The sequence below is a fragment of the Prinia subflava genome, chromosome 2, assembly GCF_021018805.1.
Source record: "Prinia subflava isolate CZ2003 ecotype Zambia chromosome 2, Cam_Psub_1.2, whole genome shotgun sequence".
Classification (NCBI taxonomy): domain Eukaryota; kingdom Metazoa; phylum Chordata; class Aves; order Passeriformes; family Cisticolidae; genus Prinia; species Prinia subflava.
In genome coordinates, this window is record NC_086248.1 from 16,840,685 (window position 1) to 16,912,773 (window position 72,089).

Here is a 72,089-nt window from a genome sequence, read left to right on the forward strand (position 1 = left end):
CTGCTACACCTTAGAGGTGCATTTAACACAGCACAGTGATTATGTTATTGCAGTTGTCTCCACTGAACAGAGGTGCTTGGCCTTGTGAGTTTATATCCAGCTTTACATCTGCACCCATGTGCACAATGCAGCAGGCTGCTCTGACTCCCTCTGCTCACTCTCTCATAACTTTTCTTCTCAAGACAAATACAACAAAAACAGATGTTGGTGTACATCTAAATTTAAAACATTTCAATGTGCTAGGAAGTGTCTTTGGTCTTTTGCTACATTCATAAAACAATTAGAAAAAAATAAGGAGAGTAATATCCTCAAAACCTTGACAAAGCTAATAGCAAACTCTGGAAAATTACATTCAGGTATTGTATACAATTTATTGTGTTACTTCAGTGCCACAGATGGCTACAAATAAAATAAATGTTTAAAATAAAATATTTATTTTGAGCTAAAAACACTGCTTTTAAAAGATTACTTTCCTAAACTCTAGGCAGATTTGACATAAAACAGAAAACAGAAAAGCAATTAACTATCAAATAAGCAACTAAAATAAACTTTACAAAAAAACTTTCAAAATTAAGAAATAAATCTTACTAACCACAAAGTAAAAGAAAACCAAATAAAATACAAATATGACAAACCTGTAGGTATAAAGAAACATAAAGGTTATTCATATGTATAGGAATAAATGTATAATTTAAAATCTAGTAAATACTATAACTAATGCAGAATTTTAGATCTAATTGAACTAATCAGCATGAACAGATACTAATGTACAGTGGCTGCACTGATTTATAAAAACACCAAACATTCAGATAGTTAATTCCAGAGGAAGAAAAAAAATTCTAAGTGCAAATACTTATATCTCTCTGTGCTGAGGTTTCATCTGGGCTCCCTGAGAAAAATGGAGACGGACTAACAATACTGTCGAGCTCCAGAGCCCCATTTCAAGCACCTCGCTGCAGCAGTCGCTGACGGAGTCTGAAATGGAGTTAGGCTTGTTTAGCATGCCTGCAGGGTCACACCGACTGACCCGGTCCCCTCTGGTTTCACTTAAAACTCAGATTTTCTTCATGAAGATAACATGTTCCTGTGATATTTAGTTACCTGGTCTCCAGAAAGATCTCAGATTTCATGGTGTAATTTTTAACCTTTGTTTAAGATGTATTTTTTTAACATAAACTCTTTAAACCTGATATATTTCCTCAAAGAACATGTGCTTGCAAGGAAAATGTTTGGTTATTAAAATATCTTAACAAATCAAAGTTCACTGCAATTTTAGCTTGGTAGGTTATAAAGGAGTTTTAAAGCCATTTAAAAATGGCTTTAAACACCATTCAGTGTTCTTTCTTTAATTTCTTTTGATATTGTCTGCTATAAACATGAATATTCATATAGATAAACTGATTCTGTATCTGCTTATACTGAGAGCTTTTTTTACTGAAATAAATCATGAACTAGCATTTCTGTGGCTTTTTTAAAAAAAATTCGGAAATGTGTGATTTGTGTTATACGTGAAAATTTTTTAAAAATTAAATAAACTGTGAAACAAATTTTCATGAAAAATGCCAAAAAACAGCTCAACCACCTTCTGAGTGTGAAATGCTTCAAAATACTTTTTATATACTGAAGGATTTTTGTGGAAACTGGAAATTTATCTGATCAGAACTTCCCTGGCATAAATTCATTTCAGCTGAGGTATAGGCTGGCACTTGGAGTGGACCTGGCTGAGCACATTTGGCTGAGGAGTTGCTGCTGTTTGTCTGACAGCCACAAAGGCACACGGGGTTCAATATCTGTGCAAGCACTTTCTGCTTATCGGGAATGGCAAGTCCCAGAGCAGCTCCCTGCCCAAGTGCCCCCTTGAGAGGCCAGATTGGCATTTAAGGAATGTGAGGATTAGCGATGTAAACTGCAGCAAATCCAAAGTTTAAAGAGGGCAGGATCTATTTAAATGTGTCACTGGGAGTTTGGAATTGCATTTTCCTATTTTGCTTTCTCTAGTCTTGTCTTTTTTAAACCTCTTGACCAGTACTTTGAAAACTCTGCTTGCTGTCCTAGCTGCAAGAGCAGCCTCCCACTTCACTCCTTAACATCCCCATGTTACCCATCCTTCCATGCTCTATCTGTCAATCTGCTCATTTATTTTTATTTTTAAGGGGGATAGAGGGATATGATGTGTTGTTGATGTTGTAAGGCAGCTGCTTCAGGCAGCTGGCCTTTACCTGAGAAACCACAAACAATTCAGAGCATCACTGCCTGCACAAACATAAAACCTTTTATACCCAGGAATCTCCCAAATCCCCCCTATCTGTAGAAACCCTCCCTGAGAAAAGCACAATCAATAAAATCAGTGCAGCTATCACCTCTGAGACCACGGTTTTATATGAGAATTTTTCTGATGAGAAGTCAATTTAAGAAGATTCATCCCCTTTTTTTCCTTCTCACCTTCTCATTCCTTTCTCTGCTACCCCACCTCTGGTGGGGGAAGCTTCAGCAAGGCTAATGGATTCATTGGTATTGCTGCTGACAGCTGGAGTGATGCAGGTTAATAAACAAAGAAAAGCAATACATGAAGAAGGGTGGGAGAGAGTGTCTATTAGCTTAGATCATTCCACTCAACCATTTCTTAGTATGGTCATCCAGAGAGCTGAATTGCCACATCTGAGTACCAACACATCTGGGGAACACTGCTTTTAAACTGGCTTTGCAACTTGAAAAATTGTAGTGTGGAATCTTAGCCTGGTTTCTTGGGTGTGTGGAGTAATATACATTCAAGAATCACATTACACCTGACTGATAGGCAACCAAATCTGTTGCACAACTACTGCTTTTGGGAACATAAGAGAACAGATTCTGATAGAACCTGTATGGAGATGTTGAGACTTGTGCAAGGCTGAGTCCTCACTTTCTGTTCTCAGGAGCATCAAGGCATGGCAGATTTTACATTCTTCTTACAAAAGCAGTTCTGTTCCTCCCCATCTGAAAACAGGTGCCAGAAAAAAAGAAAAAGTTTAGAGAGGAGCAAAAAGGATAACTAAAGGCATATAAAGCCTTCCATGGAGGTGGAAACAAAATAAACTAACCGACCACACTGTGGAAAGGGAAAAATTCTAGAGGGGTAGGAGAAGTTCCCAAGAAATTTTAAGTGTTGTTGACATGGTCCATAAGGATGGTTTGCTCACCATTTCATCCCAGTAAAAAAATAGTGGTGGCTACAGGATGTTTTGGTGCTCAAACCTCTCTTAGATTCAAGGGGAGAATGAACAAGGAAGATAAATCTAGGAAGGGAAACACCCAGAAAGCACACTTGGCACAGGAGGCCTCTGAAGTTCAGCTGGTGGAGTGTGTTTGGGGAAATACCAGTACGTGCCTCCACCTTCCTCTTTATTGCCCCAGGCACCCACCTTGTCACTGCCAGAGGTGGGAGAGCAGGAGGGATGGATTGGGACCTCCTTCAACACACCTGCTCTGGTGTTCTGCAACACTGCAGAACTGTCTAAATTGGGAGGTGCCCTTGTGTTTCTGCATGTTGTTATGCTCCTACATGGACAAGGCAGCCTCTCCATGGTATCTACAAAAAAGTAGTGTGGACCTGCATCCTCATCCCGAGTTAGGGAGCAGAGAGGGGAGGAAACTCCCCTGTCCCTGGAGCCAGCACAAGCGGGAACCAGAGAATCTGGTAGGCTGTCCTCCTCCTTCCCTGTACAGGAGGGAAGTTTTTTAGGGAGTAAGACACCAGTTGAGGGCTCTGTTCTGTGACTAATTAGAGGCTAAGTGAATTTGATTTTTTTGGGAGATACTACACACACTGGTTAATCCATCCAAATGGTAATTTTGGTGTGGTTGGTTCCAGCTATAACCTCTCGAGTGCTTGACCACACGTGTTGGTAAAATACAGATCCTTTTAGAGCTTATTTGAGTTTCTCACAAAGAGTATTTTGTGACCTAAAAATTGATATATTTAATAGATGTCTACTAAATGTCATAGTGTATCAACACTGGTAAAGTAACAAAGAAATGAGTATTTGATGGTGTTTGGCCAAAGCTTCTGTTTGAACTCCTACAAAAAGGAAGTATTAGAAGAAATGGCTTATGTTCATTTGTATTTTCCTTTTAAAAATAATCTTGTCATGTTTAATGTTGCGCTATCACATAATTCTTATTTTGCATAAATACATGATGATTATAGCTGTATAACCTTGGCAACATACTGTCCTCATGAGGCAGCCTGAAATAGAAGAGAAATGCAGATTATGCTACACAACTGCTCTTTTGGGAACAATATTTTATTATGTTTTATTTCCTTCCCATAAAATTCAAAGAAAATGAAGGTAATTTGGGTTCCACAAAACCAATGATAAGCTTTTGGAGAAAATTCCTAAAACATGCTCAGGCACAGCTCTACAAACAGGTGTAGGCAAAATTGAGTAAGAAGATAATGCTATACTCATGAACAACTTGAATCTAACCTTCTGAACCTGGCTGATGGAGATTTCAAGCAGGAACTTGTTTAAAAATGAATAATTGTATGAAAATTTTGGGGCCAAATCTCAGGCACAGGAAACAACTTTATGCTCTAGCTTACTATTGGGTGGAAAAGGGCACATGGGGGAAAAGAAGTACTAAAAATGCAGGGTCCAGTTTTTCATTAGTTTATAGAGCCTGAGAATGTGGCCCAGGGAGTCTCTCAGGCTGGCCATTAGGGCCATTGTAAAAGCCATTAGGACTAGCCTGTGATGCCAGTGATAAGCTCAGTTTTCATTTAATAACACAAAATAAAGGCCTTTTTCATGGTGGAGATAGAATCTCAGCCAGCTTGCCTGCCACTGAAGAAAAACAAAACTAAAAACCTTTCATATAGGCAAGCAATTTTCTATTTTTTGACACTAAATTGACTCTTGGTCTATTATCCAGGGCAGACTGAAATGTCACTTCTTATAACCAAGCCAGTACTCATTTGTTTAAGAGAAGTGTTTTTTGTTTAGTGCCTCATCAGAAGCAGGATGAAAATGCTCCTCAGAGCAATGGTGCCATATACCCTAGATGTGCAAATTATGAGTTTTGCCTCTGCAAGGAGAAAAGGGCTAAGCCCTTTGCTATAACACAAAAAGGCTAAAGCTAAACAGATTGTTTGGTGAATCAGTGATATAATCTCTGCAAAATCCCACAGGAGTAAACCTTTGCAGCTAAGGAATGGTGTAGCTTCAGCTTTACCATTGAAGAGCTGGTGCTTTTAGTCCTGGGCATGAAAGAGTGAAAGAGTGCTTCCTTGGCATGTGGGCCCATTAATCTTGCATTTGGCTTATGAACTCCCATGTGATTTGAACATTTGCCTGGAAGGTACCTCTCCTGTTAGTACAGTAGCATTATTCTGGAATTAAAATAAATACCAAAACATATTTCTGTCTTTCAGCTTACTTTCTTCATATAACCTGTGTTGAAGTAATCATGGATAAAATTTGTCAGGTCCCAAAGCTGCTAATGTTTCATTAAAAGGCACATGGTAGTAGGGTAATTCAACACTTACCAGTGGGACATGTATCTGCAGGGTTATATTCCTGTTCAATCATGGGAACACCAGATACCACCACTGACAAACCCCTTGCCTGCAGCTTACAACACAAACATCCTTAAATATGAAACTTCTGTTTAATGCCGTAATATTTAACACAAAAGTTGCTTCAGTGCTGTTAAAGATGACACTAGTAGCCTAAGAAATGATGACTGAGAAGTTTTGAGGATTTCCCTCTGCAGACTAGCCTTGAATAATTACAAACCAAATGTCCAGCTTCTGGCTGAAGCTGGTTTGACTCATTAAAGGACAAATCAGTGAATGACCACCAGACTTCCCATGAATCAGCACTGGTGACTTCAGTGGCCATCTCCTACTTGACCATGAATTTACTGAGTGGTTGTCAGCAATTGCCTTGCAATGACAGAGCCCTGGAGCCCATGTGAGACTGCTGTGACTGGTTGAGATAAAGATGACACTGCCTCCTGTTTCCAGAGTGGATTCCTGCATGCACAAGTTTTTGTGAAAACTGAAGTCCTTTTTACCATTTGTGAGGACTTTAAGAGCAAATACAGGCAAAGATGAGACTTCAAAAAGGGTGAAAACATCTCTCTGTGATGTTTCTTTAAACAGAAGCAGCATGACCTCATAAAGGGAAATCATCTAAGGGGAAGGATGTGACAGAAGCTGCAGCCACAGCTACACTGGCAGACCGGAGATGGGCTGAATCATGGGATAAAAGGTGTTTTGTGCACATAAGCCTGTCATCTGCTCACCCACTGAGCTTGAGTCATCCATCCCAGATAGACATTGACACTATCTGTTCAAGAAGGCAAGGGGATTAACAGTGACAGTGTGCTAATATTACTCTCTTTCTTATATTCCACATATGGAACATTCCATTTCTCCTTCTTTCTAAGAATCATTGTTTCCCAGCTGTGGAATGATCCTCAGATGAGATAGACAAAAGATTCAAGGTGCAGCAGCAAGATGCATTTTATAGAATGAGGCAGAAGAGAGTGCAAAGTGAAGTGGTTTGTGCCTTCAGACTTTTGCGCCTGTCCCACCAAAGCAAAATGAGATGAGGAGCATGGAGACGAGGAGAGGAAGAAATATACTTCTTACACTTCCAAATGCAAAATCATAGTTGTTGACTTTATGAGTGACAAGAAGAAGAAACTATAATTTATAAGATTTTAATATGACATTCGATAGCTATGTTAATCTGTGTATGTTATTGGTAGTATGAGAATCCATCACTCATCCTGGTCAGGATTGGAAATCAACTCATACAGAAACTTTTATTCTAGAAGTACAGTGAGTAAAAATATCATTTTTGGTGCAAAAAATAAGAAAAGAAGATGATCAAGTTTAAAAGTAAAAAAACATATTGGTTAGCTCTTGTTTCCATAAAGAAAAAAGTAAATAAGATATCTGATGCCTAGCACACCACAAACATTTTGTTTCAGAGAAAAATCTGTCAGACATGATTCTGATTTCCAAAGGACTGCAGACAGGCATGCCTATATACCTGATAATGTGGACTGACTGGGCTACAGTACTTCCAGCCAGGGAAGGAAGGTGCCAAGATCCAGTCTATTCGAGCTTCTGGTGGGTTTTTAGCCAGAATGAGAGGATGACCTGCATTTTCTACTTGTTCTATTAGTTCAGAAATTCACTTAGTCCAAAGAATCTTAAAATTTCTTCCTCTCTTTTGAAGGATTTCTGTAGAGGGCACTCAGAGGTGATGCACATATTCTCCATACAATTCAGTCACAATTGTTCAACCTCACACAGTGCATGAAATAACTCATTAAATGATGTGCCCTTCTATGTGCAGAGCTAAGGTCTTCTCTCACTTGCCCACCACAACAATTATCAGCAGCATTGCTGTTGGTATTTTTACTGGTATCAATACTACACTTAAAATCATAAACACAGCAAAAGGTTCCACTTGTAACAGTCAAAACACATGACACTTTTTGTATGAAGGACACACATTTTGTTTTGCCACGGTTTGAAATTAATAACAATAATATTAATAATTCAAAGTATCAAGAAAGTAGTAACTGCTTTAGAAGTATTTGGGGAGAAACAGTTAATAGACTGGAGAATTCAGAAACAGATAGCTAATATTACTGAACAAAGTTTAACAGTATCAGCAGAACTATTTGCTTGTCTGACTCCCATTTCTCTCCCATTCACAAAACCCTCATCTCTTCTGAGGGAGGTATTTCAGTCTGTAGTGTTCAGATTGGATTTCCCAGAAATAGAATCTGGGCCAATTATGATAATTTTCTTTACCTATATTTAAAATTAATTTAAAGGAAATGGTGACACTTAAATGCACCTGGTTGATTAAACCATAGTGTGTAGCCAACTGGAGTTAGCAGAAAGTCTTTTATTGATTTCAGTGGAGTTCAGACCATGATATTTAATCTATTTTGCTTATTGGTCTCATTTATCCCATGAGTGAACACAAGTTGAAAAAAGAGATTGGATGCAAGTGAAAAAAGGCCCAGTGAAACTGTCTTAGCCTCTATGTGAAAGAAAAAAAACAGATTATCCAGGTAGTATTTGAGTTATCTAAGAATGAGCAAAATATCTTACACTGTTTCCTTAGTCTTTTTCTCTTCTTTTAGTCCTTTTTCCCTCTCTTCTGGGTAAGGACTGTGTTTTAACTGCACAGCAGAAGCAATTAGCACATTGTGGATTCTTCTGAAACACAAGCAATGACAAATGATGATACATCATTCTGCAGTCTTATGAGTAGCTACAGTAAAGGGTTCACAGAACATTATTATTGACATCATTGTTCTGGGAGGTTTTAGAGCTTTTAGAATTACTCTGAGATTTGATAATGAGCTCAAAAGGACACTTGGCTTGATTTTCTTCTCAGGATTTCTTTCACACAGCCTTTGCTGCAATCTGGCAATTTTAGAAACGTGTAGGAATCAAAAAACCTGTTGGTTTAATAAGTGTTAGTAGATGAGTTGAACAGCTAATTACAGACTGGACAGACAGAACAATGCAGCATATGGGCTATGCCTTCCTGTGAGGTTCCTCAATACCAGACACAACAGGATCTCTTTTTTGTGAGGACTTCAGGGCATGGTTGAAATAGAAGAAACATATGAATGTGCAGTTCTGAGTCTTTTGAAACTCCTATGAGAATCTCCCCCGGATACTTAATTCTGCAGAGTTATAGAAAGCTGAAAGTTGAGTTTCCTTGAATTTGCACTTTTAAAACTCTTATTCTGTTGAAATCCAAGTTGTACAGTCGGGTTTCAGGAAAGCTGGAGAAGTTCTTGTACATGCTTGTAACTACCTTTTAGACAATCAGGCCATGTGTGATGCTAGACTAGAATTGTTCCCAGTCTATGTATAAACATCTAGTCCTTTTATGAATCCCACTGTGTATACCATATCTTAGCTTCAGTGAAGAAAATGCTCAAAAATCTTCAAGGGAATTTAACTTCTTAAACAGCACTTCAAACTCAAAACATTCTCAGTTCTTTTAGGCAAGCAGAATTTCTCCCTGTTACTTACCAAACATGTAAAATACAGTTCCTTGTGGCAGAGTGCACCTCTTAGCTCCTCTGCAGCTCAGCCTTCTCCAACACCCTCAACACACAGACTACAGATTACTTCCAAGCAGGGCACTGTGTTATAGACCTAGCTGTGTTCGGACCTGGAGAGAGTGATTTTGACTCAGTGTTGTTCTCCGCTCCGGGCAATTTTTGTTTTGTTTGATTAAACATGAAGTTAGAAGTGAGATATTGCTGTGATTTCAACAGAGTTCTAGAAGATACATAGGTGACAGGGATGGTTTTGGAAGGAGACATACAGACCAGAGGCCAATCTGGGATAGACATGGATCCTAATCACCATCTAGTGCCTACACAGCAGAGTGAAAATACTCCCACTGTTTTCACTGTTGATTTTAGTCTGCCTGTACCAGGACACCAATAAGGCTGGAGCTGGCAGTGGCTCTTGTTGCATCCGCCATAACAGCAAATGGGATAAATTTCATTTAACTCTGATCTACAAATCTGACTCAAGTCAAGGACACAGAAAGGATATGGGAATCACCAAAGCACACAGACTTTGTTGACAATAGCTTGTGATTAAAATAGAAGGGAAACAAAATAATTTTAATTTTTAAAAAGTCATCTCTTTCACTCATTTTTCTCAGGAGTAAAACAAATTTTGCAGTTGCCAATAAACAATTTTGTTAGAAGTAACAAATGATAATTCTCTCTGAAGAAAGCACTGTTTTGTAATTAACCAAAAGATACAACTTCTCTACAAGCTCAGTTTTTTGTTTCCTTTTGTTGTTGTTGTTGCTTGTTTTTTTAAGTAATTTTTCTTTTAGTTCAAAATTACCTAGGAAGTTTGAGAGTTTCTATTGCTTTTAATAGAAAAATCATCTTTTGGCAAGAGGGTGCATATTGATAGATTTTCCCTAAATTTCTTTCTGCAGTGTCACTTCATTAGTTCACCTTCTAGCACTGAGGATAACATCCAGGTAATTTTAGGGAATTGTAAATCTAGAAAGAATGGAGAGATTATGAAATGGAGTGCTCTTGTTTGGGGGAATCACAGAATCACAGAGTGCATCAAGCAGGAAGAGACCACAGTGTATCATCCAGTCCAACCTCCCTGCTCAAGCAGGGCCATCCTAGAGCACATGGCAGAGGACTGCATCCAGGTTCTTGAATATCCCCAGGGATGGAGACTCCACAGCCTCTCTGAGCAATCTGTCCCAGTGCTCAGTCACCTGCACAGCAAAGAAGTTCTTCCTGATGCAACCATTTCTGCCCATTGCCTCTTGTCCTATTGCTTGGTATGGCCAAGAAGAGCCTGGCCCATCCTCTTGCCACCTTCCATTCCAAAGCTTTGTTTGCTTGCATTTAATTTTAGATGTTTCATTGACGTTCCCCACTAACCCCATAGAGGCAATGCAAAAGAGGTCAATACTTTCAAGAAAGTAATGCAAGTTGAAGATCTCCAGCTGCTTACTTCTGATGACTGTTTGGTAAATCCAACCAGCTCCACCCCTAACCTCAGACAAGTAGTGAAGGTCAGGCTGAAAGATTCCAAGTTCAGGAATAAAAAAACACATTCCAAAACTTCTCTGGTGACAATGCCACCTTTTGCATCGCTGTGAAAAATTTTCTGAAGCAACAGAATTCAGAGAACAGAGAAGGATGTATTACCAGCTGAGATGTGCTGCAATGACTTTGCAAGTGTAGCACTTTGATAACTCCATTGATATAAGTCTTGAACTCACTGCTCAAAAAGTTTGTTTTTCACTTTGAGCAACTGGCATATTGCCTTTCTCTAAAGCAAAAAGAGCTGGAAAGACATGGTTTATTATTTTTTTACAATCAATCACACAACAAGAGTTTGAGGTACAGTGTAACACTGACGATCTTGTGCTGAAACTGCAGTGTCTCACCTTCACAGTTGTCTTTTTTCTGGGACAGTCCAAGCATGTTAATGGCTCCTAAACAAAAACCCACCTGTCTTTGACAGTAAAGTCCATGCGTGTATCAGTCAGCAGTAACCACAGCTAACAACTGTTGAGTCTCAGATCCTTTGAAACCTAGCATTATTTCACTGGCAATGTTACTTAGGTAAAGAAGACATTTAAACAGTTATTGCATTAAACTAAAATTTATAATCCTTGGGAAAATTGCAGGAATGGTGATAAGAAGCGTAGGAACAGAGTTATCTTGAATTATGTATCAACACTGTTCCTCCTCAGTCTTTCTCTTTCATATTGTTTTGTTGCTTTGGTCATACACCCCACAGGATGTGCCAGTTTGTACAAAGGACCTTACCTTCATCCTGTTTGGGTCTATCTTCCCCTACAGAACATAAGAGTGTGAAAAGCTCCTTGACTTCAGCAAGAATTGTTAATCTCATAAGAGAGAAATACCTGATCTCAAAGCTTTCTAAACACCTAATATATCTACAGCTACGCCCATACTGCTTAGGACATTCATCCCAGTCCTTGATCCCCAAATTCTGTGGGGATGGCTCATAGCCATGAACATTACTCTTGACTGCTTCAAGAACAAACTGGTTCCATCTAAAGTGTGCACTCTTTGAGACAGATTTCTGCTAGCCCACCTGTGGGGGTTTGGTTTGTTTGTTTTTGTTGAATGGTTGTCTGGCTTTTTGTTTGTTTTCCCAGTTCAAGATGTTTGAAATTATGTGAGAAGTGTTTTACAGCCCAACAGAGCAAATGTTCTTGGAATTGCCACCAACTTTCATCCCAGAAAGGTCTAACTGCTTTACTCTGAAAGAGAGCTTAGGTGTGAAGTACATACACAGAGAGCATGATGAAGAGATTGGAATAAAGGAGGGACCTGACTTTTATGATAGTGTAAACACATACAGCTAAAAGTTATTATAATGGATGTTTTACAAGTATCTAAATAAGCACAAGTAGATATTAGTCTTGAATCACAGATATTTTTATGGTTTTCCTCTTACAAACTGCTTATATCTTGGTCTAAAAAATATTTCCTCTTAGACAACAGTTTTTTTATATTCCTTGCTCTATTGGACTACTGCAAATGCAGCTATTTCCTATAATACAGGAAATTCCATTTAATTGTAAGGAAAAAGTTTCTTGTTGTAAGCATGATGAAACACCGGCAAATGTTGCCCAGAGCGGCTGTAGAGTTTCCTTCTTTGGGGATATTCAAAACCTAACCAGATTTGGTCCTGAGTAACCTGTTGTAGGTGACCCTTCTTTAGGCAGGGGTATGGTTTTATCATTCTATGAATTTTTTTCCTGAAGGAAATTCTATTTTTTCATAGTTTAAGGCACATAAACTTCTTAATGTCAACAGTGGTCAAAAAGTGCTGGTTTATGCCTTCCTGCTATGCTGGTATTCAAACAGACCAACACTTAGCAGCAAGAGAAGAAAGCTGGGCAGCTTAATCAATCTTTTCCCATCTTCTTTCAGCTACTTATTGACTCCCATATTTTGTATTCAGAAAAGTAATTCAACAATTAAGTTTTACTTGGTCTAGACGGTCTGTGTCAATGTTTTTACTAATGGAAATAAAACAAGGAAATTACATTACTAATTGTACACATACATCACAATTCTTCTCTAAACTGTGTCCTGCAGCACAGGTAAATGTCCCTGAACATTCCTGTGCTGGTTTGCCCTGAGACAAACTGAGGGTGAATGTGGATTGTCAAATGTTGTATGAAATATTTTAATTGCCGTAAATGGCTGTTAATTTTTTGTTGTTCCTATAAAATGTGGAGTAACACTGATAACATGCAGTGGACCTGTGATATTTTTAACACACTGGAAAACTTTCATTTCTGAAAGATTTCTACATATAACCTATTTAATTTCCCCAAGACGCATGTGTTATGTCTATAAATTATAGATTTGACAAATAATCAAGAAGCATTTTGTATTTATCTAGATGGATTGAGTAACTCATAGTACAGAAATAGAAAAGTACTTTTAATTTTCCCAGAATTTTAAAGACATTCAGATGCAAATTCAGATTTTACGGACCTAAAGATGCATTCATTATTAATTTAAAAATTATTTAAAATATCTTCAATTAAATCATCTGGAAAACTTTAAGAACCTAAAACCAGATTGGTGACATCAGATATCAAATTAAATAGTTTAAAACCATCTCCTCAACTTCATTCTGGTGGCAGTCTCATATAAAGGGCAGTTCATTCCTACTGAAAATGTTTTTGTGATCCACATAAAATAATAAGGAACTTGCCTTAATTTTACATTGATTTGAAAACAAATTTTCTCCAGCGTCTAGATTCACTAGAAACTTGGAATATCTTCATTATAACAATGTGTCCCAGAATGTAAAAATAGCAGGGGATGATGATATGGAGTGTCTCATCATCTGCAGTTGCACGTTGGTTACAGAGTGTGACAGACCCCATTTCAAGTGTCCAGGTCTGTCTAAGAAGATCTGCATGGCTTGAGGATCAGGTCTGCCCAAGCCTGTGGCAAATGGCAAAGGTGGACCAGAGTAAGTGGTAGTGAGAAGAAGGACAAGATTTTCCTTACAGGAAGCAAAATTGTAGAGTTGAGAGGAGTACCAACAGCTAATTGAATTTATTCGCAGCTTAGATATTCTTTCACAGTCTTTTAGTATCTTGCAAACTAATTGCAAAATGAAAGCCTTATTTTAACTCTGTATTCCAGGAAACATGTCTTTTCCTCATTCCCACCTGATCTTTTTGAAACAGTTCGATTGCTGTCCGGTGGTGAAAGCTCCCAGTGGTGGGACCATCATTTCATATATCTTCAGGATACAGAGAAACACTTAAGTATTAATCACCCTTCTCTTTAAGACAGGAGTTGAGTGTCTTGCTAATGGCTTAGAAAGTTCTAAGGCACTTATTTTCCACAGCAATTAAGTGAAATGAATAATGAACTACATTTATTGGGGTTCTTTCTGCTCTCATGCTTATTTTCCCCCATGCAATTCATTGATTTCTACAAAGATATCCCTGACTTATTTAGTCTTTGTTCTGATTGTTGACCCTGCTAAAAAGAGAATTAATTAATGACAGGTGCAGTGGAGAATCACTGCCTATCAAATGGGATTGACATCATCATCTCTTTTCATCTTGAGTGTAAAAATGTAAAAAAAAACAAAATAAATTTTGAGCACTTTCAAGCAGCTCTCTTTTCAAAACAGTGACCCTTCTGAATCCAGAACAGATATCTATTTAACTTTTACTCATGCTTTAAACAAAAAGAAGTATTTTTATTTATAAAACTTCTTCTTTAAAAATTAAAGAGATTATATGGCAGGCAAAACCAATTCTTGTATTATGACTGAAAGTTTTAAACTTGCTGCCACCCTTTATAGAAAAACAATGAAAACTGCTGGCTCCATACTTTTATTGCTTTCATTGCTGCAAACTATTTTTTCTGCTACTAAAACTTGTTCACTAGGTACATAACTGATGTAACACATTCTTTATCAACCCTCACATTTTCTGGAGGAAAATCCCAATTAATTAATGTGTCTAAAAATGCAACTAGATTTCTCTTTCGAGTTAAGTTCAGAGATACTGAATGATAAACACTTTTAATATGTCATGAGAGGAAACCGTGTTTTCATGAAACCTTATTGACAAAACCTGATAATTGTGTGCTTGTCGGAATCTTGTTATTGGGTTTTTAACAAGAAAAATGGCAAAGCAGCCCTTTCAAAATCCTTCGGAGCCATCATTAATGATGTATTTTTTTTTTCCAGTGAGTGTATCTTCTTTTTCCTTTTTTCTTGTTACAGCACGTGCAGAATATTGGCTGACAAATATTTCTCATTCAGTGTTTTGCTAGTAGTTACCAGCTCTACAGCTCTTGTGCTGAGTAGTAAAAAGGAAACTGGTACTGAGCATAATGCAAAGCTCTGTGAGCAAAGTGAGATTAAAATAATGTGGAATACCTTCCAAAGAGATGTCTTGTGTGCATGCACACTATCCCCTAACAGATGAGAGTGTGAAATTTGCATTTTTTAGTAAAAATAGGAAAGAGAAGTAAGGAGAAGGAAGCAAAAAACAAAGGGGCTGACCTCTGATGAAAATGTCTGTGCAACAACCACTGCTTGCCCTATGGATTGAGGGCTTTAGCTCACTTCTTCCTTCTGATCCTATTTTGCTTTTGCACCTACTCATTCAATAAGCCTTGTATGTAGCTTGCTGCACATATCAGCACACTTAGTCGAGAGAAGGATTGTGCTTTAAAACCTAAATAAATTCTCACGTGAAGGCTTTGATCAGACAAATCGTAAGGGTAAGAAGTATTTTTTTTCAAGGAAAATCAAAATTAAAATAATATAGCCATTTTCTCTATAAAAGTTGCCAGCATATTTAAGCAAAAGTTACCTGTAAATATAATTAGTCATATTTGGGGAAAAAAAACCCTGAACCCAAACCCCTAAAATTAGGAACACTTATTTCAAATTTTGAACACATCTTAATATATAGTAAATCTGACACAAAAAGCCTGCCATCAGTGAAGCAATATGGGATCAGGCAGAAATGTAAAAATGTTTGTGTCCCCCAATGTTAACTCATTTTATAGTGACATTTTGACATTATCGTGATCAAAATTGTAATACACTGGTGCATCCTCTCAGAATTTTTGCCAGAGCTTTAGATAATGGAGGGAGTACCATTAACATTGGTGGAGTGAGCACAGCATCTAGTCACTGACAAAAAATAATGTTAATCATAAATATTTTCATAGAAATTTATATAAAAATTCTTTTTTTTGCTCAGAGTAATTTTAAGCAGGTTTTTTTTTCTATTTCATCTATTCTGAGTTTTATCTCTTTCTTTAGTCAGCCCATTTTAACAAAATTTTTTTAGAAGTAGTAGCAGATAAAATTTGCATATCAGAAATTATTGATTAAGGCTGGGAAAAAATCTTAATCTTACATAAACATTAGTCCAGAACCCAAATATTTTCAACCCAAAAAATTCTCTATTAAAAGGAGAGTAAAAGAGATTATTTATATACCTGTTTTCCATGAAGGTCTGGATCTCTGAGCCAACTTTTCATGTAATCTCATGAAGTCAGAGGGTAAAAAGTACCTCGTGGAGGTCAATATCCTTCAGCTCCACTGCATTCTGTTGTTGGCATGACTCACTGGGAAAAGAAAAAAGTGGGTCATGAATGATCCTCAAGCCTCTGAAGCAGAACACATGAAGATATGTAACATACAGAGGACATCCAAAATTTACAAATTTACTATTTGTTTTTCAGTATAAAAAAACTGCCATACAAAACTATCAGTCTCTTTGAAACCTAGTCAGCAAACATCCTAACACCAAAAAAAGGAGTCAACAAAGTGTTTTCAGACATACATCTACAACTGCATTCAATAATAATCTTTGCCTGGCTCCTTCTAGAGCCTGATTCCCTCTCTAGGGCTGACAGCACTCTGCAGTGATGCTGGATATTGTCCTTGATTCCATGATCTTCTTTCACAGAAATTAAAGCACTGCTAACCAAACTGCATTTTGTTGGCAAAATGGAAGTAATTAGTGCCTACAGTTTATTCAAGAAAAATTATAAAAAGATAAAAATTTCTCAATGAAAAGAAATCCACATTCCCCAAACCAGTTCGACAGCCTGCTTTTTTCTTTGGGACCATATTAGTCACTACAATTTTATCTCACCTCATTTCTGTGACTGAAGATTGAAGTAAGAACCAAAAGGAACAAGAATAGGAATACATGAAATTGTTCTCAACATAAACATTGAAAGGACTTGGATTACATCACTTTGGCACAATAATAAAGACTTAAAATGGTTAATTCCTTTCTTTATCATTACCCTTAGAGTAGATTCTGCAATTTCCAGTTTTTGGCAGCCCCTTATTTAATGCATATTTGAACAAATGCCAGGTTGTTCCTCCTCCCCAAAGTCTGCCTGGGATCATGGTACTTCATGTCCACAGAGACAAGAGGGCTGCCCTGTCCTAGACTAATGAAGTTATTTGCTCTAACAGGAAATTTCCAAATATGGAAAATCAAGTCAATCATATAAATTTTCCCTTGTTTTTAGGGTTTTTTGAGTTTTAGGTTTTTTTAGTTCTTTCCTGCTATGTAGGAATTAGAAGAATTAAGAATTAACATTAAGGATGTAATTTAGCATCCTTGAAAAATGCCAAGGCAATTTTTGAGTCTCAGGTAAAATGTGTCATCAAAATCAACTTTTCATAACTCAGTGCTGATTCACTGACAACCTTAGGAAAAAGAATTGTATGTATTTATGTATTTGTATGTATATAATTGATTAGAGATAATTCTAAGGTTAGAAATGCCTGGTCAAACCTAGAACAAAGAAGTATCAGAGAAAATGCTGAACTATCAATTTTCTTATCAGAAGGTTAAGCCTCAAGTCATTGCAATTAGGTTGAAGTCACTTTGTTGTTTCATTCCCACAGATCAGCTTCCCTGACAATCTGATCTGCTGGGATATTGGCTCTTTTGGCATGGCAGTTTTCCTGGTTTCTTTACAGAAAAGTTATGCAAGGATTGTTTTTGTGCTGAGGAGATGAAAAAGAGTAACAGCTAAAAACAATTGTTCAATCTGAGTAAACCCAATTCTGTTAACTCAGCTTCAACAAAATCGTGTCTGCTATTTCTCATATTTAATCTTGCATAAGTGAGAAACCACTCAGGAGAATATAGGAGAGACAATGAGAGATCAAAAGCGACGAGAACTAGGACCAATGTTACACCTCTTCTTACAGAATGACAAGGGGAAGCATAAAGAATGGATGAAAGAGAAAAGAAGAAATACTAAAATAGAAAGGGAAAAGGTGTGGAAGGCTTGACTACATGAAGACAAAAAGCAACATATAAAATTTAAAAAAGGAAGGTCTTTTGAATTTGGACTTTTATCTCAGATTCTGTAATCAGATATTTGTCTACAGGCTTTCAAACAAGTGCCATGAGAACTATTCTATGGTATTATAAATATCAAATATAATAACTCATGAGAGATGGTAGAAACTTGGAAGGGATGTTATACTTTCTTCTCCCATATGAAATAATAGCAGAAAGTAGTTAAGTAAACAGGAATACAAAAGGGATTTATTCCTGAGAATTTTTACTCATTAATATTCTTCATGAGGAGAATAGGGAGAATGAAAGAGTCGCAGTGAAAATAACTAACTTTTAATGTATTTATTTTGGGTACACATTTGCATTGTAAGACCTGGAAGCACTTTTTTTTGCCAGGATTTTTAAGAAAGACTGATTTGTGGAATCAATAAATACTTCAGCTGCTACCTTCCTGCATTTGCTCTAAGAGTTCTTTGCAATTTTCTGGCATAAATGGGCCTTAATCCCACAATTTCCCCAGCAATTTCTCAGTCCCCTTACTCATTACAGCCAGAAAATTGTTATCTCATCATCTTCATCAGATTCTTTTACACGGACACTAACATATGGCAGGACAGAACACTTGCAGGCTTCAATCATCTTCACATTTAGGCTGAAAACTAGGAAATGATTCTTATTATGTCTTAGCCTCCTTGATCTTTCCCAAATGACTCTCCATGAGACAGAGAAAGAGAGAGAGAGAGAGAGAGAGAGAAAATAAGATCCAAACCAGAAAATTTGCTTTAATATGAGCTGTTCCAGTTCAAAATTTCTTTCTAATCTTCAACTTTCCCATCTCAAATTTGAAAATTACCTTTTTACTTACATTTTTTTCTAATACCCATACTTTCAGTTTTAACTAAAATGAGGCTCTTTGGCAGTTTGTTTTCTTCTGCTACTGCACTTTAAAGTTCCTTGGCCCACTTTATTTGAATGAGATACTTAATTTCTAGGTATCATTGAATTGCCTATATAACATTGACATATAAGGAGCATGCATACATGTGTGTGGGGCACATGTGTGCCATTGGAGGTATAGAGAAGGGTTTACAGCCTCTATTTACAATGGACTACAGCCATTGTAGTCCATGAGGAAGTTGCAGGAGGTCGGAATTGCAAGGTATTACATTCTTCATTAAGGCACCCGCTGTTCTGTTATGCAAACTGAAGATTGTGAGATTTCAATCAATGACGATTGTGAGGTCCACTAATATTGACTGCTGTCTCCACTATCGATCTGGAATGCTAGTAAAATTCCTCTAGCCTACCATGCCAGGCAGGTTTTTGAGAAGTGTCTGTATTCTCCTCCTCCTGCTGAACTGCAAACTCCCGCATCTCATTAAAATTAATGCTGATTATGTGCCCAATGATGGCAGGTTGACTTGCAGTTTTGCTGGTTTTGTGGGTAATTTTCTCTACCATGCCTTCTTCAATTATTTCTTAGCTAAATAATTCATAGCAATCTTGCAAAAGTAATAAGCATACTTATTGCTTTTTAACTGATATTACAAATGGAAAACAAAACAAAATAAAAGAAAGCAGGAAGAAAAATGCAGCACTGTCTGCTTATATACTGTCTTCTGGTCTCACACGACAAACAATGGGTTGTAGCTGGGTTGCTGTGTGTTGGTCACTAACCAACTCTCCCTCAATTTTTCCGCACATCCATAGATTTTATGAAGTGAAGGATTTTGGATGTCTGATATTGACAGTCCTGTGTGAGTTATTTTGTAGTTTGAAGCAGCTGACTGAAATTAAGTACAGCTGGAATTCTGAAAGTCCTTAGAGGCGTTAATAAAAATAAACTCATTCAAACAAATGGACATTGCTAAGAGAGTGAGCCTAAAAGCTTTTGAAAAAGAAATTCTATTTTAATAAATACACTTTTAAATACATAAATGGAAAGCAATCAGACAGAGCATTTCCAGCAAAGAATAGGTATTCTGTAGGCAGGACTTGGAACTTTTGGGAGTAATTTTTTAGATTACAATAGTTCTTGGATCTAACTCAAATTATTCTTTAAATATATTCTCTCAAAATTCCTTTGCTTTACAATTCTTACAAAATTTACGTAATCCAACTGTTCACCCACACATGCACATGCTCCTATGCATGTGCATAGGAATCCTATGTATTTTCCCAACATTTGCACAAGATATGGCTGGTCTTCCCACAGGAGACTGTGGCCACATAGGGGAGCATGAGTGATGGTACCAGACCTGTCAGAGAATAACTGAGCAGGGACATCCTCAGGGACTTTCCTTCCAACCCTTTCATCGCTGCTGCTCCCTGTCACAGAACCATCCCATCATTTGGATTGGAAAGGACACCTAAGTTCATCAAGCCCACCATTAACATTACACTGCCGAGTCCAACATCAAATTATGTCCTCATATGTGTTTGTATTTGGAATACTTCCAGGGAAGGTGACTGAACCACAGACACCAGCAATCTCAGGAGGCATGCTTGTAAAAGCCTGCAGACACAGGATTTGCCCAGCTCACAGCAAAATATCAAAGTCAAATAGAAAGAAGATCTGTGTAGAATGTGTTCCCTAAAGATAAACTGCCTTTTTCAACTACAAACCGTGTACAGAGTAGAAGATTCTTTGGAATAATCTTCAGCAGAAAGGGCTTTGGAGGAGATTTCCCACCTTAAGACACTTCAAGTGATAGAACAGATTTTACTTCTTGACACAGAGCTATGTCCTGTAGTTATCAAGCAAAAAGTCTTGTGTTTTTCACAGACACCAAGGAATTCATCAGGCTAGGAGTTACACAGTCCCTAACCATACAGTATAAGAAACTCTCCAGGTGTTTCCAGTAGATATGACACATTTGGGTAGAAACTACCTGGCCTCCTTCTCCTACCTTTTTCAGCTGATTCCAAGAACATTTCAGAGCCTTAATGTGGAATTTCTCTTGACTTCAGTGGAAGTTTCCTAGGTATGAAGAGCTATTTACACAGGATTATCAGACCATTATCACACCATCCCCAACATTATCAGATCATCCTCAGCACTGACATCACTACAATGGGAAGAAAAACACCTAAAGAGCAGAGAACTAGAGAGGGTAAGTCTTAGGATAAGTCTTACAGTATAAGAATTTCTCCACAGTTTAACTTCCTTTCTCTGACAATTCTAGAACCTCCAACTTGATTCTGAGATCTTGAAACTGTGGGGTTTTGGGTTTTTTTCTGAATCTTGTACTTTTTTTTTTTCCCTTTTGTTTTGCTGAAAATCCTGACATCTTTTGTCATTTTGGCTCCACATATTGTTTTTGGGTCTAACCAAAAACAATACCATTTAAAAAAACCATTGTTTTCTGAAATTTTTGCAACATATTTCATCAAGGTCCCAAAATTTGGAACCCAGAACTGGCTAAGCTTAAATCTGGAATATATTTTTTCAGCAGAGAGGTTGAAAACAAAAGCCTAGATAGTCAAGAATTTACAAGAGGAATATAGGTAGAAGCACTACACAGTGCACAAGAAGGAAGTTCTGAATCCATTTATAATTTTCAACAAACCCAGTGACTCACGTATTAATTAAAAAGGATATATTCCTTTACAAGACTTTTAAGTGTCTGTATCTGATTTGGACAGAGGTAATCATCCTATTTTTTAGAGACACAGAGAGAGTATTTGGCTGAACTTAAGCACAAAGATCTCAAAAACCTTTTTCTGTTCCCTTTCCACTTAGGGTACAAGAGAATTTTGCAGGCTCTAAAAGTTAAAGTGCAGAAGTAAAGAAGTAGAGCTGCTAAGGTCATCTGATTTTGAAGATGATAATTATTTTTTCAAACATTCCTTGGAAATTTGTCTTCCAGGTTGTTTAATTGGGAAGGAAATGTTTGATTTGTTACATTATTCTTCTTAGAAATTATATTTCTGTATGTCCTTTTTCTTCCACCTAATTTTGTTTGCAATGATTTTTCTCTAGAAGTCAGTGAAACTACAAATGCTTGTTGCTAAATACCTGTATGAAATTTGTCTCTCAGGGACTATATTTACCACTTTTGTAGGCTCTTTTTATAAGTATGAATGTTGTGCAGAGGTCTCCATGGCTTAAAAGGCTTCATAATATATCTGAACAGAATTTAAATTTTTACCAAATATACGGCTTTTTCAATTTATGGCTCCTCTCTGGAAAGGTTCTTCACCTTTCAAAGTTCTTCTGACTGACATACACCAGAGTCACTTTCTCAGACAAGATCCACATGAGATCCTAACTCCTGGAGAAATATGGCCATTTTTACAGTAATGGTTCTCTCTGCACTTTGCAGCAGAAATTTAAATATAGTATATTATAACTTTAAATATATATGGAGGAACAAAATGTTAATTTTCCAGGCAACTTCTCTTTACATATGTTCCAGCAGTTTTGCAAGGTGATTCAGGAAAAGATTAATTTAACAGGGTGTCAAAGTATATTTCCTGCCAAAATAAATAGGTGATCCTACAGGATCTCTGCAGCCAGAAAGGCAGCTCAAGCAGAGGAGTCTACTCTGAAGAAACTCTCTTTCCCCAGATCTGTGAATGTCTTGCCCTGCAGATGGGAGTCACACAAGAAATCCTAGAATATCCCAAGTTGCAAGGGACCCACAAGGATCATAGAATTACAGAACTGGAGCTGGAAGGGACCCACAAAGGATCATGAGATTCCAACTCCTGCTCCTGCACAGCACCATCCCCAAGAGTCACACAATTTGCCCAAAAGCATGTCCAAACATTTGTTGAACTCTGTCGGTCAAGTGCTGTGACCACTGCCCTGGGGAGCCTGGTCCAGTGCTCAACCACTCTCTGCGTGAAGAACCTTTTACTAACACCCAACCTAAACTCCCTGTGGCACAACTTCAGGCCATTCCCTCAGGTCCTGTCACTGGGCACCACACAGGAGAGATCATTGCCTGCCCATCCTCATCCTTGTATGAGGAAGTTGTAACTCACCTCAGTCTCCTCTCCTCCAGGCTGAACAGACTAAATGACCTCAGCCACTCCTCATGCAGCCTCTCCTCAAGGCCCTTCACCATCTTTGTTACCCTCCTGTCTTGGTTTGGAAAGACAGGTATCTCTCAGGGAAAACTGGAGTTTCCTTTGGAATCGAGAATGTAAAGCCCCCTCCCTCCAAATGATTACAATTTTGCAATTAGGAGCTTTCAAGCAAAAAAAAAATGGGAAAAGGAGTAACAGTTCCTTACTAGGAATATTAAGGATGCAAATGCGGTAATACAAAAAAACAAAAACAAAAACAAAAACAAAAACAACCAAGCAAGCAAACAAACAAAAGTCCTAGAAAACCCTGACAGAGTCAGGAATATGACCTGACACCCTGTTGGCCAGGGTGCTGGAAGCAGTCCAAATAAGTCCTCCTGGAGTGACAGATGTGGTTCTGTTGGAGTAGAGATGATCCTGTACTGGCAGTGAGATGAGTCTGGTCTTCCTCTGAGAATCCAGTGGAAAAGTGGATGCTTGGTGTTCCTACATCTCAGTTTTTATCTGGGTAGGGAATGGTTGGCTCCTCCCCACTGAGTGGGGCATCTCCCAATTGGATGGTGTAACGTGTCATGTCACTGGTGAGCCTTAATGGCCCATAAACAGAAGATATCCCGCAGAGGGTGGACAAAGCTGATGAAAGAGATAAGAAACACTGCCTCACCTGGTTTTAACAGCTGGCCTAGTGTCAGAAGACATCTGCACCCCAGCCCCTGGAGTTACAAGAGATAAAGAAAAAAACCCCAAACATCTCCCCAGCTGGTTTCAATAGATGAAATAGAATACATATGGGGGGTTTTTGGTTACATGACCCAAGACATCTCCTTTGGACACATTTAATAGCTTAATGTCCTTCTTATACTGTGATACCCAAAACTGTCCCCAGCACTGTAGGTGAGGCTGCCCCAGCCCAGAGCAGAGCAGGACAATCCCCTCCCTTGCCTGGCTGGTGATGCTGTGCCTGATGTCCCCAGGACAGGGATGACACTACTGGCTGCCAGGGCACTGCTGACTCATGTTCAACTTGCCACTGCCCAGGACCTCATGATGAAAGAGTGCTGCAGTACCTTTCAGAATGCAGTCCTGCCCTGCCCAGGCTGGCTCACACACCGGGCCAGCAGCAGGTACGGCCAGCGAGCAGCTCAAGCCAAGCCCATCCAGTGGGTCTTGGTTCCAACAAAACGTCGAGGGCACAGGTGGCAAGGGTCAAACAATGGCGGAGGAGTAAAGGGAGGAGCCAGCTGAGTAAATAAAGGGGTGTATTTAGGGGCCGAGAGGAGCCTCCTCCCCATCCAGGGCCTGCTCGGACTGAGCCGCTCTCGGCTCTGCGACAGCCTCTTTTACTGAGGGGCGGTACAGGGGGTGGTGAGGAGGGGACGGCCAATGGGCTTCAGCCTGGAGCGGTCAGGGTGGTGAGTGACAGGTATGGGGACCATACACAATGGAAGGGGAGGGACTTCCTCTGGGGCCAGCCTATCACTGAACGCCCCTCACAGAACTTTCTAGTCCTGAGGCGGGGCCCCGAGGTGACAGACAGGCTCCAGGGAGGGAGGGCAAAACAGGGGTACAAAAAGCAAACCATTGCACAGGAACTTGGAGAAAACATACAGAACATAAAGAAATAAATGTCACACCACTGCAAAAGAGAATAGAGGGACATTACATGGAATATAGTGTTGAGCATCAGTGACTATCACTTGCATGGCTTTAGGAAAGCATAAGTAACTTACTGAAGATTTCCCACACTGTTGTGCTGAGGGATAAAGTATTTCCAACAGCAAGACAAGTAGGAGATGAAATATTGCTAGATTGATTAATTCATCTTTCAGATCTTCTTATTCAGAATCTCACAGACTCATCTTTGTAACAGCCTGACCCTGCAGTGTTCTTTAACTCATCTTTTGTTTCTAGAGCTATTCAGAAAACTGCAGAAAATATATTTCCTTACAGACAGCTTCTTTATGTAGAGAAAGGTAACAGCAGCTTTCTGTCAAAATATCGTGGTTTAAAGTATGCTAATAATCCCATTCTTTCCCTTTCCAAAACAGAAAAAAATCCCTTTATTTCCCCAAGGGAAATTTTTGCAACCTGCCAGGACAATATTATGAACATTTTTTTTCACACAAGAATCCCACTGTGCTTTGTAGACATTAATACACTCTATTTCAGAAGAACCCTATATCATATAGTGACTTTATGTCTGTATATATGTGCTGTTCTCAGATGTGAAAGCTGAGACACTTGTATTACTTAATCATTTTCTGCTGTTTACAAAGAATTTGAAACACAGCTGACTGAGTTGCCTCCTTTTCCAAGCCTGTTATTTAACCATGATATGGAAACAGTTTTCCAAAGGCTATGAGCAGTGTATCTTAAGTCAGAATTATTTAATATGCATCCACATCTAAGCAAGAGTTTTCTAGCAGCCTTTCAGGTATGGCATGCCAGATGCATTTCCCTTTCCAGAGATTCATTTGCAGAAGCTCTGGAGAAGGGTAGATAACACCTGTCTGTCAGCAGGGCACCTCATGGATGCCAGTCTCAACACGTGGATTATTCCAATTTGCAAGGACAGGAGATGGTCCCCATACTGGGTTGGCAAAATTGATTAATGGTGGGCTGCTGTCCCTCAGCCCTTTTTGGAAGTGTCTGAGAAACACAGTTCTGCCCACTGAAAGGGGGGATAGTGCAACAAAACTGTGCTGCTACATGCTGTCCTGTTGTCAGGCTTGATGAAGGCATCATTCCCTTACTCAAACCTCTTAATCAGCAATACTTTCTAAAATTATAGTGATTGTTTCACTTTTGAAGAAATTTTCCCAGGTCTCAAGTGAGATGTATATTTTTTGTTTTTCTTCATCAATCTGGTCAGCGAAGTGAATAACTACAAATTCCAATGCTAAAGGAAAACCAATTGCTTTATAAAAATCTTAAGTTTCTAACAAAAGGAGAACACCCTTGATATTGCCCTCTTTTATTTTTTTTTTCTTTTCAAGGGAGAAAAAGCAGTGCAAGATCAACAGCCATCCTGTACCTTCAGGCAAAGTAGTAAGGAGCAATTGTATTGCCACACATTTGGTCGTGGTAAATTTTGCTGTGTGATTTTCTCCAAGATTAAGGTAAAGCTGTCTTTCATTCCAGTGTGGTTTGACCTGTATGCGAAAAAAAAAATCCATATTTATTTGTTTTGCTTCTAAAAAAAAAGAAAAGAAAAAAAAGAAAAGAAAAAAAAGAAAAGAAAAAAAGAGAAAAAAATAAAGGAAGAAAAAGAAAAAAAAAAGAAGGAAAAAAGGAAAAAAGAGAAACCACCTCAAAAACCTAGGGATGATGTTGTTGAGCTTAAAAAAGTAAACACACTGCCACAAGCACCTCAATATCCATCACAATCTAGCTGCTGGGTTGATATAAACTGAAAGGGCTTTCCTGGGAAGAGGTCCCCTTAAACACTTCTCAGAAGCATCACAGGTCTGGCAGCCAGAGGCACAGAAGATTGAGAAAGTCTTCACACTAGCAGCTGGTAGGCAAAATACACTTTGGTGGTTTTGACAAACCACCAGTTTGTCAAAAGATGTGAGCAGATAATGTAGATAATAGGCAAATGCCATTCCAACCCAGCACTGCAGTGGTTCTTGGCTTTATCTGCATATTAACAAAAATGCTCTGACCCTTCTGCTCTGAGATCCCTGTGCTGCTGCAGTACCCAGGGCAGTGAGACCCTGTGCCACACTGGCCTTACCCACATAGCAAACACTGCCTGTCTATGCTGCCCTTACCCAAGGCATTTTTAACTGCATCATCCCTTGATCCATGAATGATATAGTGGACAAACTGGGGAGAGGATTATTCTGTGAAGGATACACAGGATCTGCAGGTAGAGCAACAGTGCGATGGGGGAGACCTAAGGATCTGCTGAAGGATGAAAAAGGACACCACCTTCTTAAACCTCAGTGTACCACCGTGTTTTTACCGTGTCCTTAAGTCCTTCAGGGATTTCAGCCCCTGGGCTGTGTTTGTATAGGTAAACAAAACAAGCCTGGGAGAGAGATTTGAGCAGTGGTGAGTAATTTTCTATAATTCTTTAATTTTTTAGCATATTCCCTCGTATGATTTTAACTCATACCAACAATTATTGTCTGTGATATTGCTTGGGCATGGACCAGATTATAGCTCAGGCTTTAAGAAAAATAAATAATTTTACCAGAAGGATGAAAATGCGAAGAGCCTTACTGTAAGAGTTGCAGAGTTTCCTATGGCATATCCTAAAAGCACAGTTGCCTGGTAAGAAAGCAGCAATAAATTTGCACACCTTGCAATCAGGAGTTCTGAAAGAGTTGACCCAGCCCTCTCTAGACCATTATAACTATCTTAAAATAATATTTGAAACAGTGATACAGATGCCTGGACAAAGCCAGTGCTGTGTGAATATTTCAAAAAGCAGAAATAAACAGATCCAAGTGATTGCAGGTCTGTCAACCTAGCACTGATGCTCGACAAAACAAGAGAAAATGTGCTATGAGGATTGATTCATAAAGAATTAATGCAAGTAAATTCAACCAACTCCAGTAAAGATGAGAAGCAGATGTGATCAAACTCACTTGATTACTTTCTCAGATTAGACAGGAAGTGTGGTTTGTAGAGGCAAAAAGGCTGATAGAACAGACTTATGTCTGGGATTGGTACTGCATGACATTTTATTTGCCAATAAATTCAGGATTACATAAAACTGGGCTGGTATGCCATATAGATTGGAAACAAGCTATTGATCAGTGTTAAATTGTAATCTTACACCAGAATTATCATTAAGCAATTATGTTACTCTTGGGAGATTTGCATTGCTTAAAAAATTTATCAACACAGTCTGTGCAATAACTTTGAAATCATTACTAATGAAGTTTGCAAATGTCATCAAAACAAGGATAGCAAAGAAGAGAAAAAGAAGAACGCCAGTAATTGTTTAGCTAGTTAGGTGAAACCCACTTAAATAAAAATAACTCAGAAAGAATTTGGGAGTCACCAAGGACAACCAGATGAACATGCTCTCTGACAATAACATGCTGATCAAAAATATTAATACTGTCCCTTGGATAACAGGGAAGTATCCATCAGAATTACTCAGCACTGGAGCCACAGCTGTGGAAAACTGTCAGTAATTTGTGAAATGGGAAAAATTTGAGGAAATGTCATTAGAATCACAAAAGATTGAAAAATTCACCTTCTTTTTCATCCAATATCAGTTGATCCAGTACTGGATACTGCTTCCCTGTATGAACAATTCTTCTGTTTCATAGTGAGAGTATCATAGCATCAGCACAGTATTAATGCAATCATAGAATGGTTTCATTGGAAGGGATTTTAAAGATTATCTAGTTTCAACTCTTCTACCATTTCCACTAGACCAGATTCCTCAAAGTCCCATCAACCTGACCTTTAACACTTCAAGAAATGGGGCCTTTACAGCTTCTCTGAGCAACCTGTTCCTGTGCCTCATGGTTAAGAATTTCTTCCTAATATCTAATTTAAACCTGCCCTGTTTCAGTTTGAGGCCACTGCCCCTTGTCCTGACACTCCATGCTCTTGTAAAAAGTCTCTCCATCTTTCTGGCAGGTTCCCTGCAGGTACTGAAAGGCCACAATTAGATCATTCAGAAACCTTCTCTTCTCCAGGCTGAACAGACCCAGCTCTCTCACCCTGCCTTCTCAAGAGAAGTGTTCCAGCCATTGGATCATCTTCATGGCTCTTCTCCGGACTCGTTCCTACAGGTCCATGACCTTGTCACTTGGGGATGCAGCACTCCAGGTGGGGTGTCATGACAGCAGACTTAGAGTGAAAAAGGTTCAATATGTTCAATTTTATCAAAGAAATGTAGTTAACATAAAAGAAATATTCAATATGAAGTGTTTAGTCCAGAAACATCATTGTGAGGAGAAAAACTTCAACAATGTTGAGAAAGGCAAGGCCAAGGAAGGAACCAAATAACTGGAAGGCATAAATAGACAAAATGAGGGCAGTCCTTGTTGCCTGCATTGTGGTTATTGGAAGAGATGACTGCAGTGGTCCACCATACCTTGAACCCTACCTATCTGTACAGAAATAAGTTTTCACTGTAACATGGATGCCAGGAGGCCAAATTCTCACATAATTGCTTCTAGTCTGAACAAAATGCAACATATGGTTTTTCCATAAACAAGAATCTGCTCTCAGATTATACTTCAGATTCTGTTGCATTGTCATAGTATGTAATAATACGATATCACTGTCTACTACGGCTCATCTCTCCAAATATACTGTTAATCCTCAATTTATACTATTCAATGAAAATGATGAACAGAGATTTAGTTTATTTAAGCCAACCTTTATTCACACACTCCTAGATGTGATGTATTGGTGACCCAACAATGATATCTTAATAGCTTTTAAAAAAAATGTTTGAATATGAGTTGATAGGTTATTTTTGTAATACAAAGTGTTCTGTTATTAGGGGGAAAGTACTCACTATTAACTCTGCATACTTGAATAAGAACCTGTCTACATAATTCAACATTTGTTGGAAAGGTAACTAAAAGCAATACATTTGCTGTCCTCACTGATTGTCTTTCAGTGCAATTTCTAGAATACCTGTAGGGCGTTTGTACCTAAACAGCTGTGTTGAGCAAACTAATACACTGTCTAGTAGTCAGTTCAGGTCATTATCATATAATCATTACTTGTTTGTACTGTGGCACCTAGAGGTTTCACTTGAAATGAGAATCATTGTTGGAGGAGCTGCCTTTGCCCAGACAGCTTATGGCTTAACAGTTGAGACAGATGAATGCACTTTGTCTATAGTAATGAGGATTTTGCAGAGCAATTTACTTTCTGTTATGCTTGATTAAACCTATTATGCCTTTACTGACACTTGTGCAATCCCATTACCCTTTGTAGGTTTACACAGGTATAACAGGTTGGACCTCTAACAGGAATTAATTCTCTGATTTCTGCATAAAAACAAGTAGGACTCTACTCACTCTGTCTTAGCCAGCAGGATGGACAACAACGAAAATTACCTGCAGTGAAACATATTTTGGTTGTAAATTACAGGGATGGGACCAGATATGAAGAGGAAAGTGATCTCTCCTGAACTGAAAGATACTTTGTTGTACTTAAAAAATGAAATATTTTAAATAGCGGGAGAATTCTTCAAAAACACTGAAGTAGCTACATTGAGTAACATAAAGAATAAACTGCTATTAGGTTAAGGACTGAATCAGTTGGCAAATCTAAGTGGAACTGATATTACAGGTGTGGTTTAAACTAAAGGATCTATTAAATCTATAAACAGATACTTCAAGATCAATTTTGTTACTGAATCTGAGAAAGTTATTTTCTTCCTTGCCAAGACACTTTCCATAGTTAGGGAATATATATTTAATTCACTGCCTGTTTCTGCTTACAGAAACATCAAAAACAAAACCTTGAACTACCTTCTGTGGGACAAATAGCAAGGGGGCTATGTTTAATTATATAGGATTACTATGTCAGAACAAAAGTGGATTTTTAAAAATCTGTGTCTTGCACTCCCAAATCCTTGTGTGCAAGAACTTCATAAACAAGTGTCAGTGCATCATCACCCTAAGGCAAATGTTTAACCAGTATCAAAAATTACTTGACCTACACTAGCTTTACTAAGAAATTCACTTTTGAGCCATTATTGGACATAACCATGTGTCCTACTTTGGAATAGGCTTGTAGACAATATACTAGCACTGAGAAGCAGAGCAATGTGCATCCATTTAAAGTTTATTCAATGTGGACAGCACAAAAATTCCCAAGTTCCTACTGAGTCTGACTGCAAAGGTCACTGTAACTTTTCCACATCTCCTCTTTCTGCAAAATTAGCAGCATATGTGGTGAAAAGAGCTTTTCAATAGGGAATTAACTGACATGAATAGGTACTTAGCTGTTGATCACAATATGACTAAAATTTGTTCCATGGTATTTTACCATCTGCTTGGTACAAATGGTATCGTATAGAAGCTATGTCTGCCTTAGCAAGAAGAATGGACCAGGAGGAGCATACTCCAGGCAGAGATGCATGGGCTTTGGTACCCAACATCCACATTTGGAGAGGTTTTATTTACTGTTAGACTAACTCTCCTCTGATCCCCTAGCCTGCATGTCTATTTGTGGCTGGAATATAGTGGGTGTGCCTCTGGAGCAAATTTTCCAGTATAATTTCATGCAAAATGAATTGAGCTTGGCACTCAGAAACATCTGCATGCTGTGAGCCAGAGCAGGGACTACTGGGAGATGTATTTCAAAAGTACTTTCCTGATCTGAACTAAAACACTGATACACCAGATGCACCAGAAGACTGTGCTACCATTTAGCCAGATCTGGACAGCCTGGGGAATTGGGCAGAGAAGAGCCTGAAGAAGTTGAATAAATGCAAGTTCAGGGTCATGTACCTGAGGAGGATTAACCCCATGGACCATTACAGGCTGGGAGCTGATCTGCTGGGAAGTAGCTCCATGGAGAAGGACCTGGGGGTCCTGGTGGACAACAAGCTGCTCATGAACCAGTGGTGTGTCCTTGTGGCCAAGAAGGCCAAAAATATCCTGCATTAGGAAAAGCATTGCCAGCAGGTCACAGGAGGTGATCCTGTCCTACTCTGCCCTGGTGAGAAACATCTGGAGTGCTGTGTCCAGTTCTGGGCTTCTCAGGACAAGAGAGACGTGGAGATCCTGCAGCCGATCAAGCAGAAGGCTAGGAAAGTTATGAGGAGATTGGAGCTTCTCTCCTGTGAGGAAAGGCCGAGGGAGCTGGACCTGTTCAGATTCACCAAGAAATGACTGAAAGGGGATGCATATGAGTATCTGAAGGGCAGGTATCAAGAGGACAGGCCAGACTTTTTCAGTGGTGCCCAGCGAGAGGTCAAGGAGCAACAGGCACAAACTGAAACACAGAAGTTCAATAGGAACATGAGGGCAAACTTCTTTATGTTGAGGGTGACCAAGCACTGGAACAGATTGACCGGAGAGGCTGTGGTGTTTCCTTGGCAGCAGATATTGAAAACCTATTGGACATCAATCCTGCATGTTCAACCTGCTCTGGGTGAACCTCCTTTAGCAGGAGGGGTGGACTAGACGATCTCCAGAGACTCAGCTGTGCTGTGATTCTGTGAAACACAAACGTACTCAGAACGTATCGATGAAAGCTCCTGGTCTCAAGCAAAATAAGGAAGTAAAGGAACACACAGAAAGTGAAAAATAAGAAAACACTCAGACATCAAAGAATAGTAAAATGTGTTTTCCAAGTTCATCTCAAGTTTAGAAATTGAGGGATTTGTTCTTGTTTATGAAAACTCATATGTCAGTTCTTGCAGGAAAAACATAGCTGAAAGAAAAAAATCTTTGCTTCACTCACGTGTGTCAGCTCAAGTTGACCAAAAACGTTCTTAAAGGGACAAGTAAAATTTGCAACATGCTTTAAGAAAGGAGGCTGAAAAAAATTAAGGATTATAAGCATTTAATTTTAAAACTTTACATAGCAACATTGTTGAAAATGTATTCTAGAAAAATGAAAGTTTGTTTTGAAGTGTATCTACACTACTTTTTAAGCATCTACTAAAAATATTTTGGGTCAAGTACAAGAAATTCTGTCTAAGATCTGTAAGAATTCTTAAGCATTTATTATTGCAAATGCCAGGCTTTTGGTTCAGCTAAAAAAAAACAACCACAAATTGTCAGATCTTTTTCCTGTCATTTTTCATTGTGCTAATTCATACTACTTGGTCAAACCAAAATTTGGAAACACGTAAAGAACTCAAAAAGAAAAACACAGTTTGGTATAGTAGAACAGTGGTTGCAGCAGCGTTTTGATTTTTGTGCAACAAAAACCAGCTTTGCCATGGGGGAGCAATTCAAGTAAGGAGGGTAGAATCCAAGTAAGAAATAAAGCTAATGAAAATCATAATCAACTGATTTTTTAACTTTATTTTTAAAAGATTTCTGGCTTAACTACTTATATTACTGTGCAGCTCTCTGTATATTATATAAACTGCAAAAATATTCTCAAGGATACCTGAATAAAACAGTGCTGTTTTTGAAAATAGGCATGCCCTTATCTGTTCTTTTTTTTCTTTCCCCAATATTTTTTTATTAGGAGAACTTACTATGAGAGAAATCACATAGTCTATTATCTGGTTTCTCTTCTCCTGTAATCATTCTAACTGGGGAAGCTTAAAGCAACAAGTAAAATATGATAAACAATATCTGTCACCACATAGGGAGCTTGGCTAAAAGGTTCCTGTCACTATTAATAATATTTTTTGGTTTTCAGCCTCCCTGTTTTTTGCATTAGTAGCAGATGTAGTAAAAATACTACAAAAAGGAAACAACTTTTAGTAGATGCTACCTGTGAAAATCTGGCCTCTAAATGTTGGTATTTAAACTTCCTCTAGACAGTCATAAATAGTCTGAAGGATAAACCTCAGGGGTAGTGCATATACAAAAAAAATATGTAACTAACTCAAACTTCTTCTGTTGTGTTATATTGTATGCCAAGATGCCTCACCCTATACCATCAATACAAAAAAAAATCACTTGGCACTCGGTAACTTTACATAATTTGTCCAGAAGTAGCCATTTTATCCCTATTTCATCTTACAGAAACTTGAAGCCACATACATTTTAAAAGTTTTTGGTTACAGACTTAAAAATTGTAAACAAATACAGAAGATGCTATTATGCACTAGCTAAATTGGTTTTGGCAGAAAAAAATAATATGCTTAATTTTAGGCAACTAAACAGGTCAATTGTGGTATATTACTTCTTTAAATGAGGCACATTCTAATGTGCTCTGGTGGAGTGGGACCACTCTGACTCCTACAAATGTAAAATAACTAGAATCCACATTCTGCACTGACACAAAAATCTCTAGGAAATTTCTACATGGTCTTTAGCCATTTTTTGTTCACCTGTATGTACAATATTGTAAATAATGAGAAATGCCTCATTTGTTGGCATATGTGAAAAGCTTCACAAAACTAACAGTATTCTCCAATTATCAAAGAAAAAAATAACTGCAAGAGAAAAATAAATAAAAATTTCATTAATTGAAATTTATAGAAGAACCTTTTTGGATACTATTAGATAACCAAATATATTATTTAAATTCATTTTTTGTGCTTTTAATCTGTGGTAGGATTTTTCATTCATATAAATTTCAGTATGAAAAAAACCTTGATTTATAAAAGGTTAAAAATAATTAAGATAAACAAAGGACTAGATTTTATGGATGTTTAGAACTACCATATCCTTTTCTTTTTTTGCAGATAAACTATTAATCTACTAAAATATGCTTCTGTATTGATAGGCCTGCAAATTTCCAAAATGTGTCACTATGTAACAACATAGCTCAAGAGTTATTGTATAATTCTTTCCTACCTTTTATGGATAGAAGTCATGTTTCTATGAATATGACTATCTCAAATCCATATGGCTGAACAGGGGAAAAAATAAAAAAAAATCCTTGAGATGTTCCTATAACATCTAAAACTGTAGATATACTTAATTTGCCTTGAAAAAGATCATAATAAACTAAAGATAATTTTAATATGCTGCTACTTCTTTCTTGTAGAAACTTTCTTTAGAAATTCATATCAATTTATTGTCAAGTATTTGGGGAAATTACATATCCATTTTAATTGGCAGTCACAGGACAGTTCTTGGCTATTTTAATCTGGAACATTAATGCTGGACCACTTTCACACTGTGCTTTCATCAGCCTCTTTTCCTCTGTCTTACTCATGTATTCATATGTATATAAAGCTAAAAAGATGCACCAGAATGAATTCCTTTCTACAGTTTAATTGAATTAAAACCACCGATGTGTGTTTTGGAAGCACATGTAAGCGGTAACCCAGCAATGTGTGGGGATGATGTCACTGAAGTTTCCCCTAATATGTCTATACGTTTATGTGTGTGTTTGGATTTGTATGCATATCAATACAGAGAAATAGAATTGACACAAGCATTTGACTTTACACACAACTGCATAAAGCAAACCTAGAGTCACAGGGACTGCACTACTCCAGAAATCCTCAGTTATTTCAGTATTATAGACATTAATAAAATTTAGCTCATTAAGTTTCCGCAGAACCATAGATTTGGATGAGACCTTAAAGTTCACCTAGCTCCAACCACCCTTCCATGGGTAGGGACACCTTCCATCAGACCATGGATCTAGAAGCCCCATCCAACCTGGCCTCTAGTAACAAATTTTTTCACCATATTAGCAGAGTTTGTGTTCTAGCTAACAGCCAGACTTTTCTGTGGATGTTAAATCGACACTAAATGTCTGAAGTTCACTGGTAAAAGTCATATCACAAATCTAAAGGCTGGGTCTGGTAGTGAAAATCTACAAGAAAATATTAGTGAGTGTGGAGAAAAAAAAATGTATGTCCTTGCCTTGAGCCAGGATGGCTTTTTATCTAGTGTTTTGTGTTGTTTATCAATCTCATTTCTCCTGTATCCTCTTTGTTTGTGTAAAAAGAGGTCATACAGACTCCCCTAATATTTCACACTTTTTCATACCCAGTTACACAGAGAGATGTAATGATCCACACTGCAATTTGAAAAACATAACATTGTGTGTTTGATAAGGAATATATATGTCAATCTGATGCAAAATTTAATTCTTCATTGGGACATAGCTGGCATTAGAAGATGGAGAGTAAATATTTTTAAATTGAAGTATCTTCACACCATCAACACCTTTACAACAGTAGTGGAACTTAGGCTGAAGATTTCTTCACAAGGTCCAAGAGAACTATTTTCTTTGTTATACCTACAAGACAACATAGGTCTTAACACCCAGAGTCATGGGAAAGGATAATATCAATATGAGCAGCTGGATATGGTTGGTAGAAATTCCATGCAGAGTGCAATCTAGATGTAGAATCAGGTGCAGTTGGTAAGAGGTACTTACTCTAATGGAGAATCCTGGGCAACAACAGGGAGGAATGCGTATTTTGGAAGCACTGAATGAAATTTTGGTAGTGGTGATTGTAGTGGTAGACCTAATATGCTGACAAAAAATAACAACAAGGTAAAAGTGTTTTTCCAGAAAGGTATATTCATAAGACGTAAAGAAACAAGAGAAAATGAATTGAAACAATACTTGATTTCAGAAAAAAACAGCTGTGTTAATAGGCTAAAATATATTGTGGGAATTCTGGAAAGTTGATAGGAGTCTGTTATTGATCCCAGAATCTAATCTGGACACGAGAAACGATTATTGCACTTTGGTTGCAAAGATGCATTTTACAGATATATATAGAGAATTATCCTGTTATGAGGAAAAAAGTCCTACTGGCTCAAATAACATTGATGCACCCATCTGAATAAGAATTGTGGTTAACTAGCAAAGCCTTCAGTGTGTAACATTTAATTTGTTTCAAAAAGAACAACAACAACAAAAAGTTGAAGAAAATAATGCAGTTAAAACTGGTTAAAGTTTTTAATTTCAAAAAGACAACACTTCATCTAAAGTAGTGACAGCTGGGAGCACTTCTGAGCTTCCGAATGTGGAAATAGGCCTTGGCCATCTCCCAAGGGAATGAGGGCAAAACCTTGGCACGTTCTGCTCCCTTCCCCTGCTGAAGTTTGATTTCGATGAGAAGGAAATCTGGGCCCATGAGTCAGGAGGGAGGGGCACCTCACTCTGACACTGTGCCCTATCTGGGGATCAAGCAACTGGGAATGCAGGCACCGCGCCGGGCGCGCAAGCTGCTGAGTTTGGATGCAGCCCAAGGTAACTATTTAGGGACACCAACTGAACTAAGGAACTTGGGGATTAGATTTTGGAGGCAGCCTGGAATGCCTCCATGTCAAACGTGCTAAAGCTATCTGGAATCTGTATGCCAGGCAGGGAGAAAAAAATGTCGTATGAGAACTTTCCAGACCTAACTGGAAGAAAAACCATCTTGAAAATGACATTTAGCATAAGTAGGGAGTCTACAAGGAATGGAAAAAAGGACTGATCACCAAAGAAAACTATGACTTCGAAGTCAAGAAATGCGGGATTAAAGTGAGACTTGGCAAAAGTGGGACTTGGTAGTGGGACTTAAACTGAATATGACCTCATAAAGGAAATCAGGCTAACTAGTTAAAGTTTTCTTTAGGTATGTGCTTAGATGGAGAAAAAGCCCAGAATTTGAAAGACTGCAATGAGGGTGAGGTACACATGAAAGCTCCATATTTGATTTGAGTCAGTTTATATTTGGCTAAAAAAATCTAAATATTGTTTCAGTTTCCAATAAAATTCATGGGTTTGAATGTGGAATTACACACTGGGAGGCAAATAGGAAAGGATTCACCTGCAAGCCAAGTGACTATTATACCCAAATAGTTTATTAAACTAAAACTGAGGTTCCTCAGATAATCTGCAGTCTCAGAAATCCAGAAGAACAGATGAGTGAAACCCAAATTTTCACAGCAACTGGCTGAAATAAACCTACCAGCCAGGTGGCAGTCCTCATAACAGGAATACACAAATGCAGTGTTTGCATTAAGACTAGTCATTCCAACATCTACAGGATCCTGTATCCTGATCTCAGCAGTGCAAATTTTGGTGAAATTAGACCTGAGGGTTTCAAAGACCTTGTAACATTGTTTTTTCATGGGTAAATTATGCTCTACTACATACTGATGGCTGCTTTATATTTTTTTTACCAGGAAATGCACACACCACCACTATAAAAACAGAATACTTAAGAAACTGGGATGGGCAGAAGGGCAGTATGGCACAGAAGGGACTGCCTATAAAAATACCACACCAGGCTGTAGACAAAGTCTGAGGCAAGAGAAAAACTGCTGCAGAACCACCCGGGATGTAGGTTTATATTTATCCTGTTCAATATTTCCCAAACTGCTAAGAGACAAACAATATGAGCATACTGGTGAAGAATGTAAATTAAGGAGACATTTGGGGTATTCACAAAGACTGACTTAACTGCAGTGGAAATATCTCTGGGATACTCCTATGGCAAATGACAGATTAACTCAACCGAGTACAATTCATACAAGGTGATGAAACTCTTGCTCCATCTTGACTCCTAGATAAGCTGTTCTCCTTCCCTTTGGCTCATAGGCAGCCTGGAAAGCCTAATTTTGCTATACTATAGCTAGACTAAAGCTGGTCTCTGCACACACACCTGATCTGTTGCTACACTTTCTTTCTGTGCCCTCCACCTTCATTGTCAATACATTATTAGATTATTATACAGGAAAAGCAAAATGACCTTGCAGACTATAGTAATAGAAATGGGATGAAATTCAGCAGCACAAAATTCAATAGCTGCATTGCTTTTATAAACTGGGAGACCACTTTCAAATAGCCAATGGGAAGAGGATGTGGGAAACCAGCAGGGAGGCAGCTTAGCAGATGTAATCTTGAGATATATAGGTGGAATTATTTACATGGCAGCAGACATTACGGGTATTCTTCACAACACTACATACAACTCTGGACATTCACATTACGAAAGAAAAATTTAAATAGAAATAGGCTAAAACCAGCTTATGAGAAAATCAGGATTACAGAGAAATAGCATTTTCAAGATTTAAAATTTTGGTTTATTTGCCCTAGCAAAACCAAGTTTGAGGCAAGAAGTGAATGGCATATACAAACATATTAGGGATGTAAACAGCAGGGAAAAGACAACACTATTCAAACTAAAAGGCATTACTGGCAAAGGAACTAATGGCTATAGATTAACTATTAATAATTTTAGGATGAAAGTTAAGCAGTTTGACCATTAGAGCAGTGAGATTAACAAGCCAGATTCTGAGAGAGGTGTAAGAAGGAAAATGAATAACCATTTCTGAGAGGGCAATGAGACTTCATGAAATGTTGCAGATGGTAACTCCCATGATAAAGGGAAGACTCCAGGGTGCAGTTGTGCTTCACCCAGCCCAAACCTGCTCTCCGTTCCTAAACATAATCTCTATTTTAAAGTGATGAAGGACTTGGCCCTGCTGAGACAGGAAATTTGGTGTGACTATAAATGAAACCTGAGCTTGAGATGCACATTCTCTAATAGAAAAGAGATTTGATATAACTAGCATGAGAAATCCCAAGTGTTCCTGAGAAGCTTGCTGGGTCTGCCGTGCCCTTCAACAATAGAGAACACAGCTAGTGCTTCAAGCATCCTTGACTTGATCAAATCCAGCCAAGCTTCCAACCCATGCTATGGCTTTCAGCATACCTGTACTTCTCACCAAGTGGCACTGCTCAATATGACTTATTTTATCAATAAGTTCTGTTGTCCATGAAAGGATCAGTCTGCATAAATTTTATGACTATTGTGCCAAGAAGTTCCCAGAACTGACTGCTCCCTTAACAGACATGTCATGTACTGACAGTGCAGAGAACTAAGAAGGCTATGGACCCTGAATTACTTGAACTGGAGAATTTTTCATACTTCAGCCATGAAAGAAAACAGATGATAAAAATCATTCAGAATAATTAAACCTTATAATTTTGGCTTGGCTTCAATTAATTAGAATTGAGACATAAAATCCCCACAGCTTTTGAATTTTTTAATAATATATCAGAATTTATCTTTGATTGTTTCAGGTGAATAATACTACAATTGTTTCCTTTTCTTGTGATTGTAGACCACTAGGCAAATTGGTTTCTTGCCAATAGTAAGTATTGTTATATTACTTCAGCCTCAGAGTGGTAGAACAAATCAAGCTTCAAAATTTATTGTCATTGAATCTGTTGTTTCAGTTTAAATTTCATGTATTGCAGGTGGTTTGTTTTGTTTTGTTTTGTTTTGGGTTTTTTTGTTTTGTTTTGTTTTTTTTACCTTAAACTGCATTGCCTTAAATAGCACATGCAACTTATGCCTCTGCAATGCATATGAGAGCCATGTAGAACAAGATTTGAAAATGTGAAATATTTGCAAAAGGAAAAAAAAATATATAAATATATTAATTATATCTCCACCAAGACTGTTTTCTTATGTAACTATTATCCCATAGCCTAGCTTGATTTCTTATAGTTCATTGACCCATTTGGTAAATTCACAGACAAACTTTGGCAGAGGTGTAACTTGATAATTAAAAAGTATGTTATCTCTTGCCAGCTTGTTATAGCCAAGTGTAAGCTGAACGCTAGCTTTCCCTAATCCCATCAACCCAGTCTGTAGGAAGGGTCAGGGGTCAGTAACTGCTTCTAAAAACACTGTTCAATTGAATCCAAACAAGCTCTTACCTACTAAGCAGCTGCTCACAAACAATTCGGAATCTGTCCTCATTACCAATTGTTAGGGGCTCCTGTTGCAAGAAAAGCCCTGTTTTGAATAGGCCTCTAATGCACCAGCAAGTCTTCATCTGATAGGCTAAGACCTAAAGTCAGCAAATTTTTTTACTTCTTTTTTTTTTCCTTCTAGCACAAAGAGAAAAAATTAGAAACCAGCTATTACCAGCTGTCATATCTACTGTCTCTGGCAGGAAGCAAGATGTTAATTTTCAAAACGCAGTTTTGTACGTCAAGGAGGACTTCTAGGAACAGGGGGAGGAAAAAAAGAGTAAATATAATAATATATGGAACATTGTGAAAAGCATAAACTATTTTTCAGTGACTGATAGAACAAAAAAGATGGTGCTATGAAAAAAGAGTTTTAGAGTATCCCTTCAAGAAACTTTATTCAAATATTTTAGTCACTACTGAAAATAAGAGCAACATCATTATGATCAGTGGTCAGACCTAGTTTTGCTGATTATCTAAAGGTGCTGGCCCTGGTGCCAGGATTTGCAGACTTTTTCATTTGGTGCTACTGTGTCACATATCTAGTAAGCTAGAAATGCTTTTGGAAGGAATAAGGGATGTTCGATATCTGAAAACTTATAGAAGAGGAAAACTTCTCTTACAGTAGAGCTCATTACCACCTGCAAAATCAGAGTAGTTTCCTGATTTAAACATTCATGGATTTATTCCTGCAAGTTTGTTAAAGTTTGTACTTTCCTTTATTAAAAATGAAGAATCTTGCATCAGTGACCAGCTATTGCAGCAGGTGGTCACACTCTGGAACTGTGGGATGTAGGATACCTCCACTGGTGTAAACTGGGAGCCTTGCAGTAGTCTCACTGATTTCAGGGTGGGAAGAATTAAATCTTCTCTTAACTGCTCTTATTTTTTATGTTTTAAACACCATTGTTTGTTTTGAAATCTTTTTTAGATAGCCTTGAAAAAGACCATCATAAGCTGACAAATGAGGGGCTGCACAGAGCTATCTAGTCGTGACACCAGCTTGGTGAAAACTCCTGCGTTGTTGTGGCTCAGAGAATGAGGATGTGGTTCTAGACTCCTGAGATTTTCAGTCTCTTCTTCTTATTCCTGAGGCCAGTAGCTTTTACAAGCCTGATTTGTAGAGCATCTTATCTCTCTCTCCCTAAGGTCAACTTGCTGTCCTGGTCAGGAAAGTGAAGTGCCCAAGACAAAAATTTAGGAAGATTTCCTAACTCAGGTGCAGAGTTTTATTAGAGCAACACATGCAGAGAGCTTAGATGCCTTACACCTCTTTATGTCCCTGTGAAGTTGTATGATAATTCTCCTAATTTAACATTGCAGTGCTGGAAGCTGAGAAAATGTTTCTTTTTCTGTGCTGCCTTTCTTTATTTTCCTGCTTTCTTTTATGAAGATCACTGTTTATTGTGGGAGCAATTGATTTTCATTACTCTCATACTTTCAGATGGAGAAACAAATATTTTAGGTAACTTTACCAAGACAGTAGTAAGAAAAGATAGTTATTCTGATAGTTATTCTGTGGAGCAGGAGCACAACTCTTCTGAATATTCTTGCAGCAATCGCTGCACATATTTAAATTGCCCATCAGACACAGTACAAATATTAGCTTTCAAATGCATGCAACTGATTAAATGAGTGAAATTGCTGTAGAAATAGTCATTATTAGAAATATACCACTGAACAATATTTTTAATTTTACTTAAAGCCTTAAGGATATTCAAACTCCCTTCAAGTGATATAAAAGTCTCTGACTTCCAGAGGCAATAGTCATATGCAGTACGTAAGCAGACATTATATTAGGCAAATATTCCTAATGGTTTTAAGAGGGAAAAAAAAAAAAGAAAGAAGATGAAGATGAGGGTTACTGGTTTCCAGCAGTTATGGCATGCATGTATGCACTTCTGGGTTGGTTGTCTCTGCTTGTTCAAATTCTTCTACCCTCCACAAAACCCCTTTCTCTGAGTTCATTCTATGGGACTCATTAATGAATATTTTTCTAAGGGCTTTGGATGTTGTCTTTTCTCTTTTTTATACACTCCCTCAAGAGCAGAGATGAGAGTGATGCCAAGGTCTGAGCTTCCCTCTATGCTGTTTCATCACTGTCCACCCTCCCTTGCTGACTCTTCTCTGACTCACTGGCAATACACTCGTTATGCCTTTTGGCAGGCAGGCAGGCATTCAGCTATTCCTGCACAAATTAATTTTCCCAGTGGACTCTGCTTCCAGAATAAGAGTACCAGAATACAATCCAAATGATCACATTGCTAACTTTGAAAACATCAGTGCTAGCTGGCAGTTGTTGAGAAGCAAGCACATTTCTCAAGGGTGGATATTTCTCAAAATGGCATTCAGAATTGGCAGGCTTTTGAGGCAGAGGATGAAGGGTCTGGGAGTGTCCTCTCCCCCTATCAGGAAAGACACGGTGGTGCTGCTGTTTGCTTCTGCTCCCCACTTGACTACCTTGTCTTAGGCAAAGAGATGGGAAATGGATTCAGCTATAGGGGCTTGAGCCCCAAAGTGTGTCAGAAATTCCTACAGTGATGTTGAACTGCCTCCTGCTTGCATTCTCCCCAAAAGACATAAATTTTCACTTGATCTTGCCTACTTAAAAAAAAAACTGCAGAAAATGTAATTTTTGTTGTTGGACAAGAAAGTGATTGAGATTCAAGCCTTCTTTGTGGGAATTACATTCACGGCATGAATTCAGGTATTCATTTATTTTCTAGAAAGAAATTATTCTGGGGATTTATTTACTTTTTTTTTTTTTTTAATCCCTTTTTTTTTGCCATGGGTTACTAAGTGTGACTGCATTCCCTATTCTTAATTGTCTTCCTGGAAATATTTAGTCAAACTATGTTTTTAGTCACCCTAGTATAAATCCAGAGTGGCTCCAATGAGTTCAGAGGAAGAAGCATAGATTTTTAATTTTTATTTGTACAGCTATGAGGAAAATTTTATTTAGGGCTCTTGTATACTGTTCCACTATTTATAGGAAAGTTCTGATTGAAACACAAGTTGAAGTTTTCAAATAGATTTTTTTCCATAAATCAATATCCCAGCAAGTCTAGTCAGTTAAAGAAATAAACAACCAAACAAAACAAAAAAAACCCCAAAAAACCTCCCCAAAAAAACAAAAAAAAAAAAAAACCCAAGAAATAACCAACCAACAACAACAAAAAAATCATCTCACTTTATTTTCCTGAACTCTGTTAATCTCTTTTTTCTTAATGTTTCTCTTTGTTTGGTGTTGAGTCCTAAATAACAGCAACTTGCTAACAGCACGGGCTTGATTTAAAACTAGCAATGACAGTCTAAGTCCCCCTGAAAAAGGGTTAAATATAGACTGCACACTAAAGTGTCTGCTTAAAAAAAAAAAAGGCTTTAAATCATTTTATGTTTAAGAGAATTTCTTTTCACCCTTCCCCCTTTCAAAAAAAGAAAAAAAAAAAAAGAAAAGGAGAGAGAGAGAAAAAGTGAGACCATCTTAACTGTAAGAGCAAGTTTATTCAGGTGGTATGAATCAGACAGGGCTCACTGATGCAAACTATAGCCTCAGAAAGCACAGCAGGCCCTGAGCCTCACAGGGCTGCCCCACGAAAAGAAGCATAACAAAAACCAGAGAAGAACAGGCCTGCAGTAATCTCCTTGCCCTGGCTAGAAAACAGGGGTGAAGGAAAGCTGCCCTCTCATTATGGTTTTGGTCTCAAGGTTAGAATTAGACCCTTAGGGTAAGCAGCTGTCAATTAGAGATAACTCCAACCAATGCTGTCTGAAATCTTGGACTTATCTCCTAGCAACTCCCCTTCTTTCAGGGCAGCAACCCTCCACTCTGCCTTCAGCTCAAGAGTCATCTTGAAGACAGCGAAATAACCTTTTCAATTTGGGCAGATGCATAAAAAATCCAGCTTCCAGAGCCTGCGTGAAGCCTGCGTGACATTTGACTGAAGCTGGGTTCTAATCTAGGTTGATTATATATTTGCTTTGTTTTTCACTCTGCAGATGTTGAGAGGTAATTTTGCTAAAAGAGCATTCTCAGTTAATACCTACAAATTCAGTGGGTTTTAGGCACATGGTGGTTTGCTGAGAGAGACACAGGGTTATCATGTTTGTGCATCTGCTGGTGCATCTCTCCTTCCCGCTGTCTTTTACACCAGCAGAGATTTGCCAGGAGTGGTGAATGAGGAGTGGCCATGGTTGCGGCCGCAGCTCTGGAGTCCTCTCTCTGGCGTGGCAGGGTGTGCAGAGCAAAGACAAGCATAAATCCCATTAAGAAAAGCAAGAGGTTATGCACCATTTGTGTAGGGAACATGACTGAATTTGAGGGGGAAATTTAAAACGCACCAAAAGGCACCTCTACTTCTATTTTCAGGGTTTACAATTCATTAGATCTTATTTTAGATCCGTAGCAGTCCTTTTTCCTAACAAGGTGAAAGGAGAGAGGGAGAGGGGGATCAGAGAGAGGAGGAGCAGGGAAAGAGAAAAGGGGTGCTCATGGAAAAATAAGAGGGGGGGACACACAACAAGGACAGAGCTCATCTTTGATTCAGTTGGGGTCCGTATTCACAAAGAGATCACTCAGAAATTTTGTACAAATGGCAGGAGCAGAATGTGAGCGCAATGAGGGGCCTAATGCAGGCACTTGTCCTGTAATCAAAGATTCAGCTCAACATGAGTCCTTTGTGAGACAACAGCATCATTCTCCACCCAGGCTAACCCCTGAATGCAGAGCAGCTCTCTCAAGCAAGGCAGGCAGGATGAGCTCCGCATTTCTTTGTCTTCTTTGGAAAATATGATCTTTTTTTTTTCTTTTCCTATTCCTCATTTGGTTCTCTTCTAAAGAAAACATTTTTTGATACGCCTGCAGTAAGCCAGAGGATGTTTTGGTGAGTGGAGGCGCTCTCAGGGCGAGGAGAGAAGCAGATGGGCTGAGATGGTGGGGCTGGGGCAGCTCCAGCCTGCGCTGGGGAGAGCGCAGAGAAATGGCTGACATCTCCCGCTGGCGAGTGCACCATGGGCGTCCTGCTCTGCGCAAGCACTGCTCCCTTCCCCGGGCTGCAGCAGCCCTGCGCAGACAAAATGCACAGGCATTCCTTTCTTCCTGCTTACAGCCATCCTGCGGTACCGCTTCACAGTCTTTTAAAACACTTTTCTTTAAAAAAAAAAAAAAAACAACGTTTCACCATTTTGTTAAAATGAAGCAGAATTTCAGTAGGTGGAAATAGACTTTTTGAGGTTGGGTTGCATTAGGAATCCCTTTTTTGGGTTGCAAACAGTGTTTCCTTATATATATGTTAAATTTCATGGTAGAAAATTATTTCTGCAAAAATATAAAACTATATTTGTCTGCTTCGTGATATTTTTGCTCAATATGAACAGTACCTGATATAATGGGTATAATATATTCTTTTTAGAATTTGGCTCTTGAGAACTGGAAACAATATGCAAAAAGCAAGACTGATTTTCAATCCTTAAAGCTTTACACAGAAACAATACAAAAAAACACTACTAAAGAATTGCCATGCAGACAGTGAATACAAAACTAAGTACCCAGTTGAACATTTTGTTATTCTGGGGTTGCAGCAGTCTACAGCAGCCTAAACCAGCGTGGCATTATGGCAGGGAGGCAGGTCCCAAATTCTTAGGAATCCCATTAATTCTTTGCTTTCTTCAATAGCTAAGTGCTTATCTCTATAGAGAGCTGACTGCTACCTCTAGCATTGCTAAAGGTGTTTGTTGAAAAGACTACCCAGAAGTGAGTCAAGCCTACATTCCTTGCTGATATCACGGGGAATCTTGGAAGCAAAAGGCGGACTGTTTAAATGTCAGAAAGGCTTATTTGAGACACAAATATAATATAAATAACCAGAAATGCTAGTATTACTATTTTAGCATAGAATATAAAGTTTAAAATATTTCTCAACACCTAGTGATTATGAAGTAAAAAGGGAAAACATTGTTTCAAGTAACAGTCTTCTTGATATAAACTTCAATTGTAAAAGATAGAAAATATTATTGATAAGGTAATCTTATTGTTAATTTAACTGAAAGTGTGTTTGTGATACCTGTTTAGTACATAGCATCATCTTTTTACTTCTCCAAGACATTGTTGTGATTCACTTGACCTCTGCACGTGTGTCAGTGTGTATATGTGTGTACATTTGTGTGGGCATGTATCCCTCAGCTACCTTGCAGCTGAAGATTTTAGAAGCCTAAAAAAGCCTTTGTGTTTTTCTCTCTAGTGGTGTACAGAAGTCAATTTACCTACATTTTAATGTTGTATATATCCAAAACACAGTGCAAGTCCTAGTTTATAACATAAGGCTTTATCAGATTATTATATAATATATTTATTTTATATTTGTCAAAAATGGGCAAATATAAACCTCTAATGGATCCTTTTGTCTTTTTTTTCTTTTCAAATGTCATATGTGTGTTTTCAATTTTGTGTCATAAATTTGTGACATTATATAAGATTGCAAAAAAGTTTTACATTTTCCAACTAGGCCTGGCTTTAATTCTGGGCATGATGTAATCACTACCATATCCCTTCTTGGGGAGTCAAACCAGCGAGAGCCCTGCAGCTCTGTGGCCCTGTCAGGCTGCCCGGGGCTCCACTCTCAGCGCTCCCAGTGTGATTCAGCACTCTGCCCCTATTCAGGGACAGAATAAGAATGTGCTTAAGTGCTTTGTGCTTCGAAAACATGCTTAAATGCTTTGTTGAATTGAGAACTAATTAAATGACTGAAAGTTCAAACTTAATATCTCAGTGTATGGAATGTGTGAATTTTCCCACAGGAAAGAATAGCATGCTCTGAAAATATAGCCAAAAAATGTTGGTGGGTTTTTTTTTCCTTGAGTTTGGTTTGTTGCGGGGTTTTTTTCTTGTTTATTTTTCTTTTTTTTTTTTTTCAGTAGGAAATTGAGTATAATTAATTTTTAGGGTTTTTCCTTCTAAAAAATATAAAATATCTTTTAAAATGTGCGCAACATAAATTGAAAGCAAAATAAAAATATACATGTTCACTGAATTAATTTTGTAGTTGTGGTTAGGTTTTGTTTCTGAAATCTAGCAAATGCTACTGTGTGTGTGTGGGGGGGTTAATTTCTCTTTTCTCAAATGTTAATTTTTACTTTTTCTTTGAAGTGCCTCACAGAAGGGGTTGGCAAAGTTCCAGAATAACAGCTGGAAGTGAGAAGGAATGAAAAAGTATATCATAGAAATTCAAATGAGAAATAGGATATACATTTTTAATGGGTATGGTTATTATTCATTTGAGCAAATTATAAACGTATAAACGAGGGGTTGTTTTTTAGATTTCCAGATGTCTTCAGCTCAACATTGGATGCCTTTCCAATAGACAAATACAAGCGATTAACTTCACAGAATGCCTGTGAGTTGAAATTCAGACAAAGATAAAGTGGTACTTTCTGGCCTTCAGAGCTCAAAGCATCAGAGGTAGGAAACACTGTAATTCTGGACATGAGCTCACTTGCAGTATGTGTGAAAAAGGTACTTCATTTCATGTTCTGAAAAAATGAGTAATTTCTTTTTTTTAAACATAGTTTTGTTTTGGATTGGGTTTATTTTTTTCTGTTAGCTATGTTGAAGAAAGAACATATATAACATCAGAGAGAGTTGCTTTTAAGATCAGATCTATTGACATAATTAACCTATTTGCAAACAGTTTAATGTATTTTAGTCTGAGTCTGCCTTCTTGCACACACCAAAACTACTCTGATTCAGCTCCTTGTGAATTAGGGTGTGCAGCAAATAAAGGAACAATCATCTCGTCCAAACATATTTGCATTCTTAATATGGTGCACACATTCAGGCAAGTGGCAATTTGCATGAAGACCATGAGCCAAATTCAGTTCTGACAGTAGTAGGCATAACTTTATTCAAATCAGACAAGCAGCAGGCATTTACAAGGGGCAAGAATAGGTTCTGTGTATTTGCTGCATCTCCATGCTCCAGCATAATGCAAAGCCATTGCACAAAACTTCATATTTTTGTTAGACAGACCAGAACTTTTCAAAACTAAAGACAAGTTTCAGCTGCAAGTTTGGGTATGCATGCAATATCTGTCAAGATATATGGCTTGCTTTTACACCTAGGCTTCAGTGTGAATAATAATCATGCTTTTAAAAATTATTCTCTTTGCAAGCTTTTGTAATCTGGGATTAAATGATAAGCATCATGCCAGGATGCCTCTGGCCACCTTCAAAGCATCTTTATAAATTCAGTCACAAACATAATCAACTTCATTCTGTCCAAAGTATTAGCATTTTTTTAAGCGTTTGTTTTCCAAATGTTCTCACTGATACTTTAATGGTGGTTGTGTACCCCAGTGCTGAGGAGCTGGCTGATGTGTCTTGCTGTGTTTCAGCGAATGTTGTGAGGAATCTACAGCAATTAGCTGCTCATGCCTCTGCTTTCCTGTTTTGTGCCTTCCCTTTCATGTATCAGATGTTTGTAAGTTTTCCATTAGACATTTCCTGCTTCTAATAGATGTTTGTGAGGCTTTTGCTTTGAGCTATCAAGGCTCCAATTTGTGCTGAGATGTTTGGTTTTGTTTTAGGGCTGAGGGGTCTTTGTACTCCTTTCTTCCTAGAAAACATTATAATCTGGAAAAAATAAATAAATTGTACTTTGCAAAAAAGTGAATATGACTCCTTCATCTAAATGGCATGGTTTGCACATGTGTCTTTTGTCAGCAGATCACTCCTAAAATAAAAGCACTTAAACTACAGTTTCTGCCAACTTATCAGACACCAATTGGTGACAACATATATGTATTGCAATTTCTAAAGGCAGCTTTGTACTCCAGTGTTTTCATCTTCTTTGCCCTGCTTTTTTTTATTCTCTTTTTAATTTGAAACGGTGACTGATTTCTTTTTCTGTTTCCACCAGCTTGGTGTGCTGCACATAACAAGTAAGTAGCTTTAGCTGCTTTTCAAAGAAGAAAATACCTCTTAAAAAGTGTTTCAAATGAGTGTTGCCCAATGTGAAGTGGCTGTCAAAATTAACAGGAAAGGCATAATTGATTCTCTGAGAGTCATACATGAAAACTAGCTTAAATTTTACAAAACCACTTCTGATATGTTTAAATACTTAAATAAATGTGGTGCTGATCTTTTAATCCCCTCTTCCATCTTTTAGCGGTGGAGCAGCCTACCCAGGCACCAAGGCACCCCATCCTCTCGGAGGATGTTTTTGCAGCTAGGCACTATCCGTCATTCCTCCATTCACATGGTACCAAGGTCTCTGGATCAGTATTTTGTTTATCGAGTCACCAAACCAATGCATCATCAAAGGAAGCTGTCAATTCACAGCACATCACCCGTGCTTTGAACATAGGAATGAGTCAAACGATTTGGAGCTTTATTTATTAAGGTCAAAACTGGGTTTGAATTGGCAATGAGGGCAAGGGAGTGGTGAGGGGAGCAGAGGATGGCTGCTGACTCAAGAAACCTGCTGGGACTTTGTGGCCCACTGCTAGGCAACAGCCCATCCCCACCACAGCAAACATACGGCCACAAAATGAATGACCTCATCCACAAATCAGCTATTTGATATGCAGATCGGACTGCCGGCCTCTGCCGTGGCACAGCGCTGCATGGGCAGCAGGTGCAGTGGGAACAAGTACAAGGCCTCTTCATGTTTTAAAAAGCAGGGCTGGCCTGTGCTCACCCACTCCCTCTGGTCCCCTGCAATTCCTGAAGCTCTATTGCCTTCATTTTTTATTTAGACGCTCCATTTAAAGAAAACATGGCGACTCCTTTCTGCTTCCCTCTGCGCGCAGCCTTGGGCCCAGGGAGGAAGGGGCAGGGCTAAGAAGCTCCGCCAGCAGCCTTTATGATTCTCTCAGCATCCGAACACACAACCTGAAAAAACAAGGGGCGTTTCAGGAAGGAATTGCAATTCCCCACATTTTTGTCTTCTCAGATGTCATGTCCTTGCAAACCATTATCATAGTGTTGTTTGTTGTTGTTCCTTTTTCAAAATGGAGACCCTCTTTGTGCAGGCAGTGCTGTGGAAGGTGACACTTTTCCCTGAGCACTTGTGCTCCCCTTTAATTGCATGGAGAGAGCTGTTGCAGCCTACAGTGGGGGGAGTAAGTGAGGTTTTGAGGGCAGACTCACAAGAAAAGGAAACACACCATTTTGAAACAGAATTAGAGTATTTTTCAGTTCTGTGTTAAAAAGAATAAAGAACTGCTGCTATTCTGGACTACGAAACAGCACTGAGCCTCTTAGTGGGCCTCAAAGAGCAATAAAACACAGTGTAATATAATTTGTATTGTCTGTGTTTGCAGGTTATGTCCTGAAAGTCGTAAACTATTACAGCTTTATAGCTATGCTGCTGGTATTAACTAAATGAAAGAGCTATTTGTTCTAAATCTGTAGCCTGCATGATAGCGAATCTTAAATTCATCAGAAGCAATTGATGAAAAAAGGGGTAAAAATGCTGCAGACCCAATAGAGTCAAAGCTCTAATGCAAAGCAAACAAAGATTTGATGTGGTGTCTAACCCCTTCAGGTTTCTACCTCATACTTCTGGCAGGCAGAATTGATCATCCCTGAGACTACAAGGTATATTCAGCTAATGGGCCTGAGGGAAGCCTTGGACTGCTTGTTACAGGAAGTTATGAAAAAATAGATATTTATATTATTGTGTCTACATCATTTTGAAGTCTAAAGAAAGATCCTGAATTTGCTGAAATATAGGAGCTCCTTCTTTTTATCTCCTTAAGAGAGTTTTTGTTGAAAAATGTACCTCTGAGTAGCAAGTGATTTAGGGAGCTGATCTAACAACATCATGTCTTTCTCCTGAAAGCTGTGAGAATGTTTAGGTTTTAGCTTGAAAACTTGGAATTTCCTGTTAAAGAGGAATTGTTTTCCACATGTAGCCAGTTGCAATGCTTTAGCTTTATTCAGACCTGAATTTAAACATGGATGAGATATGTGTCATTAAATTTGCTCAGGGCTATGAATTATTTGTCAGATAATTCTGCAGCTGGTTCCTAATAACCTTCAGCTTCTGCAGAAGCCATTGGTGGCTGATGCCAGGAATAGGTTGTGGCTGGTCGTGGACTCTTGGTCACTATGAACTTCTGTCAGGCTTGTGTGAGACAAACATTTTTAATTTGAGTTCAGAATGCACCTCAAGTTAAAGCACTCAAATACGTGCTTAAAATTGGCCAATACACAAGTCATTTTTTACTAAAAACTCACAAGGATGCTCATAGCAAATGAATGCTAATAGAAAGGATGCAAAAGGAAATGGGCTTGGACACTCAAAGGAATGCGGATGACACAATTGTGATTATTGCCCCATTTCTTCCAAGTGGGCTTTGCCTAGATGTCTGACTGTCAGACCAATGCCTCAGGGTTCATAAAATGTTGTCTTCAGGGCTTGTTTCAGGACAGAGCCAAAGTGCTGCCAGCCTCCCCCTTTGTTTCCTGCCTGATAGAAAGCAAAGCCAGCAGTTTGGAACACTTTGGGTTTTGATACCAGGGAGCTTGAACAGGTTCTTGAGGCCTGAGCAGGTCTGAAAGAGGACCTAGTCCTGCCCTCCCGATGTAGTGCAGGTGAGCAGCAGGCAATGGAAGGGGGGAGTGGGACTGTGCCCTCCCCTGTCACAGATCTGCTGTGTTTGCATATTTCTATGAGGTTGTGGTGCTTCACTTTCTTCTGTTTCTCTGAAGACAACCCAGGTTGCTTACCTGGAGAGTGGGCCATTGTAGAGGCCATTTTCAGTGCCTTTTGTCCAGGGGCTTGAGGCACATTTTGTTACTCGGGGGGGGGGGGGGGGTGGGGTGGGGGGTGGGGCATATATGTAAAAAATGCCTGGCAGTCTGTTTTCTCTGAGTGGGCTCCCAAATAGTCCTCAATTTGCAAACTTCCATATGATTTAAAGACCTTAACGACCCTCCATTGCAACACCTCAGATATTTGGCCAGATGTACACCTGAATGTATTTTAAGTTTTGGAAGTATTTGCTGTTGAGAGCATTAACTTCGATGCACTGTGGGTAATCACATTGGCAGAGCAGGGCTGGGTAGCCAAGAGACCCCTGCCTCATACTGACACCACTGAAGATTTGGGGTATATCCCAGGCACCCTCTACTCCCAGCTATGGCTCAGCTTACCAGTAGCTTCTCCACAGAGAGCAACTTGTGTCTGCCATAGGTGTAAAGGTATCATAAAATCATAGAATCATGGAATGGTTTGGATTGGATTGGGAGGGATCCTTAAGTTCCTCTAGTTCTAACCCCATGCCATGAGCCGGGACACCTTCTGCTTGATTGCTCGCTCAAAGCCCCATCCAACCTGGCCTTGAACACTTTCAGAAATAAGATGTCATTATCTCCTACATTTTTAAGGACATGCCATTCCCAGATGAAGGCAAATTGTTCCAAGTGAGAAACATTAGAAAGCTTTTGACTGCCGTAAACTCAGGACTCTCTCTTTTGTGGTTTTAATAGCAAAGAAATGTCAAGAAGCCAGAGTGGGTGAGAGAGAGAGCAGTCTTGGTGACAAGCTGGATGTGACCATCTAGGGCTGGGGCTGGCACAGCTCTGTGGCACAGCTGCAGGCTATCCCCTGCCTGCTGGACAAAATGCCAGAGAATGATCTGGACCATTTTCACATAATATTTGAGTGAGGTTTTAAATAGAGATGCCAGTAGTTTGTACAAGATCACAAAAGGCAAAGCTGTTGGTATGCAAGGGATTTGGGATGAGCATTGGATGCTTGGACGGGCTGCTTGGGCAATAGCTAGCAACTGAAGAGCAATTTCTGAGCCAGCTAAGTGGCATCTGTTCAGATTTCTTGCAGAGCACAGGCCTCCCTCCCTGTGACGAGGCCAGGCACATTCCTCCTGTCCCGCCTGACAGCACAGAAGTGGCGGTGGCTGCTGCTGTCCCTGACCCGGGGCCCCACAGGGGCAGAGTCTACTGGTGTGAAGCTGCTGCTGGGACACCGTGAAAGAGTGAGATTGTTCTGATATGCAAACAGCGAGCCGTGCTGAAGCTGTGCTGCCTTGAATGCAGGGAGAAGAGCAAGGAAGCTGGTGGAAGGAGGACAACAAACCCCAGTGTTAAGGCTGCTCTTGCTGAATGCATCCCACTAAAGAACAAAGCAAGGAGAGCTTTGCTCTTGCAAGAATTTGATCCACCAAGCAAGGCTGCTACAGTGTTAACCCCTTCGTGGCAAGCCGCTCCGGATGTAATTTAACTGGAATGCCATTGGAAAGCGGCAGATTGCCACGGTTTTACAGACAGGAAATGCCACAAGCTCTGGAAGGGTATCACTGACTCTAGCATGTTAGCTTCTGCTTTTGCACCTGATTTTTTGAGGGAAGGTGCTAGTGAAACAATTGTGGCAGGCTCGTGGCATTGAAAGGGTTATTACAAACCAGTGGATAAAATGTCAATGATGCCTGATGCAAAGAAATGTGCAGTGTTAGCAGATATGTGTTGCTGATCTGGTAACAGCTAGCCCTCTCCATAACAGTGATATTTCTGGGTTTCAGTCACCAGCCCCATAGGAGGTCTTCCTTGATACTTTTAACCAAATTGTGGTGTTTGGCTCCTAGCCAGTGAAAGGAAGCCAGCAGATCTACCGGCCTTCAGGAAGGGCTTGGGTAGGGATTGCATGTGAGCTGGCAAGCACTCAAGGGCACGGCACAGGCTCCACCAGGCACTGGTAGGATGTGTTAGCCTTTTTGTGCCAAGGCAGCCCTTCCACGCATTTTCTAATCCCACTAGAGTGGATAGATTGCATTCAGGAAAGACATAATTTCCATATCCTTTGAGAGTGATTGTGCAAGGCCAAGTGCAGTGTGTCTACTGTGCCTGTAGGTCTCGGTTCAGAAAAACAGCAGTGGTTCAGAAAAACAGCAGTGTTTCACGCTTCCCCGGTGCTCACCCTCCCTGCCTGCGGATATTCTGCTGACAGTTCCATCTTCCTCCAGCCAATACACTCAAGATGCTACAGCCATGCTCCTGGCTTGTTTCTGCAGCCCCAGAACCACAGGCAGAAGTGCAGAATTCTGCACCTCTCATAGCCCTCCACAGCTCACAGCCAAAATTTTTAGTGGGGCCGTTGTACTGAGCTTTGCCAGTGGAGTGTGACTTTGGGATTAGAAGTCACTGGGCTGTGACTGCCTTGCACCGTGCTCTGTGCTCATCCACTGTGATACTGCTGCTGCAGCCGCTATCCTTGTTTCTAATTCTGAGCTACAAAGGTCACTCCAAGGCTCCATCTGTGCTGGATGTGATTTGCTCCTATTGCAATAGTGTTTGCAAGTACTGACACGGCGTGCTGGTCAACACCAGGTTAATACCCCTGAGACCTCCCCGAGTGAATAAGCACATACAGAAGCATCCCTGTTTACCCCAGAGATTTTGCCAATCACCCCCTGACAAACTGGGGGTTGGTTTGTGTACTTCTCTTTCATTTCACTCTCTCACACAAAACTTTTAAGAATAAACTAGATTTAAGCTGTAGCTGAGCAACTGTAGACAGCAACACAAAAAATTGCTTCCAGGCCTGAAAGTACTTGAATTTATTTTTGTGGTGCTCTTTCTGCAGATTATATTGCTCTTCTTTTTCCTCTTTTTTTTTTTTTTTTTTTTTTTTCCCCTAAAGAAGACCCATATTGTAACACTTTAACAGAGGAAATTCACTCTGCCTCTGCTTTCCTGCTTGGTGTATATTCAAATAATTGCTGCATTTTAACGAGCTAAATTGCATTCCCACCAGCTGTCCCTCACACCAAACCTTCAAGGATATGCTAAACAATAATGACTGCAACAACAGTAAACTCAAAAGGCCTCAAGATCCCTTCAAAGATAAGATGTCTTGCTGTTTCCCTTCCATATCCAGGCACTTTCATGCAGATTAGCAAAACAGCATGCTCACAGCCTACACAGGCAAAGCAATGCTTGGAATGGGGTGAGTTTGGCCCTGTATGAATGTAGGGAAGGAAAAGGTAAAAATCAGAAGAATAACACTGCAGCACAAATCCAGGGTAACTCAGCCGGGGCCCTGCGGGCAGGGTGCGCTGTGTCTCCCATGAGCTGGCAGACATTAGCGTTTCACATATTCCCCCTTGGTCACAAATCACCAGATCGGTGCTCTTCTGCACGTGTCATCTTGTGTCCTGCACGCCTGTGACCTTCCCACGGCCGGTGGCTCCCTGCGGGATGGCCCAAAGTGGGGGACAGGCAGAGGTGGCACCGACAGGCGGGAGGAGGAGCTGTCAGGGGGAGGCAGGGGGCACAGGGAGAGGGCAGAGGGAGGGGGCACAGGGAGAAAGAACAGGCAGAGAGAACAGGGAGAGGGCACAGGGAGAGGGCAGAGGCACAGGCACAGGCAGCAGGGGACGGGAAGGGCACAGGGAGAGGCACAGGCAGAGGGCACAGGCAGAGGGCACAGGCAGAGGGCACAGGGAGAGGCACAGGCAGAGGGCACAGGCAGAGGGCACAGGCAGAGGGCACAGGGAGAGGGAACAGGCAGCAGGGGATGGGAAGGGCACAGGCAGAGGCACAGGCAGAGGCACAGGCAGAGGGCACAGGCAGAGGGCACAGGCAGAGGCACAGGGAGAGGGAACAGGCAGCAGGGGATGGGAAGGGCACAGGCAGAGGGCACAGGCAGAGGCACAGGCAGAGGGCACAGGCAGAGGCACAGGCAGAGGGCACAGGGAGAGGGAACAGGCAGCAGGGGATGGGAAGGGCACAGGCAGAGGGCACAGGCACAGGCACAGGCAGAGGGCACAGGCAGAGGCACAGGCAGAGGGCACAGGGAGAGGGAACAGGCAGCAGGGGATGGGAAGGGCACAGGCAGAGGGCACAGGCACAGGCACAGGCAGCAGAGGACAGGAAGGGCACAGGCAGCGGGGCAGGCAGCGGCCCCTCATCCCCAGCCCCGCGCTGGCTCACGGCAGATGGGGAGGGCAGGAACCGGGATTAGCGATTCCTCCTCACCTCCCCACCCCTTCCCCGGCCCCAGCTGGCTGTTTAAAAAGAAAGCCATAAACCCATTAGTACAAAGACAAATGAATCTCATACCCTGAGGCATTCCTTCATTCAGAACTGGCCTTAAATACTTTTCCAACCTTCCTCCCTTTAACTCCACTGTCTTTTGGGTTTTTTTCTATAGCAGCAGAGTTCAGCAAAATGCTCGACGATACACCTAGTTAGGAAGTTTTTAGTAAAATTCTATAACCTCACTTTATACGTGTGTAGGTATGTTTTCTTATATAGACACATATATAAATATCTGTCAGCATGTATATGTGCAAATACATGCTCAGATATGTCTTCCACATTGTTTACACACACACATATATGTACATATTTTTAATTCAATATATTAGACAGATGTAGTGGATATTGACACTGGAAACTGGCTGTATGTTACAGCTAAGTTTAATATTATATGATTTTATGTGTCCGTGATTTTACATTAATGCTAAGCACATGTGAGCCTGTGGCTGCAGCCAGTGTGAATTATTTCCCCTTGCATCTACACAGGATGTAGAAAATAATGTGGCAATACCGTAGTAACTACAGAGGACTTGCCACAGCGGTATGGTGGGAAGTGCTCAGAGGAAATGGCAAGTGAAAATACAAATAAGGTTTTATGGGGTTTTTGTTTGTTTGCTTGCTTGCTTTCCAATTAAAAGAAATGCTCTACGTATAGGTGAGATAGTACAGAGGAAGCTATACTACAAATTATATAAATGATAATAATTTTAAAGATGTAAATAAATAAAGTTGTTTAAAGGTGAATCCAGCTGAATTAAACATGTCTGAATTATCAGACCTTTTTTGAACTGCGGATATTTGAATGTGTAACTAAACCACTAAGAAAAGAGTTAATGGACACTGTTAAGTCTCTTGCTTTTTAACTTTTTGTCCCAATCAACTACTTCCTATTCAGCTGAAATTTGCAATTTCCTGCTGTTGATTATATGCATATCTGTATATAAATGTGTTAAGTAGCCCATAGTTTTAAAATGTGTATTTAAACTGAGTGGAAGACTTAAGCATCTTTTATATTAATTTGATCTGACTTATTCTTGGCAACTCACATCTCTTCCCACTGGTTTTATCACATTCTGATTTTTCAGAGATTTTCTTGGAGTGTTTTACTTTCCACGTGTAAATAAAATTATGTCCTGCCAGTGGTAGGTTGTGTTCATGAATCACATACAGGATTTTCAATCAAAATCATATGGATTACATTTTAAAATACTTTTAAAGTAGTAGGCCCCTTTAGTGCACTCTGACCATGGAAGTTGAGCAGGCATCAGCATAACCTTATGGTGCATCCCTTCAGAGCAGACAGCAGAATCAAGTGTTAATGCTTGGTAGTGACTGGTTGGATTTTATGAATATGACCATCTACTCCATTAAAATCACATGTAGCCTTAGAGACTTCTTTAAATCACAGCTATTTCTTAATCAAGGTTCACATCATAGTCAATGAAGTTATAGATTAGTAAAGATTTTGCCCTTAAATCAAAGTCCTTGTATTTGGTTTACATAATTCATGCAATTCTGGCAGGGCTAGGACGCATTAGGTATTCTTCTCCTGTGTGAAACCCATCCAAGTGTAGATTAAGTTAGTTTTGCTTTATGTCATGTTGCTTGTCATGAATAATCCTGCAGTCAGAGGTGACAGACACGTGACATGCCACTAAACGTGACTGGAGGCTTTTGATGCGGCTGGGGGACCAAGAGGCTCAAATGCCATCGAGGTTAAATGGAGTTCTCTGAGTAACGATATGATTTGCCAATGCAGCTAAGTTATTTAGAAGTCTTAGTCCTGATGAAAGACTAGTAAATCTCTTCTGTGTTTTGGAAAATTGTGACCTATATCCCTTAATCTTCTATGGATGTCTCCAGCTGTATGTTTGAAGCAGAGGGCATGCCAAGTTGGTTATGTTTTGTAAAACAACCTAACTTTTCACTGTAAAAGAGGCCAAAGAGGGCAGTGCAGCACAAGGTGACAAGCTTCAAGCCTCAGAATAGTCACAGATTAGCAAAGAAATGCTTTCGTAAACAGGATTTTGCAGAGACTGGAGCTGTTAATTGTTATTGTAATGCACCACATTTTAATTGAGTTAATTGGCACAAAGTGTTTATCTCCATTGACTGAGATAAAATGTCAAAAGCTCTTTGATGGCAATTGGAATTACAGTAGGCAACCTTGACAATAGAAGTCAATGTTTTACAATGTGCTGCTGTTTAGATGTGTTTGCTTGGGGGATGAAGCATAATGTTTATTATCTCCGAGGTAATCATTTTGCCTTGGGAAAGAGTGTCCCAAAGCACCACTGCAGATTTGTTGGTTTTTTTTTTTTTTGTGTTCCAACTGACTGTAAAGAAACGTGAAAGACAGGCTGATTCAGGTTAATTGCACTTTTGCAGGGAAGTCCCCTTTCCACACTCTGAGCAGAGGCCAAGTCTTTCACAAGAACACTCTGGGCTTGGCCATGCCTATCAGCCACGGTTGTGCACTCTCTCCGAGGGACAGACAGATTTTGGGAGGCAGCAGAGTGCTCAGCAAACAGCCTGGTCCATCCGTCAGCAAACAGTCAGTGTATCCCTCCTCACTGCCAAGGCCTCGTCGTGTGGTACTGGGAAAACACCAACAAGAAGTGAAAGAGGAAAATACAAAAACTAGTTCACACAGTGGAATCCAAAACTGAGAATTCCAAGGGAATTTAGCCAGGAGGTGCTGCCTGGCTTGCAAGTGGTGCTGAGACAAGTCTGACTGCTCTTTTTGGAGGTGGATGAATCTTCTGGCTCCCAGCTCTCTTCCAGTGTGGTCGAAGGGAAGTGCTTATGGTCACTCAAGCTCAGTTCCTATATGTGCATCCAGTGAAGACCCTCAATTGAAAAATAAGCCAAATCCATCTGCAGTGAAGAGGAGTGCAGCTCCTGGCCTTGTGCAGAAGCATGCCCCTGAATAGTGAAGATTTGGTGGCTGTTGCCAGGATCGAGTCATCCCTGGGTGCAAGTGCCACCCCACTGGTCAGACCAGCACCGCAGGCAGGCAGGCAGGGGATGATGTGTGAAGAGCAGGCAAGGTCAAACGTCCTCTTCCTCCTCCATGGGACAGCTCTGGAGCTGCTGCTGGCCACTGACACTGGTGATACACAGTCTCTGCTGAAAGCAGGTGTGGAAAATATGGTTATTTAATTCATGTTTTATAAATAATTATAGATTGAGAACTGTGATATATATTATATAAAGGTATGTGTGTGTATGCTCAACCCGCACGTTTCACGAACTTCTGGAAAGCACCTCCCTGATCTTCCGGGTTCCAAAAATGGAAGGTGAGAACGACTTGCCCCTGCCTACGTGCAGCTCAACTCATTGGGACTCGCAACAGGTCAAACGCTACGTGCCAGCAAAGACGTGCCAGCGAGGACTTACACCGGTCATCACACACCTCTACGACAGTTACTCAAAGCAAGGACTAACTCTGGACATTAGCATTTGAATGTGCCCGGGGACCCTTTCGGGAATTAATGTAAATAAAGTTAATGGTCGATGATTAGAGAAACAATGGGAGGAAAGTTGCCGAGGGGGAAACTAAGTGTATTTAAGTTGGGTCTTTAGGTGGGCAAGTTTGTGAACCCAGCTAGAGACAAGGCTGCCAGGTCCTGTGTCTCTGGGGTCACCCTTGGCTCTACTTTTCCCGGGAGAACTTCGGTCAAGTAAGTTTGCTGTTCGTGGGGTTCGTATTGTTTTGTTTTTATTGTTTGAAATTGTTATAATTTGATTCTAAATTTTGTGATTTAGATGTTAATAAACCAAACTATTGAATTTGGCAATAAATTTGTCCTGGCGTTTATAACAATTTTGGCGCCCAACGTGGGGCCAGTTTTGAATATTCTACGGATCCCTGCTTCTGACCAGGGGGCGCCCCGCCGTAAAAAGCGGCCTGGCAGAGCGGGTAAGTCCGGAAGAACGAACTGGCTTTACGAACCCAGAACCCACAACAGCAAAGGGATTAGGCATTAGGACAAGCTAGCTTGGGGGGGCTCGGGAACTCAGCAGGGGTTTTCCCCTGGAACCGCGGTATTGTTTCACTCGTAAAAATCTAAGTGCACGAAGAATCCACGCAGGAAAAGGACCGTAAGTATAGTGTGGTTGAGTGGGGGTGACCAAGTGCTTGAGAACGTGTATGTGCGTGTGAGTGTGTGTGTGAATGAGACGTGATTTATCACGAAGCGAGAGCGGACCTTAAGGTCGCGTTTCCGCTGCTCCCGCGAGGGACACGGCCGACCGACGGGGAAGCGATTAGAACGTGTGATATTTCGCTTCGTGTGTGAGTGCTACCCGACGGGGTGGGGGAGGTCACCAGGGGTCCTGAAGGAAAGAGGACGTCCCTTTTTGAGTTCGGGGACGAGTAAGCCTTCTTGACCGCGACCAGGGAGGTCGCTTAATTTTTTCGGTGGCGGTTACAGAGCCCCGCCGTTAACCGAACATCCACGGAACGGTCATCCGCTGGATCATTAAGTTAACGGCATCGAGTTCGGAAACTCGGGATTTAATTTTTGGTATCCCATAACTTCTGTGCCACGGGGAGTATGGGATCAGATCTCAGCAGAGATCGGGAGGATTCCTTAAGGGAAACACGGAATGAACTGGACTACGAGATAAACTTCTCTCACGGCTCGGTGGCCCCCGTCCTGCCAGCCCCTACCCCTACCACTTCCTCCTCCCCGGCCTTCTCAAGGGCAGAGTTAGCACTGCCATCCGAGACCCATGCGGAGCCCCGAGCTCAGCGGCCACTCCAGAAACCTCCCTCCCGTTCAAGGAGATTCCCGAGAGGGAATCCTGCCCCCGTTTCTGGTCCTGACCCCGCACCTCGGCCACCGACGCTAAAATATAGAGAAAAAGAGAAGAAGGGTAAGGAAAACGAAGGGTGGAAGAATAAACCAGACAGGTATACACCAGTTAGAGCCCTGGCTAAAACCAGGACCCCCGAAGGAGATCTTGAAGAGCCCGGGAGGGATTCGGGGTGGGACAGTTAGTGTGAGAGCAAGAATGGCCCGGGAGGAAAAATAGGAGAAAAGAAGCATTCCCGTAAAAAATTTGACAGTAGAGCAAAACAGAAATTACCAAAGGTGAATTGGAATGCATTAGAGAATAACTAGTGGTGTTGGGAAGCGTGCAAATTAGAAATGCGAAAATTCACGTGAGTCTGCAAAAAGAGAAAAAGATAGAAAAGGGATTAAAAAGAATCTTGCCTACTCTTTTCCTTGGTGGTAGTAGATCTTTTACTTCAGGCTGAATACATTTTGGAGACTCCCTAGAGTTGTGTATTCTGCTTTAAGAGTTTTTTTTCTCCTAGACGAGATCGGCGGAGTTGTTTTTTTTCTTTTTCTTTTCACTAACGTGGGAATGGAACGAAACCCGCCCCTTCCCGCAAGCGGCAGGGCGAGTCAGTCCATGGTTGCCGGGAGACGAAGGGAAGCGGCAGCTTTAAAGTGATTAGACGAGGCTGCCCGGGACAGAAAACCGCCCTGTAAGGCGAAATAAGAAGCAAAAATGGATAAAAGTATTGAGAGAAGAGACCAAGAATGAGAGCTATACTTATGCGTAAGAAATACCTAGGTGTTTGTTCTTGAAAAGCTGAAAATATATCTTCCTTTTAGTTGTCTGTCTGCTGCATGTGAAGATTTTGTGCAGATCAAAAGGTTGATAGTAAAACAATTGCTACATTTTGAATTCGGATTGTTAGCTTGAGCAGGAATATGGCATTAGTGTTGGCAGACAGTGTACTGCAAGGGTTTTGTGTGTTTCAGTTTTTCTTTCAAAAGGTTGAAGCATGTGGCCGGTGAAGCCAAAATTAAAGTGGCTGTTGAGAGGCAGGAAACTAAATCTTTCTGTGTTGGAATAGTAATTGGAGTCAGGATTCTAGTATTAAGTTGGGAAAGTGGTATAATTCTCTGTGTTAGTAGTTACAGGATTTTTCTTTATTCTTTGCAGTTCCTATTCTGTATGTATTTTATCTAGTTAAGAACCGGGATTCTTAATTTTAATTATTGACTCCTTAGAAGGAGATGGTTTGTGTTGTCCCTTTGATATTATGTCTTCTTACTTGCTCCTCAATTTGGAGGATGTGAACCTTGAGGTTGCCCTGGTGCCTGTGTTTTTCTGGTAGAGAGTAAGTGATGTATGAGAGGCAGCATTTTGTCACCGGTGTTAAGTTTAGTCGGTGTTTGCTTGTGTATCTAAGTTTAATAATACGCAAGAATGGATAGCAAATACAGGAGCTTTACTTTGGGAATTAGGCACAAGTTATCTCGAGTTTGTTTGTTAAGAAAGGCTAAGTTTGTGAAGTTTTTTGGACTGAAGTAAAAAGCAGTAGTGTTAATGTTCTGATAATTGTACTAGATAAAGCTGTCTGATTACCGGGGCCTGATGTTTACAGTGACTCCTGGCTTTGGAAAACTTTTCTGGGTTTTAAGTTCCGAATTTAAGTAATGTATAGTTTATTACAGAGTAAGTTCTGCTCTTTGTAATAGTTTCTTCTATTTGGTGTGCTTTGTTTTTTTCTGTCTTGTTAAAATACTCCCCCAAGATTATGGGTGAAGTCTTAAGTTTTTCTCTTAATTTGTACAAATTTTGCTTACTGCTCACTCATTGTTTGAATTGGCTCTCTGATGAAGTGAAGAAGTCACTTCAGCTACTGCTGCAGGATTGTATCTTGCCACGCTGAAATAGGGGTCTGCAGCTGATCCTGTCTGTGAGAAATGGTTTGTAGACAGATCTGCATGAGTAGTTGACGGGAACTGCCCCGGTATATTAACCGGGAGTTCCAGCTTTTCGTGGATGTTAGCAATCACACGGCGTATGGAGTTCTTACACAGGAGTGGGCGGGAGCCAGAAAACCGGTGGGGTATGTTTTAAATGGCTTACTGAATCCCGGCTATTGAAATATGAGGCAATTCTGGTAAATTCCCCGGAGTTAGAACTCCGTACTGCTGCTGCTCGAAACCCCGCTCAGTTTCGGTCCTGGGGAGGATCTGAGGAGTGTAGTCACAATTGCTACGAGGCAGTGGAATTACAAACCAAAATAAGAAGTGTCGCCATCAAGCTAACAGCAGAGCTGAAAGGTCCGATAGTGCTTCTGGAATTGTGTTAATTTTGCTGATCATTAGGGGTGGCTGAAGCAAAGGTGAGAAGCAGTTGTGAAGGCAGATGCTTCTTGGAGGCTGAGTGAGAATGGCCATAGCAGGGTGCACATCGAAAATAAAGACAAGGTAGTCCCATTGTCTCACTCAAGTTGCGTCCTTCTTTTGGCTGTGTGTATCTGAGAATGTGCTGGGTAGGGGTCTGGAATATAAATATGTAGTTCAGTTAATTAGCAGTAGTGCAGACTCATTACACTGAGACTGTAGAAACTGAGTGAGGATGTGTGTAACATTAACAGCTGATTGTCCTAGAAACTGCTGTTGTCACCGAGCATTGTAGGATACTGAGTTTTATGAATGTTTGTCTGTATGCCAAATCACTCTGAATGTGCTGAGTTTGATTCTTGAAATAAGCCCAAATTGTTTGTGCTCATCTATGATTTTTTTAAACTGAATTTTTCTTTAAAAAGCTAAAACCTGTGTTAATACTATGGGATTTGGAGTAGTCTTAGTGTTTATTGTTTGCTCGCTATATATCCAGTGGACATTGTCAGAAGTATTGGTAAGATGTAAAAAGAATTGTTTGTATGTTTCAGTATAAACCTCGTTTAATAAGAAGTAAAATTCTCTTTCTGTTAATTTTAATTTTTCCTGTAACAATACAAAAAAGAGAAAATTCTGGATTGTATGGTACATTGGGTGAACAGTGAGGTGAGAATCATAGTGATCCAAGGACAAAATTGTTTTTATGGTAAAGGTGTGAATGTACTATTAGATAACTTGTTCTAATATTCAGATTTTCTGGACATGACAGGGATTCTCTCTATACAATATTCTTGTAGTATTAGGTAAATTCAATCTGAGGAAGTTACAAGATTTCGATGTATATTCATGAGATACAACCAAGAGATAAAGTACTGATCAGAGCTTGGAAAGCGGTGTCATTAACCCCTCATTGGGAGGGACCCTTTCTTGTCCTTTTAACTACAGATACAGCCATCCGAACAGCTGAAAGAGGCTGGACACACGCTTCCAGGGTTAAGAAACTAACAGCCCCGAGGGAAAACCCTGAATGGAAGGTCATCTCTTCCCCCGGAGATCTGAGGGTCCGGCTGCACCGAGGATGCCAACACCCTGGAAACATTAAGCTGCAGCCTAGAAGAGCCTCAAAAGAAACTTAATAACCACCCGACAAGAAGGACTGAGAGAGGGAAGGGTAACCAGAAAGAAGGTGTTAGAACATCAGGAAGGGTGAATCCAGAGCTCCAGAAATTTGAAGAGAAAGAACTCCAACCCCAAGATATCAGAAACAAATGGCAGAAGAAATATCCATGCGCTGCTCTGAACCTGGATGCCCCTGCAATCCATATATCCATTTCAAATACAATTATTGTCTTGAAATTTGGGTGGTGCACTGCAAGTGGGGGTGGGGGGGCCGCTGGGGTTATGCCCCAGGTGTTCTGAAGAAAAACAGACTCTGACTATGCGATTCTTAAACTGTGCCACACGTTTGGGATTGATAGAACCAAAGTATCCCGGGTGGTATTCAATATACGAAAAGGGGTTAAAGGGAAAATTGGATCTAAAGGCCCAAGTGTTAGCCACGGAGTGCCGTCGAACTAATGTAGTGCCGTGGGTGGCAGAGCAACTAAAGTAATCTCGGTGGGGAATTTTTAAAAAAGGAGGTGTGCCGTCCAAACCACCCCGAGGGTCCGAGCAGAGAGCCCCTGCTGTCGCGAAGAAACTTCCCCGTTGTTCAGTTGCAACCCGACAGACGCTGGGCCAGACAGAGGGAAGCCTCTGCAGATCACTCTAGGGAGTGTGAACCAGGCTGTGCGCTCGGTGAAAGGCTAGCCCTGTGACATAAAGCTCCTCCAAAAAGTTACCCCTGTTAAGACACAAGTAACTAGCTGGCACTCAAAGGCAGTCAGGGACATAGAAATTGGAAAGATAGAAGAAAAGCAGAAAAGGCAAACATAGTTCAGGAATCGCTGGTCAGGTGTTTCTCCAAGGAACGGGAAACTCGAGAGAGGAAAACAATTAAGTTAAATACAAAACATGAATTAAAATTATTAACAAAAGAAAAGAAATGGGGGAGTTGTGGAAAATATGGTTATTTAATTCATGTTTTATAAATAATTATAGATTGAGAACTGTGATATATATTATATAAAGGTATGTGTGTGTATGCTCAACCCGCACGTTTCACGAACTTCTGGAAAGCACCTCCCTGATCTTCCGGGTTCCAAAAATGGAAGGTGAGAACGACTTGCCCCTGCCTACGTGCAGCTCAACTCATTGAGACTCGCAACAGGTCAAACGCTACGTGCCAGCAAAGACGTGCCAGCGAGGACTTACACCGGTCATCACACACCTCTACGACAGTTACTCAAAGCAAGGACTAACTCTGGACATTAGCATTTGAATGTGCCCGGGGACCCTTTCGGGAATTAATGTAAATAAAGTTAATGGTCGATGATTAGAGAAACAATGGGAGGAAAGTTGCCGAGAGGGAAACTAAGTGTATTTAAGTTGGGTCTTTAGGTGGGCAAGTTTGTGAACCCAGCTAGAGACAAGGCTGCCAGGTCCTGTGTCTCTGGGGTCACCCTTGGCTCTACTTTTCCCGGGAGAACTTCGGTCAAGTAAGTTTGCTGTTCGTAGGGTTCGTATTGTTTTGTTTTTATTGTTTGAAATTGTTATAATTTGATTCTAAATTTTGTGATTTAGATGTTAATAAACCAAACTATTGAATTTGGCAATAAATTTGTCCTGGCGTTTATAACAGCAGGCAACTGCACCAAGCTCAGAAAACTCAAGCCAAAATGTAGCTGTGTCTTTTTATTGTGGCATATTGTTTTATCAGCCCAGGGGGGTTCAGTTCTCTTCAAAGTTATAGTTATAATTTAACTTCCAGAAATAGAGCCCCCAACTTTGTTCAGAGACAGAAGTTTCTCAGAAGCTCTTCAGTATTGGAGAGTGCTGGAATGCAGCCACGGGTCAGAAAACACTGCCCAGGAAAGAGGGTGATGAAAGTACCGACACTTTTATTTAAACAATTTGCCTTCCTTTTCCCCTCGAGGAATAGTTTATAAATCGTATACCTGTCAAAGCAGTGCCAACAGACTAGTCAGACAAATTTCTATTTTTGACATGAGCATGTGTTTGGCTGCACTTCCCATAGCTGGCTGAGGCTGCTTCATTATGAGATATGTCCAGACAGAGCATCTCTGCGTTCCGGCGACCACTGGCTGTGACTGAGCAGGTCACTTATTCAGACTGGAAGTCTGAGGCCTGATTCTCAGTCCCTTGTTAATTAAACATTAAGAAACAGCTGAAGCTTGTGGTTTCTTGGGGTTTGGGTTTTTATTTTTGTTCCTTTCTGCTTCTGGCAGCTTGCAAAAACTTCCAGCTGACTAGAGTGAAGGAACATGCCCGAGCAATGTAGTGAAGCTGAGGTCCCTGCAAGTAACCAGAGCATGATGGATCTGTGTGGCTAGACAATCTGGTTCTTCTAAATCATGGTGAGAGGTGGAGAAGCTCTGAGGTTACTTCGATTATATTTTTTCCTGGAGGAGCTGCTTTTCTTTACATATTTTTAATACCATCAACTGAAGGTCCTGTCTGGTCCTTCATATACTACCAACATCTTTCAAGAGTAGAAGGAAAGAGGCAGAAGGATGGCATAAAACCATCAACACCTCAGTTTCAGGAAACAAAATCTACATAAATTATTTTCGTAAGTTTTTCTGAACCACTTGCATCTTTTCCACCTGTTATTCATTATTCTAAGTTGAGCTTTTGTAAAAGAGGTGCCTGGTGACATATTTCATTGTGTTAGCTGGTATAGCATCCAATAAATGAAGTGGTTTAGTAAGCAGAGCACTTACCAGGCCATCAGTACTAAATCCACAAAAGGTTAATGAAGCCTGAAGCTACAGTAATTTTTGTGTGATGGCCTCTCTGCAACCTCTTTGAAGGAGACATGCCTGTGCTGTGAGCTGCAGAGAAACCACTCCAGTGGAGAGACAGCTATGGCAGAGGAGCAGGGGCAAGCTGGGAAATGATGGTGGGAGCAAAAGCAGGGTGGAGCTCCAGGATTTTATTTTTAACATGATTTGGGGTTTTAGCCTCCTTTCTTCTACAAAACCCTGCCTTCCTGTGGCAATCTAGCATGGAGAATTTTAGTAGGCTTGTTTATTCTTGCTTTTAAGTTTGATTCATGTGTTGATCTGTCTCTTGGAAAAGATCTGGTTCTCTCTCAGGGTTTGTGGATTGTTGGGGTATTTCTCATGTCTGGGAATTAAAGTGGAATAATTTTTCCGTCAGTGGAGTAACTGACAGCTCCATAGGGAGTTACCTGAGATGCCTGTGCTTCAAAGTTACACCAGAAAAAAAAGATGTGTCATACAGTCATAGTGTAGGATAATGTGAGGGTGCAAAATGATGGATCTGGGTGACCTGGTCAGCTGTAAAAGTCAATGCAGATAGAGGCCCAGATTTTTACACAGCTTTTTCATTGGCTGTTTTGAACTACTCTCCTTTTGACATAATTAGTATGTGAACAATATACATCATTGCTTTTGCTTTTAAGGGGTTTTTTAGTAGCCTGTGTTGCTAAATGGTTGCAATGATTCCTTATTGCACTTTACTGCAGGGGTCAAAAGGAAAGTTTACAGTTAAGGCAGTTAATTGAACAGGAGAGAGCATCACCATGAAGCTTTGCAAAAATTAAATTGGTCTGACATCATAGCAGTCACTTGAGTGTTCCAATGTTACAGGCTGGCACAGAAAGCAGAAGGGCAGTCAGGCAACCAGGTGAACTTGCATTGGCAAAGGGAGGGGAGAGAAAGAAGATATGGCTTTGCAAATATGTGACAGGAACAAACAACATAGAAAAATACATTAAATTGTCAAACACAGGAGGTGATAGCAATTTGTCAGCTGATATTTAGAGCTCTTTGGAAGAGAGGATTGTCTCACACAGCATTTTTATGTATTTTTAATGCAGGTTCTGAAATCAGAAAAAGGTGTTCTGAAGTCTCATCTTTCTGCAACTTTATTTATCTAAGTACCCTTTATAAAAGGACCCAAAGTCATGTGCATTTAAAATCACCTCAGATCTATAAATAAAAATGATGATAGATGGCAGAAAAATGAGCTGTGGCAGGTAGATGTGCTATGACCAGAGGGACTGTTCTGTTCTTCTTTTGCATCCACATTAATTAGCCAGAAGTGGGAGTAAATAGCATCTTAATTGAGAAATATTACAAGGGGACTTGGAGAAGTTGTAGGGATTAATTATATAATCTTCATAAGGCATTTAAAATAGGAGTACTTCCTTGCATACTTTGACTTAATTAAACTTTTATTTAATCTATAAACAACTGATATTTTTATCAGTCAAATAACCATGCAAAAATTTGATTTATACTTATATTTTTTCCTTCATTCTCACTGTACATCAAGGGTATGTCTCTGTGAGTAGATGCCTGAGTGTATATATGTGTATAGAGGGGAGCAATAAAATATGTGTGGAAGTATATGCACAATATCCCTATTTGGGCAGAATTAAGAGCAATATTCTTAACAAACCCAAGAGTTTCCATCATCTATTTTTTTTTATTCACAGGTACAGCAAGAGAGATGAAGAATGGACATATACAGGAGAAAACACTTTCCATTTTACAGTGCTAACTCCTCTTTATTAGAAACAGTATGGGAAAGAAGAAAATAAAAATCTATTGTTCATTTTCACTTTGATCATCATACCTATCATTGTACACACCACAGGCTTTCCTCTTCCAAGGGCATATATTGTATTTATTCTGCAGCTGCAGTATATTGATTTTGGACTACAGAGTTCAGTGCAGATGAGTGACAAACTAAGCTGCTGGGCGACTGATAAGTAACTGTGTTTAATCTCTTGGCCTCAAAATGAAATCCCTTAGCTCATTTCAACAATTTTAGTTTTGGTACTCAGTCAAGACCATATACTCTTAATAGTATTTTTTCTTACAAATGTAATGATAGAAGTAGAATAGAACCTTTCATGGAAACTGCTGCAGTTCTGCATTTTACCTCTACCAAGTCATACACAGGATTGTTCCAGATCTACACTAATGTATCTGTATAATTACAGCTGATACTTTTAATTAGATGTAAATATTTATCTGCATTTCCATTGCATTGTATTTATTGTTCATTTTAGCAGCTGTGGTATTTCCTAAGCCTTCATCCACTGAATGAACAAGAGCCTGCACAATTTGCTAATTCATTACTTTGGGTTTTAAAATGCAGACATACCTTCTTGAATATAGTAATAGTAATAGTAATAGTAATAGTAATAGTAATAGTAATAGTAATAGTAATAGTAATAGTAATAATAATAAGTTGTTTTGTTGTTGTTTGTTTATATATTTTTGTATAAATATAATTATTGTATCATTATGTTAAAATATATTTATTTTTAATTTTCTATTATTATTTTCTAGGTTCTTCTAAAAATAGAATCTAGTTACTTTTAAGTAGTGTTAAATTGTGTACATCTTGTAACACACCCAGTGAAATCTAGAGGCAGTAAAAAAGTAAAAAGTGAGGTTTCTGAAGTGCTAGCTACAATATTTAACCCAAAACATCATTGAGAGGAAAGTATTAAGAGGCTGGAATGTTCTCCTCTTTCTTGACATTGCTGGACAACACCCCAAGGAGATCTTGCAAACTGTAACACAACACAGTGGCAAAAAGTGAATATTGTGGCATATACTCCAAGGCACCTGAGAACAAAATATATCCATGAAATCACAGCTCCTGCCAGCTCATGTGCTGTGAGAGTGGCTGAAGCTGAGCTGAACCTGCAGGGGAGGTGTGACTGCAGTGTGGCCAGCCATGCTCAAGCTCAATTTTTTCTTATGACATCACCAGTGAAGACCTCCCAGAACCTGACATCTCTAATACAATAGATTTATTACTGCCAAACCCTGAATTTACTGAAGTACTGGCAGAGATATTTATGGGTTCTGCCCTCACCCAAGTTGCAGCAGAGGTGGGTTATTGCCAGCTGGCCTTTTGTTACTGAAGAGGAACAATGTACTTCTCCTGCTTTTAGGTGTTTGTACAAAGGTGTTTGCCATTTTTAATGTGTTTTTTAAAATATGATAACAGTTTTAGGGTATTGCTGAGACCTTTCATACAGAAATGCAGTAAAGCTCTAATATTGCCTAAGAAAATAAAAATTTCCACCTGCAGTTTGGAATAGGGATATGTGCAATCCAATAATGTGACTGACACCTGACCAATGGGATGAGGTGCTTCTAAATTACTTTTTCAACAAAATCCAGTAAAATGGCATTGATAAAACTATAGTTTAAAAGCAATTAGCCAGGGTTTATTCCCACTTTATGTGTTAATGGATAAGTGTCAACACATAAGGGCTGATTGAAAACTTCTCATTAGGCAAATATGCAGGGTTTTAGCATTTTATGGTCAGGCAGAACTTGTTGTCTAAGCTGAGGCAACGTGAGCATCTTAAAGAAAACTTTGAGCATTCCAGTAACTTCTGGCTAAGCTTGAGATTTTTCCTAAAGAAAGATATTCATAATAGCAGAACTCGGACAATTAAAATACAATAAGGTTCACAGCAGAGGTGACTGGCTGTTTGAAAATTGCTGCAGCACACAATTTATGACATCCTTTATTTTAACACTGCTCAGTATATCCTATAAATGCTGTTATGTGCTTAAGCCAGTTTATTCCTTTTTTAATGGTCCATGATTGCAATCAGGCGTGTCCTATAGAGAGCTTCACACTTCCATGTGAAGTATTATTTGATAAAAAACCTAATCAATAAATCTAATTTCTTCTCTTGCCAGATACAGTTACATAATGTGTTTTCAATTTGGGCCTGGATCAGTTTCCTCAAATACTCAATAACCTGTGAGAATTCATAAGCTTTGTACCAAGCTAGCATTCAAAACCCTTACAGCTGGACTCTAGACATTGTTTTGTAAAAACAAAAATAGGACTGTCCTTGAAACAAGCACATCTTTCCACAGATTTTTAAGGATAATTGAAAAGTTTATAGAATTAAATGAGGACAGCAAATGTAGTAAAGAGTGTAGCTTCCACGGTTTCCTTTCTAACCATGTGTTTTGTATGTCATCATATATTATGGAGCTACAATATCATAGTCCAAATAAATACTATTTTTTTTTGTCTAATACTGAGTGACAACTAGAAGGTGGATATATTGATAGCACTTTATTTCAAAGAATATGGATTATGAGAAAAAATTTTCTTACAAAAATATGACTGTGAATCTTGTCAGTCTTCCATTTCTTCAGGGAAATGCTTAGATTAGTCCAGAATAAATACATTGAAAAAATGAGAGCTGCTGTCAGAAAATTCCTTAAAGTGGGAGTTGCTTTTATTTGAAATTTTCAGTATTTATTTATTTTTAATTATTTAATTACTGTTTCACAAAACAAAAATGCCATTGAAAATGTCTTTGGAAACAAATTCTTTTGATAGATATGTTAAACCAAAGCCAGCCCTTTAGTTATCTTGTACTGAGTATTGCATTTCTTATGAATCATGGGATCCTCTGTAAATGGCATTTCACTTTCCAGCTGAAAGACAGGAGTTGTGTGACAGAGGACAGTGACACCCCATTTAAAGCCCAGCCATCAGGATTCCAAGTACT